Source organism: Ochotona princeps, chromosome 21 (genome assembly GCF_030435755.1).
Source record: "Ochotona princeps isolate mOchPri1 chromosome 21, mOchPri1.hap1, whole genome shotgun sequence".
In the NCBI taxonomy this organism is placed as follows: Eukaryota; Metazoa; Chordata; class Mammalia; order Lagomorpha; family Ochotonidae; genus Ochotona; species Ochotona princeps.
In genome coordinates, this window is record NC_080852.1 from 19,437,070 (window position 1) to 19,509,158 (window position 72,089).

General features: G+C 38.4%; 1 protein-coding gene across 1 annotated transcript; it reads right to left on the reverse strand.

Annotated features, from left to right (window-relative positions):
- Window positions 1–23,838: 23,838 nt before the first annotated feature.
- Window positions 23,839–36,949, reverse strand: LOC101527958 (large ribosomal subunit protein eL30-like). The gene is given in 2 exon segments (XM_012925859.2): window positions 23,839–24,242; window positions 36,788–36,949. Coding segments are annotated over 2 exon segments (516 nt in total). The 3' UTR covers window positions 23,839–23,888.
- Between the last annotated feature and the right edge of the window lie 35,140 nt (window positions 36,950–72,089).

A 72,089-nucleotide genomic window follows, 5' to 3' on the forward strand; every position in this document is an offset into this window, starting at 1 on the left:
TGCCCCTGTCATCAACATTGGAGACCCAAATGATGCTTAATTTAAAAAAGAAATTCACTAACCACCTCAGGTCACCACAGTATGAGCCACATGATGCATAGCAAGGGTTGTGGATTTTTTTTCTGGCTTCAGAGAACCCCTTTTCACTATGACACGTGAACATGAAAGCAGATCAACGAGAATCATGACACACACTTCCTCTCTGCCATGAGGCCTCAAAGACATGGACCAAGATGCTGTCTCTCTTCTTTTCCACCTGCTTGGCTTATCCATCTCCTTCTGACTGATGTTACCTTTGCGTTTCTTCATGAGGTCAATGACTCAGAGACATTACGCTCATGTTGTTCTCCTCTGAGTTTTGCATATCTTTGCTCAGTTCCATAACTCTCACTGGGAAGATAAAAGAAGTTTCAGGAGATGGAGATGGAAAGATGTGATGAAATCAGACCTCAGGAAAGGAGCTGGCACTTAAACAGAGGGTGGCTAATCAGAAAACCATGGTATCATAGTGACTGTACCAACTTTTCTGATCCTCCTGGTCACCTATCTGATTTTCCATATAGAAGATAATGCCCAAGACCCAGGCTGAGTTGAGAGGAAAAGTGTTTCTCCAGCACTTGGAGTCCTTCTAAATTCAAGCACCATTTTCTGAGCCATGAGCCTGAGTGTGTGTTCGAGGGTCATTCACTCTGCATGACAGTGAGAACAGCTCTGCAGGTAAAGATGAATGAGTGTATATATACACCTGAAAGTGGGAATAACAATGCAAATGGAAAACTCCTCTTGTTATCTATTTAACCTTCAGCCTCCCCCTCTTCAATCTACTAGCAAAAACCTGCAAATACTCCCTTTCTCTGTGCTGGTATGAGCAAACATTTTTGGGAAAGGGATAGAAATATGTACTGTAGGATTTGTGAATCCTGTAGTCTCTGCCTTAACATAACAACGTGTTCATCTGTAACATTTGCTTTAAGATGTGAATTTGTTCCAGTATGATTATTTTATTAGGGAACAACATGTGCATAACACACATTTCATATTTGCTTAAGTGCAGCTTCCTCTGTGAGAAATATTTGATAAAGACAGAAAGCTGCACCCAGCTGAAACAAGATGTTCCAGTGATGTTTATCACACACACACACACACACACACACACACACTCCTCTAACATTTACTAGCCACCTTGCAGTATGAGCCACATCATGCACATCAAGGGCTATGGATTTTTTTCTGACTTCAGATAACCCGTTCCACCAGTTCATCATATCTCACAAGCTCAACCCTTCTCACACTCACTTTCACGTACAAATCCAAGGTCCTGTTCAAAGTAAACTGCCATATTTATTGTAGAACTTGTGCTTCTTAGCTGTATAACATACACAAAACTGCACTGTCATCTTCCAGTGGTTGTTTACAATCTGTGTTCCCTCCATATCCATTTGGAATACAAGCCAGTGCTCCCATCCCTCAAGCAGAGCTCAAGTCATCCTTGACATGGTTTCCAGTTCTACAGCCACTCCTTATGGGTCCTTATGGGTCTTTCCAGACATGTGCTTTATACAATAGATCCTTAGTAGCTCCCTCCCTATGGAACAGCTATGTGCCCCTTACTTGGCATGCCAACCCATGCATGAACCCTGCATATGTGTCACATGACCCATCACAGTCACCACAGGAACTCTTGGAACCAGTGTCTGATTATTTAAACTTCCCAATTATAGCTCCCTTCTGTAAAGGTAGTTGGCTAATACCCTAGATAGCACCCCTCAAAAAAAAAGCATTGGCTATAGATTTCTCTCTCTTAATTCAAAGAACTCTGTCTGACCTTCAAGTGCAATGTGTATTCCTAAGGACCTGCAATTTATTAAGCCCTAATAACTACATGGGTAACTCCATCTTAAAGATTCTAAATTAAAACACATTTTTATCAGCTTCTCATTTGTTTTCATTTATGTCTCCCTGACAGCGTGGGAGCCTGAGCATTTTTTTCATATGTCTGTTAGCCATTTGAATCTGTTCTTTTGAAAAATGTCTACCCTTTTCCTTTGCCCATTTCTTCAGTTGTTTGTTTAGCTGTCACTGGGTTTCTGAAGCTCTTTGTAAATCCTGGATATTAGTCCCCTATCATTTGTGCAGTGTGCAAAAATGTTCTCTCATTCTGTTGGTTGCTGCTTTGCTTTGCTGATCATTTTCTTTGCTGTACTGAAGCTTTTTAGTTTTATGTAATCCCATTTGTTTATTTTGGCTTTGACTGCCTGTGCTTTTGGTGACTTTTCTAAAAAGTCTTTCCCAGTTCATATATCTTGGAACATGCTTCCTATGTTTTCCTCCAATAGTTTGGTGATTTCTGATAGATTCATTGATCCATTTAGAGCTGATTTTGAATGAGGTGACGGGGCGGAGTGGTGTGTGTCTTGCTTCTTTCCTCTGCAGGCTGCTATCCAATCATCCCAACAGCATTTTTTTAAAAGACCAAGATTTTCCTCTGGGTTATTTTCAGTTTTCTTGTCAAAGATTAGTTGGCTGTATATGTTTGGGCTCCTTTTGGTGCTTCTCTTCTGTTCCACTGTTCTTGTCTCTTTCTGTATCAGTACCAGACTGAACACTTAAGGTTTGGAATTGTCATTCCTCCAGTTTGACTTTTATTCTACAGGATAGCTTTGGCTATTCATGGTCTCTTGTGTTTCCAGATGAACTTCTGTATAACTTTTTCTATCTGTGAGAACAATGTTGTTGGGATTTTGATTGGGATCACATTGAATCTGTACATTACTTTCAGTAATATGGACATTTTGATGATGTTGATCCTGCCAATCCAGGAACATGGTAGATTTCTCCATCTTTTAATGTCTTCTATTTATTTTTTTAATGTTTTGTAATTTTCATCATAGAGGTCTTTCACATACTTGGTTAGGTTAATTTCAAAGTATTTGAGACTCCTCTCTGTTACGTAGTCTCTTCAAAATACCAAATTTCTCAGCCATGGAGTATATGCTAGTGTCATTGATTTATGTTCATTAATTTTGTATCCTGCTCTGCTGCCAAATTCCCTTATAAGTTCCAATAATCTCTTGATTGAATCTTTTGGTTCCCCTATGTAGAAAATCATGTCATTTGCCAATAGGAATATTTTAATTTCTCAGTTAAAATTCAAATTCCTTTCATATCTTTTTCTTGACTAATAGCTCTAGCAATGACTTCCAGTACTATATTGAATAGTGTGGTGAAAGTGGACATCCTTGTCTAGTTCCAGTGGAAATGTTTCCAGTCTTTTTCCATTTAGTGTGATGCTGGCATTGGGTTTTTCGTGTATTACTTTGATTATGTTATAGAATGGTATTCTTTAAAAAAAAAAAACAAATCTTCCTCCATTTCCTGAGTGATAAAATTTCTCAGTCAATAAATAAATGCTCTATGTCACACAGGTAGTGTGTCGTGTCGGAAACACCACAGGTTCCAGGGGAGAGACCCTATAACCCTGCCCACGAGAAAACTCCTGTTAACTCCCTCTTCTTTCTCTGCACAGCACCTGCCTTATAACACCGACTTAACATAACACAAGTCTGTTCAACAACAGAATAGCTTCCCATTTTTTCTAAAAATATATTGAAGATATTACAGTGGCCTGTGCAAGGAAGCCTTAAAAATACAATAGATGAGGGTTATGTTACCTAGGAGAAATGGGTTTTTAAAAGAACCAGTAATGTTTAGAAAGCTTAAGGAGTTCCTTGGTTCATACTCAAAAGTGTGTTTTGTTTTCTTTGTTTTTTGAGGGAACATATTGGTTTTCATGCGGCCATAAGAAGTTCCTCTACTTTGCATTTTCTGCTTATAGGATGAGAAATAGGATCTACTATTGTGGGATATCACGTTAAACTGTTGTTTGAGCTCCCAGCATCCCATAAAGATGCTAGTTCAAGTCCTGATTACTTCCACTTCTAATCCAACTCACTGTTAATGTGCCACCTGAAACAGTGGAAGATGAGCAAAGCACCTGGGCACCTGACACCAATGAAGGACACCAGGATGGAATGCCAAGCAGCTGATATTGGCATGGCCCTGCCCTGCCTAGCCAATGCAGCCATTTGGGGAGTAAACTAGCAGATGGGAGATTCTCTTTTCTCTCTCTCTCTCTCTCTCTCTCTCTCTCCCCTTCTCCATACATACATGTATATATCCCACTCCTTGTGTAACTCTGCCTTTTAAATTTAAAAAAGTCTTTTCTAAAAGAATGATAAAGAGTTTCAGTTCCACTTGATTTGTTCAAACTTGATCTGGCTAAAAAGCACTGATTTGGCCCTTTCTCTATTTACGTAAGAAATATAAGCAACTGAACACATCTCATCTGAACTGACAATATCACCATCTGGAGTCTGAAAATGTGAGTTAAAGGAGTCTCTGGGAAAAAAAAAATACAGAACATACAGAACCCACCTGGCCTCATTATTGCCAAGGAGCCTTGCTCAAAGGTTCATGATCCAGCCAAATCCCAAAGGTCTGAGATGTCAGGGAGGTGGTCCGTGGCATTTCCTTGTAGACTTCCGAAACCAGACCTGGCTCTTAGCAGCACATGTCGCCAGTGGCCCCAAGGAAAAAAAAGGTGCTGTGCTCCCTGGTATGCCTTGCCCTGGCTGGATGCCTGGAGTTCAATGTGTATACAACTCATTTTGTGAAACAGATGGAAACTGAGATAGAGAAAATAAATCATATGGCCCTTCCTCCAGTGACGTCTTTCTACAGGGAGTCTTCCTGTTGCCTCAGTATGGCCTTGCGCCTCCTTGATTAACCACACAGATGTTTTGTTGATATTTGACTCATATGAGAAGTTTCTCATTTAGAGACTCTGGGGTTTCTGGTCATGCAGAGTTCTGACACTTCACATGAGGAATTTTGGTGGACTGATTGTGATGATCACGCTCATTGCACAGCAGCACACATCCAAGTCCACAGCTAAGCGTCCAAATCATCGGCACTCCAGTGCTTCTCATGCTGCACTTTCTCCAATGTCGCATGTGAAAGTTGGAGCTTGTGAAAGAACTCTGCACTTCCAGTGTTCCTTCTACCATTCTCCAAATAGATCCCTGCCCCCACCCCCTCAAAAAAAAAAAAAAAAACAGAAAATATCAAAAATATGCAATGATCTTTGAAATAAGTCATGTAATGGCTGAAATTCTAATATGACCCATCAGGCACTATAAGCCTTGGGGCAATTAACTTCTCTGTCTCCACCCCAAATCTATAATTTCAGATCATGTATAACACCTACCTCATAAAGTATTTATAAGAAAAGCCCTTGGAGCATGACACTGAACGTTTCATTGATGCTTTTGTGTTCATCCTTTTGTGTGAAAGGAATGGATTATTAAATGTCATTTCCATTCCCAAGCACAGGGATTTGAATGTGGCACATCCCCCCAGGGGTTCACCAACTGACAACATGATCTTAGTGTGGTGATGTGAGGAGCACAAAACTCCTAATCTTAGTCTTCTAGCCCCACCCAAAAGATGAGCTAAATAAATTTATTTTCCTTATAAAATACACAGCCTCGTTTATTTTGTTATAATCCTGGAAAATGTATGAACACTTTAGGTGACTGCCTGTATCCTGAATGGTTTCTTGGCAGAACATACAAAGCCAAGCGAGTTGCATTGCTGGACAACCAGAATTGCTCTTATTGGAAAAGCAGAATATCAAATTTCAGAAAACAAAGGAAATGAGATGAACACTGATTGAGCCTTCACACTGTGTCATTTAACATAAATTTTATTCAATCCTCAAGCCAACTGAAGAAGTGATGCTCCAAGAGATTAATTATGTTTTATCTCAGGGTGCCCAGCTTGTGAGTGGCGTGGTGTGACTCCCACCTGGGCTGCAGGATCTGGGTACAAAGACAGAGCTTAGTTTTGCCTGGCTGCCTCCTTCCTCCTCAAAGCCAATTATCTAAAATGTAGGCAGCCACACAAAACTCAGGGCATATCCATAGACACAAACAACACAGGACCAGAATTCTGAGAAGTTCCTCCCAAGGCAGCAGAAATAGGCATAATAAATGAAGCAGTGGGACTAGTTTAAAAAAAATACACAGAGAACAAATCCCACCCTACACAAAGAGGCAGGCTTAATGTCCAAAGAAGCCATCTTGTGATTCAACAATGCTGAGGCACACAACAGACAATTCCATCATGTTCCAGAAATCAGAGCATGAAAAGTAGTTCAACAGTCACAGCTTTGGAAGCACCCAACATCATTTGAAATCAGAGAACAGAGAAAAATCAAGTCTTTATACTTCAAAATTTGAAGAGTGGACAATCATTGGCTGGTGTCAATTCCTCTGGTGAGCTGCTCCCCACCACCATCAGAAAAAAAAAAAAAAAGCTTTCACCTTGATTACCATTCTTTGGCATGATTACAAAGAAAGATGTCAAAATAAGATCATTATAAGGTAATCTATTGAGCACTGATGACTATTAAAGGATTCCTTGGCTAGTCCATAGTGGACAAATTCCTTCTCTAAGCTTTCTGTGTGATATCTAGAATTTTCTAATTTAAATGTCTTTGTAGTAATCTGGAGATTCCTAATATTTTTTTCTAAAGATATGAAAAGGTAGCAAAATAGATATTATTTCCACCTATGTTTTGAGTTCAACTGCTGTTTCTGATGATTGTTTCATCTCAGTCTGAGACAGCAGTAGAGAGCTGCCCAGCTGTTTATTATGATCATATGATTTTAAAAAAATTATTCCTGATCCTGCTACCGACCCAATGATCTTCAATCTCTACAAGAAATGAGCCTAGGAATCTGTTTTTTGAAAAGCTCTCTAGATGATTCTAATATTCAGGAGGGGGAAGAACACAGGATGGTGCCAAGCACCCAGGCTCTAGGCTCTATCATAAACACCGAGATCAGTGGCTAACATTTGAAATCTGGCTTCATCACCAACCAACTGCTTGAACATCAAGGTTTTCTAAGAGGTCATTTCATCTTCAATGAAATAAGGATACTTAGGCTGTGAGGGTCAAAGGACAGAGTTCATAGTAGATTTTTATAAGCTACAGATGCTAAAACAGGAGGCATTATCATCATGCCTAGACATACATATTACTGAATGGAATATGTTTTACAGATGAATAAAAACTATCATTCCTAGGAGACTCCACAACAGCTTTTATTTCTTTAAGATTTTTATTTTACTCTGAGACTTTGAGCAAGGCCATCATAGGCTAGCTAACTTGAATGAGTAAACAAAAATAATTGAGATTTCCTTAGACTGTAGTAAGCAAATTTAAAAATGTATTTTTCTGGATGGAAGAAAAGATATCCTTTGAAGCTGAAAAATGTGTAGTTGATCTTCAAGTTCATGGCACTACAAAGCCTATCCTTCTACAGAGAAAAGCATAGGCCTTCAGAACATAGTTGCGAGTCTAGGTGACAGTAGCTGAGGTATACCATATTTACTGTACCAAGAAGTAAATATGCATATTTATTGCCGAGCAGCAGTTATTGACCACTGGATAGCAGGTAAAGCAGACGCCTTATCTAAATTACCTATGATCAATTGATTTAAAAGCTGATGAAGATTAAGTCACAGGCAGAGCCTGTGAAAAATTTGGCAAGAAAATAAGCTATACTCCTGAAGGATCAAAACCTCCTAACTGAAAAAAAAAAACACAGATAGATTTAGGCCATGACGTATGTCCCATTAGGGAGAAGTATTGAAACACAATATTCAAGAAAACTGGACATGATTTGAACAAAGGGGAAAAAAACAGGATTGCTGCTTCTTTGTAACTCAAGCATTACTATGTAGAATGCAGACAGTAACAACCAACATTTGGGTGGGTCAGTAATGTTTCTCAGTGAAGAAGTTGGAACCCAGAGACAAATCCAAAAAGTGGTAAACACCAGTGGCAGAAATCCCAGCTTGCCAGCAAGCTCTCTCTGGCTACAGAAGACAAAGCATGTGCAAAAAGGATATGCGTTCAAGATGTGCGGTTTATAAAATGAAGTAAGTGAATCTACATGACTCTCTAAGATAGGAGAAACAGTGATGAAATCATTATGAAAAACATTTTTAAGCAAGTTGCTTTATAAGATACCATTTCATAAAAAATGAATTATATACATAATCTGAAGAATACTGAGGCTATCTGGTATTTAATCACAGTTACGAATATTTATTCCCTCCACAGATCTAGATATTGGGGAACAACAGAAAAAAATAAGTTCCCTGGGCCTGGCGTGATGTCTCAGTGACTAAATTCTCACCCTGCAAGCACCGCGATCCACTATGGGAGCCCTGTTGCTCCACTTCCCATCCAGTTCCCTGTTTGCGGCCTATACCCACATGGAAGACCTAGAGGGGACCCTTGGCTCCTGGCTTTGGATTTGCTCAGCTCCAGCCATTGCGGCTACAAACCAACAGATGAAAGATCTTTCTCTCTGTATTTCTTTCTCTCTCAAAAAACTGATTTCCAATAAAAATAAATAAATCTTTTTTTAAAGTTTCCTACTTCATGGAACTAAAATTGAAGTGAGCACCTTTAGCAAATAAAACAGCATGGAAAGATGAGGTATTTCAGTAGAGTGATACATGCTATGGACAACAATAGAGGATGGCAGGGCAGTAGCAGCTGTGAGGGCAAAACAGTCTCTCTATGGAAAGAGGGCATCACTGTTGACAAAGCTTTGGGAAGTCAGGCGATGAGCCACAACGATGATGAGGGAAGGTGAGCCTTGCAGGAAGAACAGTAAATGGCAATGACTCTGATGGGCAGCAGAGTACTTGGTTCATTTAAGAGATAAGAAAGATTCTAGAATGCAGTGAACAAGAAATGTCAGATGAGGTCCAAGCAAGGCACCAAGTTGCCAAAGTCAGCCAGCCCATAGAAGTCATCCTACAATCACACAGAATTTTCCTGGAGTTGGGTAGGCAGCCACTAAATGGACATTGAGACCTCATCTAATTCAAGGTTAAAAGTCACTCTGGCTGTTGTATTAGGAATGTGCTGGAATAGAATGAGGACTTATCTTAGTCTTTTTGGGCCACCATATCACAATGTCACAGAGTGGTGGCTTGTATATAACAGAATTCCATTTCCTACAGTCAAGGTGCCAGCATGCTGAGTGTCTCTGGTGAAGGTCTACTTCCTGGTGGCTGGTGTCAAGATCAAGGTGCCAGCATGCTGAGTGTCTCTGGTGAAGGTCTACTTCCTGGTGGCTGGTGTCTTTTCACAATAACCCCATAGGGAGAGATGGGAGGAATCTCTCCTGGATTTCATCCATGAAAAACCAATAACATGCATGGGTCTCCATCCTCCTGGTCTAATCACTTCCAGGGGTCCTACCTCCTAAAGTCATCACCTTGGTGTATGGATTTCAACAGATGCATGGAAGGGACACAAACATTCAGACTGCAGTGGAGGTGAAAGCAGCTTTGTGCTTAGGGGTTTGCCATGATAATTTCCATCATCACACCTTGGACCAGGGGCATAGTGGCACAGGCTGACAAACGTCAGATTTTCAGTGTACACTGAGTGTGAAGCAGATGTGATTTGCTGAAGGATAAGGAGAGGGAAGTAGGGGGGTCAGGGGGTGACTCTGAGGTTTAGGGTACCTCAGGCTGCTCATGAAGTGAGCGAGAACACTGTGAATTGGTTACGGGATGTTGGGACTCAGGGTCAAAGAGAACAACCCTAATAGAGAGGACTGAAAGGAGGATGGAAGGGATGAAAGGACCATAAGCATAATCAATTCATCCAAGGACATGTGCGTTGGGCAGGGGTGGGGAGTAAGGAATAGGGTGGCACAAAGTATGGCAAGCAGCGAGTCATGTCAATAAACATGTCAGACTAATTCTTAGCTGGCAGGAGTTGAGTAAAAAGACTCTCTTCCCTCATCTCCTGCATTCCTGCTCCCAAATGTAATGGAAATGCTAAATCCTGAATAGTTTGACTTCCTGATTTAAGAAAATAATTTTGAAATGTTAAAAAAAACTACATCAAAGCAAAAACCACAAAACGGAAGAAGTAGCAGAAAGAATGATTGCCCTTATATACATTACATTAATGTCTATCATTAATGTCTATATTTCTGGAAATGAAAAACACATATGCAGAAATCCTTTCTATGCCTACATATGTAAATGTAAAAAAGAATTAAAAGATTCATATCAAATCCACAATTGTGACTACTTTTGGGTGACAGGAAGAAGGTAACAGGCCATAGCATGAAGAAATGTTTTATTTGTATTTCTTGGTGCTGTTCAAAACGCAAAGACTTGGAGAAAATAAGAAAAAGATATATAAAAAGAATCAGCTCTGATATTTCGTTTTGGGGTATAGCAGGTGAAGCTGCTGCCTTCGATGTCATCATTACGTTTGGGTGCTCTTCCGTGTTCCAGCCACTCTACCTTCAATCCAAATTCCTGCTAATGGCACTGGAAAAGCATCAGAAGATGACCCAAATGCCTGGTTCTTTTGGTTGCAATTCTGTCACAATGATCAGGATAACAACTTTGAAAAGGTTGGTTTTTTTCTATGTTCCCTTAGGAGAACTACAGCCATCTGAATTACTCATAAAGGATTTCTGGTGCACCTCACAAAGATCATAAGTTAAAACCTGTGTCTTACATAACCAACCTCAAAGAACAGTCACAGTGAAAAATATTCCTTTTACTGCCTATCATTTCCACCAGTAAAGTTACAGTTAAAGCAAAGTGTCTCAAATGAAACATGCATAAAAAAGTTATCACTGGCTTTTGAATTTGAAAATAATCTTTTTTTATTTTGAAAAAAAAGTGTTTACCAATAACTTAGTTGACCATTTTCAGGCCAAGAGCCAGTATGTACATTCCAAGCCAGGGTTAGTGCTAAGATGAACTAGTAATGGTTTCATTGACTTGGACAAATGAGAAAAAAAAATGTAAGTAAAAGCAGCACACAGACAAGATCAGTAAAACTGAATTGTGTTGAAGCATCCTATAGGGATGAGGGTTTCACTACATCTTAAAAGGAAAAAGAACGAAGGATCTAGACATCATACAGCAGGCAGTGCAGTTCATAAGATAATGAGCCCAACAGTCAGAAGCACTCTGAAGTTAGCAACATTTTCATTTCTAATAAAGCTACATCTTCTATCAAATTAATGGCCTTAATTTGAATTTTATTCACTTTATGACATGCCTGTATTTAGTTTGTAAATTTGTTTTAATTTTAACATTGTATGAGAGCTATAAACATGTGTTTATAGCTTAACATTTATATTTATGTGTGAAGCGATTTAATACGCATAAGTCAACATGGGGAGGAGTCTATAAAACTTTATTCCTTTAAAAGGGGATTATCTATTATTCAGGTTTCAGAAACACAAAGTTAAGAAATATTTATCCTCAATACTACCTGCAACTGGCTGAATAATGATTCTACATGCCTAGCCTAGCCGAATCCTGAAATGGTGGCCACGTTACCTTCTGTAAGCAAGAGCGTCTGGCAAGTATGATTAAGTTATGAATCAGGTGATAAAGATATGATCCCAGCACTATGTTTGCTTTGTCCCCCAAAGGCAGTATGGTTCCCAAGTTGGTAATAATGGGAGGAGGCATGGACCTTGAAGGAGGGGAGGTCTAATAGGAGGACCTTGAGTCAGTGGAGGTTCTACCTTTGGAAGGCAATGCTGATCTCTGGGAGCAAGCGGGAACAAAAGTCTGCTCTCCAACTATTTCCCGCTTTCTGTCTGGCAGTATGATTTCATGCTGCCCACACACTTCCCTCCTGCATTCCTCAGTGATGTTAGCAACCAAAAGGACCATCTCCAGAACTGAGAGTGCAGACACCAAGTCCTTGAGCCTCCAACACTGTGAACAAAGGAAACGTCTTTTCCAAGTAGCCTATGTGAGGTGTTACAGTAATGAAAAGCTAATAAGCCTGGGTTTTCCCTCACTGAGGTTCTCCTAAACAGGAGAAATGAAATCATTGAGAGTAACAGGAGATGTGAAGACCAAAACAAGGATGAGGCCCTGAGCCAAAGACTGCAGACTGCCTCTAGAAGCTATAAAGCACTTCCATTTTGCTACTGAAGAAGCAGGAAAAGAGAATACACCAGAAGAGCATTGCATAACTCAAGCAAAATCCAAACAAGATGTCCCAGTAACTGACAGGGAAGACAGCAGCGCCACAAAGAAGGCTTCTTAAGGATAAGCTAAGCAGTGTCTAAGGGAAGAGGTGTACACGGCTGATCCTGGTTCCTGAAACCCCAGACTGCTGTCATTCACCCTGTTCCTGAGGCCTTCTTTACATCACCTACCAAGGCAGGGGGATCTGATTGTCCTCAGTTATGAACCCTCTGGTTCCTGCAGGTGGCAGCTCTTCCTCAGCAGGCAGTCAGATCAGCTGCATACAGTACCACAGCTCAATGTGCAAGTACAGTATTACTATGGATTTGAATGTAGAGTGGATGACATCCATGTTGTCACTCAGGACTTTTGTCACTGCACCTAACCATGATAGCTGAGCAAAAAAAAAATCCATGATAGGACTCTGAAGGAGCATTGTATTCGTGCTTTCATGTAGCAAAGCATAATCGATTACCTCAAAAATTAAGCACTCTAATTCTGTTCGAGAGCTTTGCTCAGCATACATCAGGAGCCAATTTTAAGTGATGAAAACTCTAGTGAGACTGCAATATCCTGTTACAACATAGATTATTTAGAATACAAATGCTACCTAGGCAACCCAAACATATTTTTTAATGCCTTAAATTCTTCCAATTCTCCAACAAGTGTTTAAAGTGGTGATAATTATTTCATCATTTTTTTGTTTCAAAAAAATTTGCCTTAAGTTTCAGCTACTTCAGATTCTATGAAAAATTTAAATTCAGCAAAAATTAAGGGTTATATCATAATATCTAAGAAAAAAAGAACATTTAGTAAAGATTATTTTTTTCCTAGGAGTACTGGCATTCATTTGAATGGTAATTACAAAATATGCCTCTTTAAGGAAATAAATCTGGTCTCAATAAACCACTGAATATTTGACTAGGAAAGGATCTAGAATTATTCTTTAATTGTTCAATTGTATGTCAATCTCTTCCACAATAATCTGAACTGGTGATTATCCAGCCTCCTATGGACACCTTCCTAGAAATGGAATTCACTCTCACCTTATGGGTCCATTTTCATTCAGCCTAAGAAACATTGCATTTCTACACACAAATGTTAACTCACGTCCTTCTTGTTCAAGTCAGATCTTCCCAGTATTCTCTCTTTGGAATTTTATACATATGATTTGATTTTTTTAATTTATTTTTATTATCAAGTCAGATATACAGAGAGGAGGAGAGACAGAGAGGAAGATCTTCAGTCAGATGATTCACTGCCCAAGTAACCACAACGGTCGGTGCTGTGCCGATACGAAGCCAAGAACCAGGAACCTTTTGCGGGTCTCCCACGCGGGTGCAGTGTCCCAAAGCTTTGGGACGAACTCGACTGCTTTCCCAGGCCACAAGCAGGGAGCTGGATGGGAAGCGGAGCTGCCAGGATTGGAACCAGTGCCCATATGGGATCCCGGGGCGTTCAAGGCGAGGACTTTAGCTGCTAGACCACGCTGCCGGGCCCCATGTGGTTTGATTTTAAACTTCCTCACCTTTCTTGTCTCTATTCTGGATCTACTGCCAACTGTTACTGCCTTTCCTGACAACGAAGATTCACCATTCTACCTTGTATTGCAAATACATTGTTTGAACATCAATAATTCTATAAAAATAGAATACAAATACATTCACTAGATATCTTCTCTAAACTATACTTGCCATTGAAAATGGATTGTCCTCCAATAAGCAGAACATTCAATTTTTCCTCTGCTGTTCTTCTGTCAAGAATCCAAACTGTCTTTTCAAAGTCAAAATACAACACGTTTCCTAAGAATTTCCTCCAGGAATACAAAAATAAGTATCCAACACGCACTGCTTGTTCAATGTTAAGAACGGAAAAACAATGTAAAAGTCTCTTGACTTGATGAAATTCAAGAACTTTCCTGTTTGATAAAAAAAGAATTTAAAGTAGACTCATGCTTGTGACCAAAGCCCAGAAAAGATCAGATCAATGCTTTCTCATTTTGATACAAAGTTCAAAATGTACTAGCAAAATATTTGCCATTGTAGGTTTCAGAATTATATTTCTTTAACATGAGGCTCCTTCCTAAGGCTCCTGGAAAAGTACAATTAAAAGTTTTCATGTAAAAACTTTTGGACTGAAGGCATAGTTTCATTTTGTTTTGTTCTGTTTTTTCAGAGTAAGCATTTTTCATGACTTATTTTTAATGTTCTTCATACTCATGTCCTTAGGACTTAGAAGAGGAAATGCTCAATTTTGAAAGCTGAATGGCAGAGGAGAGAGAAAAAGGAACTCACACTATTAAGAGCCAGTGGGTGAGCTGCAGCCCCAGTGGAGACTGGCACACCTTGTGGAAACTGCCATGGCATTGGTTCAACAGGGGCTCCTGAGTGAGCAGCAGCTGCTGCTGCAACATGACAGAGTTGTAACAAAACAAATGACATTTACCCTCTCTTAGAAGCTGTGTGTTTTGTTCCCACGCCTTCTTATTTAGGTTTTCTTTGCTGGGTCATCAACAAGGACTGATTAAAAAACTCACAGAGATTTCAATTACTGTTAATGCTGCCTGAGTGTTTTCACTGTCGCAGTCTAAGGCTTCAACTTCTTAATAAGTTTCCCATAATTATTACAAGGTTTTGGTCTAATTCCAGCTGAGGATTTAATGGGACCCATTCTGACAAGATGTAGGATACTGCTTCAATAGATGCTCATTTGGAAACAGGCCACTTGCAATTTCAAGTGTGCAGAGCTGTGCAAGATTAAAAGTACAGGCAGTATAATTTCTACCTTGTGTCCCAGGCTCTTTGGATTTGTAGCTCATCTAGGCTGTCCATCTGGGGAGCAAACAGCATGTACTCCTTGATGAGAAACTCTGGCCAACCGACCAGCTGTGAAAAAAATAGATTACTCTTGTCATTTTTTTCTCCCAGGTAATTTGCTGGGAGTAAAAATATAATTTCTTAGAAGGTGTGCATTTGAAAGCAAACCCTAGGGATGTTTCTGATTTATATTTAAAACTTCACTACCCTTTATTTGTTAAATCTAATTTTTCAACAGTACTCTGGCTGTGATAATATTGCCTCATACACAGGAAACAAAAAGGTTGAGCTCTGGTATTTGTACACTGAGCAAGCACGGGAAGGGAGTAGGGAAGTGGCTGGTAGAGAAAGAACTCAGGAAAAGGACTTAGCTGGCAGATTGAGCCCAGCACAAAGAAATGCACTCTTGCTTTCCCTACAGGTAAAAGAGATATTATGATGGGATTAAGTGTTGGGAAAATACATCTTCATATAGCCCCCAGGAAGATAAAATGGTAAATGTATCCTTTTAAGCCTTTGACGTACTGCTTCATCCTTGTGAGATTTCAGAAGGTCATGCTAGATAAACAATCAGAGTAATTCTAGATGGGTTGCACTGAAGAGCTCAGAGAAGGATTGTTACAAAAAGCCTGAAATGTGGTATAATGTGTAACTTCTGCAGGTGTAATCTGCTCGCCATGCTCTGCGTTTCCAGCAAACCAAGGGGAATGGAAGCAATGTGCCAAGTAAAATTAAGCTGCTCAGTCTGTACCCAGTGGAGAGTTAATGATATCATTTGAAATTAAAGAATCTGCAATAATACTTCTGCACAGTGAGTTACAAAATATTTAGACATCAGTGAGTGCTACACAGTAGTTTTCTGTCTGGAATTTAAGTGTTATAGTTTTGTGCCTCACCCTGTTCCATAAAATGCTTACTGAAATTAAAAAAGCATAACTCCCAACACACAAGTAAGTTAGCACTTTTTAAAATGGCTGTATTATTACATATAAATTCATTCTTTTAAATATTGGGCATAGTTGACTTTACCACTCACTTTCAGAATTTCTTTTATCAACAAAGCTTACATTTAATTTTAATTCATCAACCTTTTGAAGTAGCTTTATACATTAGTGAGCATAAGTAAATGTACATATTTAAGTACATAGATACATGTTAAGTATAGAAACACAAAAACTAATTTGTATAAAGAATACACAAGTATTCCTATAATTCAACAAAGAGATTATTCTTAAAACTCAGTAAAAGAAAGCCAAACAAAGCAACAGGAATAATAGTCAAAGATCTGAACAACATATCCTTGAAGTATATATTAATAAACGCATCAGGAAGTATCACAAGTTATTAGAGCAACTCAAATGAAATAATGAGCTGCTAGAATGACTAAAATTGAAAGTATGACTTTAGCCAGTGTTGATAAGAATATGGAGTGATTTTCTGGTCTGATCATAAAATGACTCAATAGATTTGGAAATAATTTGGTATTGTCTTCTAGGCAAAATTCCCTTACTCTGTGATCCAGCCATTCTGCTCTAAAGTATTTATTTTAGGAAAGTGAAAATAATGCCCACACAGAATTTTTATCAGTGTTCACAAATGCTTTATTTATAATAAGCAAAAACTGGCAACACCCCAACGTAAATGACCAGTTATGTTAAAGTATATTCATACAATAGAATATTATTCCACTAAAAAAGATGAACTAACTAATCATAAACACAAAATGGCTGAATCTCAATAACATTACGCTGAGCAAAACAAGCCAGACTCTAAAGCATGATTTTATTTACAAGAAAGTCTACAAAAGACAAATCTAATCATAATCATCCCTGGAACCAGGGATGGGGACTAATTATTAATCAAGAAAAAGGACAAAGACAATTTCTGGGTAACTATCTTCATAATATTGGTAGTAACATAAATAACGCTGGTGTTAGAAATCAGCAGGACCCAAATCATGGCATGTGAGTAAACGCCTCAACCAACATGATCAGATAAATTTGTTAGAAACCACTGACAACTTGCCAATTAACTTAGAATAAAGTTTTTTTAAATGATGTCATTGGTCATCTTTTACCATTTCCTCCATCAACACTACCACAATGTCTTCTTAATAATAATTCCTTCCACCTAGAAACGAATCTCAGAATCCATTTGCCTTATGTCTTTCTCAAGTACCACTTTTTTATGTTATCCACTCTCTACTGAAAATTGAAAATCCTGCTTCAATCTGCTTTGTGCTGCCATAACAAAATACCATGAGTTGAATAATCTACAAAGAAGTAAAACTTGGGGTTGGTGTGGTGACACAGCAAGCTAAGCTTCCACTTGCAGCACCAGCATCCCAAATGGGAGGCCTTTTGTATTCTGGTTTCTCCACTTCTGATACAACTCCCTGCTTGTGGCCTGGGAAAGCAGCAGAAGATGGCCAAAGTCCTTGGGGCCATGCACCCAAGTAGGAGACCTGGAAGAAGCTTCTGGCTCTTGACTTTGGATTGACTCAACTGTGGCCACTGCAACCATTTATGGAATGAACCAGAAAGGCTTTCTCTCTGTAAGCCTGCCTTTCAAATAAAAATAAATATTTTTTAAAAAGAAGTAAAAATTTTTCCTCATAGATTTGGAAGCTATGTTCAGTCTAATATTCAGATACTGGCATTATAATGAGGGCATTCGCACTCTATCATAACATGGCAGAGAGGTACAGAGAGGACAAGAGAGAAACAAAGGCTTATCTCATTACACAACAACCACCCAGATATACACAGCTTGATCCCTTCTATTCAAGTCAAATTTCCAACACAGGAACTTTGAGGAAACTTTCAAAACACAGTCCCTCCGTATCATGGTCCATAATCTTATTCTGGTTTCTTTTTCTGAATAATCTGTATCAACTTCTAATATACTCTATGTTTTATTTAATTACCATATTTAGTATCTTTATCCCCTAACTACATATAAATGTCACTAGTTTGGAATTTAATATTTTGTTCACTGCTGAATGTCTACTGACACACAAGAGACACATAATGTATTTCTTTGAAGAAGAAAAAAATAAATGTATGAAAGAAATCTAATCAACAATATAGTAATAGAACACTTAGGAGAGGACTGTGATGCTATCTGAAAAAAAAAAGAAACATTGTCATTTTAGGATAGAAACAAAAATCCAACTACATTCATCAAAATAAAATAAAGCAATTGCAGTGGAAACTGGCTTTAGAGTAGACAAATGCAAAAAAGCAAAACAAGTAGAGTTAACATTAATAAGGAGACTAACTTGTTTACAGATTATATAATGTAATTATCAAAAGTGCAATTTATGAAGAGGCTGTAAGTTTTAAACCTACAATCATCAAAAGACAGAGCACTTAAAATATAAAGAGACTGTTACATATGAAGCAGAGCTTAATATTCAAGAATAAGAGTGGAAAATGTTTTAGGATTAAACAGGCATAGCAGACATAAAATAAGTTTGGATACATGGAATTGAATGAAACAATCAATAAACCTGATTATATATATTCCTCAAAGAAACACTGTAATTCCACTAAAATGTAAACCGCAGAGAGCAAGGGACCTCTCTCTGCTATTCACAGAGGTATTATCAGCATGCACAAAAGAGCACAGACTTGAGCTCAATAAATGTTTTTAGAGTAAATACTGAGTTTGATTTTTTTAAATCTTAAAAAATGTTTTCAGCAGAAGTTATATAAGCCACCCTCTCCAATCAACACTCAATAATACTGAAAATAATTATAAGGGATAAACTAAACCAGCATCCATTACTTAGAAATTTTTATAAAGTATGTAACTATATGTAAACTTTGGGACAAAGAAGAAATCAAAAGTGACTAAAAAAAAAATCTCTAGGGGCAAATGTGTGGCACACCAGGTAAGTTGCTGAAAGAGGCCCTCATTCCCTATTTCAGGGCCTGACTGAAGTCCCGGGTCTTACACTACAGATGAAGACCACTGCTAAGGTGCACTTGTGAGGGCGGCAGATCATGATTGAGTACTTGGGTCTCTGCTACCCACTTGGAAGACCCAGCTTGAGTTCTAGGTTCTTGGCTTAAACCTCGTCCACCTCACTATGGTTATTTAGGGAACAAATCAGTGGATGGAAGATCTTGCTCCATCTGTCACTCACACTCTCAGCCTCTGATCTAGAATGAAATGACAAGTAGACTTCAAAATTCAATGGACATAGCAAAAATTATACATATAGCATTAAATGCTTTCCTTTGAAGCTATAAAAGTATGCTATAGCAAAATATAAATGATCAAAACTAACCAAAGATGAAATAGGAGCTTTACATTACTGTCAGAGAAAACACATTTATAATTTAAAGTATATTGAAAACAGTTTTGAAAACTGCAATGGTTCATTGGATAACCTTAGCTAGATTTTGAAGTTTGTTTCAATATAATAGAAGCAATTAAAATTCATAATTTAAAAGAACATTTTCCTCAATTCAACTTTAAATGTAATTAAAACATGATTATAAATCAAAAAATAATGGAGAACTGTGGACCAACATGATCTATGAGTCAGGATTGAAAAATTTCAATAATATATTAATCATTGAATTCAGTAATTAAACACTGATGATACCATTTGATCAGCTAAGGTGTTGATCAATGCCAAACTAACATGAAAATTCTATAGTCTATAACTCATTATTTCATAAATTAAAGACAAAAAACCACTCACATGATCATAGCAAGATTTACTGAGAGGGCAGCTGATTAAATGGAACAGCCATTACTGACATAAAAACTAAATAGAAATAGAGATGATAACTTAAATATTCTAAGGATTATTTATCAATGAGGAAATCTATTATCCAAAAATGTAACGCACAGGGCCTGCTCTGTGGTACAGAAAGCTGACTAGGGCTTAACACTCATCAGGATTATAGATTCAGCTATCACACAAACATTCCATGCACCTGTTCTATGTACTGGTATACAAACATGTACCAGAGATTTTATTTTAGTTCAGCTAGGACAGAATGGATGGATGATACAAACGGAACTGGCTATCCATCTGAAACAAGATAGGTTGACCTTGCTAGTATAACTTAAGATAAACACAAAAGCATAAAAATAAAATACAATATATCTTGGAGAAAACCTACACAACCTAGAATTTGTGGATGACTGATGTATTAAAGAAAGAAACCAAGAGAAACATATCAGAAAAAATAAACCAAGACTATGCACAACTGGTTAAAAGTTTTTGTATGAAAAAATAACATACCCATAAACAAGGTCAACAAATAAAACATAAAGTTGAAAATATTTTTCCCTGAAATCAAACCAGGGAGAAAGGATAGTCTCTTTAATAACTGAGTCTGGGAAACTTGGATATATGCCTGCAGAAGTAAGAAACTAGACTTTTATCTTTCACCTAATACAAAAATCAACTCCAAGTATATCAAGGATCTGAACATTCAACTTGACACCACCAAAGCATTAGAGGAAAACATAGAGAGCATGTTGTGAGACACAGGCGTAGGCAAAGACTTCTTAGAGAAGACCCCATAAACACAGGCAATTAAAGCAAAAATAAACTACAGAGCTACTGTACTGAGAAGAAAACATCCAATAAAGTAGAGATAACCAAAAGAATGAGAGGAAATATTCGCAAATCACACAACAGAGAGCGGACTAGCATCCAAGATTTACAAGGAACTCCAGAAAGTTAACAATAGCAAAACAAGCAATCCAGCTAGGACATGGACAAAGAATATGAACAAATATTTTTCAAATGATAAAATTCCAAGGGTTAATAGACACATGAAAATAATATTTAGGTTCTCTTGCATTTGGGGAAATGTAAATAAAAATCATAATGAGATTCCACTGAACTCTGGTGAAAAGGGTCTACATACAGAAATACACAAACATTTCAGGAAAAGGGAACCCTAATCCAGTGCTGGTGGCAAAGCAAACTAGTACAAGCACTGTGGAAGTCACTATGGAGACTCCTCAGACAAATGAAGACAGATCAGTCATACGACCCAGACTTCCCACTCCTGGGAATAAATTCAAAGGAAATGAAAGCTGCATACAAGAGAGGAACCTGCAACCAGATGTTTATAGCAGCACAATTCACAATAGCTAAGACATGAAAACAACCCAGATGTCCATGAACAGGTATAGGGATAAAGAAAATACGATAGATTTACTCCATGGAATATTACTCAGCCATAAAAAATGAGATCTTATCATTTGCAACAAAGTGGACCCAGCTGGAAATAATTTTGCTTAGTTAAATGAGCCTGTCCAAACGAAAATAATAAAAACATCATATGTTCTCTCTGATATACTCAGCTAATATACAGAATACACACACAGTTATAAATTTCACTAGGGAGATTAGCATACTAAGAAATAACATGTTTATATAGCAAGAATCTTTACTCCCAAATAGTAGAACTCCCATTATTATTTTTAATTATGCTTTTACATTATTATCTTATTTTCTTTCCTTTACTACATTTCTTATGTCATGATACATTTGTATACCAGCAAGTTAAGCCTGAAACAGTGGAATGAATGACTATGCCATTGTAATAGTTTGGAGACAAGCTATTAATAAGAGTGGGATAGAGGGTGGGAGGATGGGCAGAGGGCAGGCAAGGGATGATCCTATGCATGTAAATCGGTTATCAAGGGGGAAAAGTAACTATATTTTTAAAAATCAAAGAAAAATATATTTGCAACAGAAATGACAAATGAAGAGTGAGGGATTAATATCTGTAAGACAGGCCCTGCTTCCCATCCAGCTTCCTAGTGATGTGTACCTTGGGAAGCAACAGATGAGGCTGGAGTCCCTGTTTTCCCACCATCCACATCGGAGACTTGGAATGTGTTCCTGGCTCCTAACTCTGGCTGTTACAGGCATTTAGAAAGCAAAACCAGTAAGTGAGAAAGTCCCATCACTGTCTCTACTTGTATGTCTTTGCCTTTCATATTACATAAAAAATGTTAAGTAACAAGAACATAAATATCCCAAAAGAAAAGTGGCAAAAAGGCGATAAAAGGCAATTCATAAGCAGTAAATCAAATCGCTACAAAAACCTTTAAAAAATAATGCTGAGCTTCATTAAAAGGCAAAACACAATGATCAGTGAAGCATTTTCTACTTCTTAGAAAACAAGAATTAAATAATGACATCCACTGCTTGGGGCTATGGGAGAAGATGAATATACTTCTATACTGATGTTGAAAACATAAACTGATATAAATAACCTATCAACCCTTACTGAAACTATAAAACCCACACCCTTTGTCTTATCAATCTCATATCACAGAATCTCGCCTAATAAATACATTTATTATATACAATATCCCATTTATAATGATTTTTATAATAGTACTATTTGAGATAGCAAAATACTAGAAAGTAAGTAGTGCCCTTTCAATTACATTGACTGTGCTCAAGCCACAGTAAGGATTGCTATGCCTATATGAAAAAGAATGAATTAAGGTTAGCCAACAGACTTGATGTCCATGCGTACTGTCAAACGAATCTTTAATAGCTAGAGTATGCTTTTGTTATAAACAATGACCTAGGTAACATGTTGCTACATGATGAGTTTAGTTGAATCGTTAAGAACACAAGAGGGCTGAATCACATATACAATTCTCAAATGTTTTGTGCCAAAATAAATGTATCCTATCTTCCACAAATGTAAAGCATCTCCATACACTAGCACATGACCTTACATGTATGTGTGTATGTGTAGTTACGTGTATGTGCATCTGTGTGCTGTGTATGTCTACATGATAGTGAAAGAGGGAACGTGAGAAAAAATAATTCACACGTTTCCAGTGAAAAAAAAATTTTAAAGATTTATTTATTTTTATTACAAAGTCAGATATACAGAGAGGAGAGACAGAGAGGAAGATCTTCCGTCCGATGATTCACTCCCCAAGGGAGCGCGATGGCCAGTGCTGTGCTGATCCGAAGCCAGGAACCAGGAACCCCTTCCGGGTCTCCCACACAGGTGCAGGGTCCCAAAGCTTTGGGCCGTCCTGGACTGCTTTCCCAGGCCACAAGCAGGGAGCTGGATGGGAAGTGGAGCTGCCGGGATTAGAACCGGCACCCATATGGGATCCTGGGGTGTTCAAGGTGAGGACTTTAGCTGCTAGGCCACACCACCAGGTCCTGAAAAAATATTTTAACTCTTAAAATTATTTACTTCTTTTCTGTCAAATGAGTTTCTCAATGTGTTCAGAGTATGAACACAGATACAAAATCCTTACAGTTGTTCAGAAGCTTCCATTCACTCTTGAATCTTTTATTTAAAGATTTATTTATTTTTTTAATTGGAAAGGCAGATATACAGAGAGAAGGAGAAACAGAAAGATCTTCCATCCCCTGGTTCACTTGCTCCCCAAGTGGCCACAACAGCCAGTGCTGAACCAATTCAAGCCAGCAGCCAGGAGCTTCTTCCAGGTCTCCCACGTGGGTGCAGGGACCCAGGCTTTGGGCCATCCTCTACTGCTTTCCCAGACCACAAGCAGGAAGCTGGATTGGAAGCGGAGCAGCTGGGACATAAACTGGTGTTCACATGAGATCCCACCGCATGTAAGTCAAGGATTCAGCCTCTATCTATGCCTTCGTGCCCCAACCCCTCCCCCTCTTTTTTTTTTTTTTTAATATTTACTTTCTTTTATTTGAAAGCCAGAGTTACAGAGAGAGGAGGAAAGACAGAGATATCTTCCATCTGCTGATTCACTTCTAAATAATCACAGCACGCAGAGCTGGGTTGGTCCAAAGCCAGAACACAATACAGGACATGACGCATGGCTACTCTTTTCTGAGTTCTTACAGCTTGTCATGTACTGTGCATGATATTTTCCATTTTGCTTTGCTTTGTTTTCATTTATTTATTCATTTTTTAACACAAGCTCTGGCAGGTTTTATTAAAGGAAAAATTTCAGGATTTACTTTTCACCAGTCTGTTCTAGAATGCTTCTAATAATATCAGAGTCACCAGGATCAATGATAGAAAGCATGCATGCTCTGTAGTACTTTCCACACACTGTGCCCAATTCTATATTATTACTGTAGTGATGGACACCAGTTTGGGCCAACGTGGCGTAACACTCTATTTCAGATTTCCTCAAGGCCGGGCAGTTGTTGGCGAGGATGACCAGCTTCACCTAGCCCTGTCAGATCATCTTCAGGGACTGCTTGCAGCCCAGCACGTATCTTCTGCTCTTCATCACCAGCTGGAGCCGCGAGTTGATGGACTCTAGCGACTTTTTTTGTCTTCTTGGTGGCCACCAACTTCCTGCCTAAGGTGAGGGACGGACCTCCAACCTAGTGCGCCGGTCAAGATGGCGGGGAGGATGTTTTAATTCATTTTATTTTACTTGAAAGGCAGAGTCACAGAAAGAAATAGAGACAGAGAGCGAGAACATTCATCCATCGGTTCACTTCACAACAGCCAAAGCTGAGCGTATCTGAAGCCAAAAGCCAGCAAGAAGCCTCCTCCGGGTCTCCCAAATGGAAGCAGGAGCCCAAGGCCTTCAACCATCCTCTGCTGTTTTCCCAGGCCATTATCAGGGAGCTTGATTGAAAGTGGAGCAGCTGGGACTCGAACCTAATCCGCACATGGGATGCCAGCACCAAAGACAGAGCATTCGCCTAATGTGCCACCATGTTGTCCTCATTTTCCTCTCCGTCTTATAAGGACATTTGCAATTGAATTAAGGAATCATCCGGAGAATTTGGGGAAAATGCTCCACTTCAGGATCTCTAATTTAATCACAAAGATCTTATCAACAATCATGGTAGCTTTATCCCTCGGGTGTGACCCTACAATACACACAGCAGTAGAGTAAGTTGGTAAATCTTCATGGAGATTGTTGTGTTAAAATGTGTAAACTTTAAAATATCTGTGTCTGTCATGAAGCAGTATTATTATTAGGACTTTGTTCTGGTGAAATACTTCATTCAATTAATACATAAGGTATGTGAGCATAGGTGTCATGTAAGAGTTATCTACAATAATGAAAAACTTAAAAACAGCCTATATAACAATGAGACATTGTTCTCATTCTTCGATACATGCATTATATACATATGCTTATATATATACTCACATATACAGTAAAATTTTATAAATGTTTAAATAAGACAACAAAACTCTATGAACAAAATGGAAAATAATAGTGTGGAATGTATTTCTAGAAATGGAGAAACTTACAACATTATAACTAAAGAAAATTAAGTTACTAAACAGTGTGGGGTCCCGTAGGATTTTTTTATTACATTTCTATGTATTAGTAAGTTTTCAGGCTTTGTTATGTATGTCTTTTTGGGTACACATATATATATTTTAAAGTACAGAAAGTAACAAACATCTATACACAAAAATATCAATAGCGATCACCTTAAATTGATTGGATTAGGTTATTTTATTAAAGTGAACATGTATTCCAAAAATCATTCTTGTAAAATAAAGAAAGCAAAGTCTGTTTCTGGGAACAATGTTCTAAGAACTGAATGAGAACTGAATATCATTCCTCTTGAAGGAACAAATCAATGAAAATATTGCCAACCTGAAGACAATGGATAATAAATGACAATGATGGAATCTGGGGGCAATATGTCCTTAGAGGAAAGGAGCTGGATAAAGTAACATCTCCTTTGCTTAAACTTTAGCCGGATGTGGAACATTCAAGGTAGAAGGATGCAACTGGAAAAACTTCAGTGTCTCTGACTTGAACAATCAGAAAGCTAAGCTACAGAAACTATAATGATAAAAGGGAGCAGTGGAATTAGGAGGGAAAAGAGCCAGATAAAGGTTCTGTTAGGAGCTTGGCTGTGTGGCCTAGTGGATAAGGTCCTCGCCTTGATCCCATATGGCTGCTGGTTCTAATCCCGGCAGCTCCACTTCCTCTCTATCTCTCCTCCTCTTGGTATATCTGACTTTGTAATAAAAGTAAAACAAATCTTTAAAAAAACAAACAAAAAAAAAGGTTCTGTTACTCCACATTTTTAACTGGGTCTTTGAATAACTCATGTGTACAACAGGCTCAAAGCAGCTCAGCTAATGACAGAAATGTCCCAAAGATCATGACTTAAAGTTCAAGTCTAGCTATCATAACTGTCTGCTACAGCAGAAGATATAAAACTCATCTGAGTAAAATAACAGAAAGAACAATCTATCACTTAATGTTCATCATGTCTGGGGATACAATTCAAAATTATCCAGCACATGAAGAACCAATACAAAACAAACTTACATTCAAGAAAATCCACCAAATCTCTCCTCAAGATGAACCAGATTTCTTAACTAGCATAGAGGTATTTTTGAAGGCCTGGCACAGTAACCTAGCAGCTAAGGGTCTTGTCTTGAATGCACCAGGATCCCATTTGGGCACCAGTTCTAATCCCAGCAGCTATGCTTTCCATCCAGCTCCCTGCTTGTGGCCTGGAAAAGCAGTCAAGGATGTCCCAAAGCTTTTGGATCCTGCACCCACGTGGGAGACCCGGAAGAGCTCTTGGCTCCTGGGTTCGGATTGGCGCAGCTCCAGTCATTGTGGCTGCTTGAGGAGTGAATCAACAGATGAAAGATCTTTCTCTGTCTCTCCTCCTCTTATTATATCTGCCTTTCCAGTAAAAATAAGTCTTTTAAAAGAAAAAAAATTTTTGAAATGGCTATTAACAAACAATCTAGATACCATAAAAAAGGTACAAAAGTAAGAAAAAGACAAGAAACCCCAACAGAGATTGAAAACATTATGAAACCAAGTAAAAATTTGAGGCTGAACATGCAGGATTTCATTAGTCTTCAGTTAACTTAATCAATGGAGTGAAAGAGACAAGATAAATGTAAACGCAGACTGAAATTGTCCAATGTCAAGAACAGCGAGGAAGAAAAAACTTAAAATGAATAAAATCTTAAGACCTATAGATTAAACAAAATAAAACATTAAAATATTCAAACACATAATGGTTTGCCATTTCTCAATTACTATGGTGACACATAAAATATGCCACATGACTATCCAACAGAATGAGAAGGAGGTCCATTCTAAAGATCACTGTTATTAAGCTATGGAAAGCTCAAGTTCAATGCCTCTCTTAGCAGCGGCAGAAAAGACACATTACACACAGGACCAATGATGAGATCTCATCAGAAGCTACACAGATCAGAAAAAAAACTGAAAAACTAACTCTGAAGTGACACAAAAGAAAAAGAATCATACCAGAATCATATTCAGGAAAAATTTTTAATGTGGGTATAATTCATATTTCCTTATGATTTTTTTAAAATTTTAAACGTATCAGTTACACTGTCACTTCTGTTGTTTCTGATTTTACTTATTTGAGTCCTCTTTCTCTACTTTATGAAGTTTAGCTAAGGGCTTATCAGTTTTGGTTATCATTGCAAAACAAACTCTTGATTGCATTTTTTTTTTTTTTTTTTTTTTGGCTATTGAGTGTTCTGAACTTCTTAATTTCATTCCCCTTGGTTTTACTCTTTTTTTTGTTTTTCTCATTTCCTTCCTTTTGCTGATTGGAGATTATTAGTCTGTTTCTCTTTTTGCAGTGCCTTCAGATGTAGTTAGGTTGAGATCTTTCTTCCCTTATAATGATGGTATTTTTCTCTGTAAACAGAGTGTAAATACTGTTTTGGCTGCATCCCAAAGCCCAAATACCTGTGGTATGTTTATTCTCCTTTGCATGTGCTCAAGATATTTTCTTATTTCCACTTCTCCTAATGCTTGCTAAAGAGTATGTTTCAAAAGTTGTTTAATTTCTCCACATTTTTAAATTTTCTATTTTTCTTTCCTATTATTGATTTCTAGTTTCATTTTATTGTACTAGGAACAAATACATGCCAATAAATTGGATTGCATATAACAAGCAAACTGATTCCTAGAAACTTACCATTTATAAAGATTGAATCATAAAGGAATATAAAGCTTCAACAGGCTAGTAACAGGTAAGCAAATTAAATCACTAATGAAAATCTTCTGAGGAAAGAAATTTCCAGGACAATATGGCTAATTAATTAAACATTTTAAGAAGCATTAATACCAGTCTTCCTTTATCCTAAAAATTGAAGAGAGGGCACTTCCAACTCATTTGTTGAGAAGATTATTATCCTGCTATAAAACCAAAGACAACACAGGACTAAAGCAAGACAATATCCCCCATGAATAATAACAAAACAAGAATTCTCAACCAAATGTAAGTAAAATGAGCTTATCAGCACATTGAAAGGATCATTCACTATGACCAAGTAGGATTTACCTCTGAATGGAAGAATAAATATGTAAATCAACTGATGTGACTGTGATATATCAAATTCAAGGACAAAAATCACAGAATCGTCTCAGCAGATACTTTGAAAGCATGACAAAAAAAATTAAATACCCTTTTAGGATACAAATTGAAAATTACTAAATATGAAAGGAACTGACCTCAGCATGATCTAGGCCATACATGAAAAGATCATAACTATCACAATATTAAGTAGGAAAAAAAACCTTGCAAACCCTTCCTAAATGATCAGATGCAACACATGAGTGCCCATTCTGCACTTTAACAATGAACTGGAATTGGGCATAACATTTGCAAATTTTGTGTATATGTGTATATATATATATATACACACACACACACAAAATTACACACATATATGTATGTTTACATAATAATGTACAAATATATGTCAAGAGGTTAACATTCAAAATATATAAGCAACTCCCACAATTGAATAGCAAAAATCATATAACCTGATCTGTAATGAGGAAAATATTTAGATACTTCCAAGGAAGGCACACAAATGAGCCAACAGGTATATGGAAAAAAATTATCAACATTACCAATCATGAAGGAAATAAAAATCAAAACTAAAATGTGATATCACCTCACATTAGCTGGGATTTGTATTCGCAAAAACAAAACCAAAAAAAGTTGTTGAGGATGTGGGACCCTTCTATGAATTAAAAACAGAGCTATCCTGTGATCCAGCAATCTGACTTTTAGATAAATACTTAAAAGAACTGGAATGCAGTTCTTTCAAGATTCTCAGCACTGCAGTGTTCATTGTAGCATTTCCACTACTTTAGAAGTTCAGAAAAAAATCTTGAGACTGAAGGAGAAAGAAATCATACCAGAAGAAAACAGTCCAGTAAAAGCTCAAAAAACATCAGAAGTGCTAACTCTCTACACATATGCAGGAAAATAATTTTCGTTTTTTTCTCCCTTTTTAATAAATCATACATACAGTGGCTTATAGTAATAACTGTAACATTGGTTCATGGAGTTTATCATATATGTAAATGTAATTCATTTAGAAAAAGGCTTAAAAATATAAAAAGGCACAGGAATATGGGCAAAAGTTATTGTTCTGGGGTAGAGGCCCACATTCTACATCAAGGCACCACAGTTAATGCCCAGCTCCTACTCTTGTCTCCAGCTTCCTGCTAATTCAGACCTTGGGAGACAATAGCGTGCTTGGGTTCCTACCAGCTATGTAGGAAGCCTGGGCTAAATTCCTGGCTCCTGGCTTCAGCCCCACAGCCAAAGCAGACATCTGCGGCATGAACAGCAGATCTGAGTTGCAAAATTTCTATATTTTACATGAAGTGGCATGATGTTAACTCTAGGTGAACTGTAAATGTCTTATATATTTTTAGTATAATTCCCCAAACACCCACTTAAATAATACTGCAGAAATATAATTAACAAGTCAATAATACAATTAAAATGGAATAGAAGTATACAAAATATTCAAATAACTTTCTAAAGCATCAGAAAGAGGAGTAACAGTAACAGCAATAGAAAAAGACAAGTTGAAGACAAATAATAAAATAGTAGATGAAATCTCTGTTATTACACAAGGTATAGTCAATTAAATATTCCAGTGTAAAGGGAACAAGAGTATCAGAATTTTGTTAAAAGATCCAATTGTACATTAGACACGTGTTAAATATAAAGAGGCAGGCATTTGGTTTAGTGGAAAGGATACTTCCCATCTAGTATATCGGCATTCCATATCAAAGTGCCAGGATTCAAGTCCTGGCTCTGTTCCCATTCCAGCTTCCTGTTAATATGCATCTCTGGAGGTGGCAGGTGGCAGCTTATGTGCCTGGGTAGAGACCTACACCGAAATCCTGGCTCCTGCGTTCAGTCCAGCCCATTTCTGACTGTTACGCACATGGAAATGAAACAGTGGATGTAAAAGTTTCTCCTCTCTCTTCCTTTATGTCTTTCAAAGAAATAAAACAAAAAATTAACTTTAGACCATTATGTTTACTGAAATAAGTCAGATGCAAAAAGGCAAATACCATGGATTTTCTCTGATTTGTGGCAACTAATACAGATTCCCCCCCCAAAAAAAAAACCTGAATGTGTAAAATTGAAATTGACTGACATCCTATAATTTGATTATCATTCACAGCCCCTTGTCTGTTTCCTACAGAATAGTAATCCTTCTACTCTTTATTTATTAACCATAATAGTTGAGTATCAAGCCTGTGATTATAAAATGAAAGTATTCTATGGCAAAAATTGAAAGAGAAAAAGAAAAGGAAGAAAGGAGGAGGGCAGAAAAGAGAAACATCTTAGAATTCCATCTCTGAAATACATGAAGTCTGTTCTGATTAAGCTAATAATTTTTTTAAAAATATACATATGGGCTAAAAGTTGTTGCTTGGGAAAAATGCACTAATTGGAGAGTAACACAAGAAGACATGAACAGCTAGCTGTTAGATGCCCATCCACAGGAGCCCTGTGCTAGTCACATGAACAGCTAGCTGTTAGATGCCCATCCACGGGAGCCCTGTGCTAGTCACGGTTCTGACGGTATCCTGGCATCAGCAGTTGATGCATGAGGCCAACCAGGATAGCTCTTGCACACAGGCCAACTTGTGCTGTTAGCCTCAAATGCATGTCATCTCAAAACTCCATATGTGGTGCTTCACACTTGAATTCATGCCTCAGATGTGTTTGATATTCAAAAAGCATTTTTGTTATTCTGATAAACTTCTAAATCATTTACATATCTCAAATATCAGTTCAATTCTAAAATATTCAGTAGACACCAACGATGTTCAAGATTTATTGCTACAAAGGAAAAAAACAGGCATCCATAACATTTTTTTAAAAAATATTTTTATTTATTCGAAAGGCAGATAAGGGGGGGTTTGGGGGAGGCAGAGAGAGAGAGAGACAGAGATAGAGAGAGAGAGAGCTATCCATTAGCTTAGTCTCCAAAAGACCACAATGGTTGAGACTGAGCCAGGCCAAAGCCAGGAGACAGCAACTGAATCTGGGTGTCCAATGTGGGTAGCAGGGTCCAAGCACTTGGGCCATCCTCTGCTGCTTTCCCAGACACACATCAACAGAGAACTCAATTGGAAACCAAGTAGTCAGGACTGAATCAGGTACTCAGATACTTAAGTTCCAAGTAGCAGTTTTATACAGTAGCCCCCACAGAACATTTGCAACACAGAAATATGTTATTCCCACACTCACAAGTCTTCTCAGAGCCCTCAGAGGGCCCTTCAATTTAACACAAACTGGAAACGATCTCTCTACAGTAAGTGTGGACCATACCGACTGAAGAGTCCATTCCCCAAGGTTGCCCCCACAAATCGCCACTCCCATGTGATTGGCATCCGGGTTACCCACAACTCTTGTCCAACTTGACTACAAGTTATACATTCTCAAAAGCCTTTCTAAGGTTCCATAATTTCCTAGAGCATCTCACAGAATCCAGGAAAAGGTGACTTTCTATTACTGATTTAGTACAATGGAAATTTTGAAAGATGCAAGAAAGCAACAAGAGCAGACACACAAAGTGAGATCCAGTAGGGTTCCAAGCATGGGAGTTTCAGCCTACATGGAGCTTAAGGTACCACCCTCCTGGCACATGGATCTTTCTTATTCCTCAGTCCAGAAGCACTTCAACCTTCTTGTTCGCCAACTTGTAAGCTTTCCAAACCCCACTATTTTGGTTTTACATGGAAGCTTCATGACAGAGGCACTGGCAACTAAGTCAATCACCAGTTTAAAGGTCCAAACATTCGATCACATGAATGGTTTCCCTGCCAATAAGCTTATATCTTCTAAGAATCCCCTCATGAGCATCAACTCAGCTACGGTTGGAATGGGTTCATTATGCCTAATAAGAGATGATCTCTCACCTATTACTTAGAGATTCCAAGGACTTTAGGAAGTTCTGTGTCAGAAGCTAGGAATGAAGACCACATACATATTTCTTACTGTATCGCAGCATCACCAATGGATAAGCTAGAAAACTAGCTTTCACTGATTTTGTGAAATAGGAAACATACAAAAAAAATGTGCAGCTGTTCATTGCTTACTATCTAGTGAGGATAATGCTTGCTATCTAGTAAGGATAAGTGAAGCTCACGCTGACTGAAAAACTATCGATTACAAAAAGACATCATGGGGTTGGCACAGTGGTTCAACAGGCTAATCCTCCATCTGCAAATGTCGACCTACTATGCAGATGCCAGTTCATGTCCTGGATGCTCCACTTCCCACCAAGCTTATGGCCTGGGAAAGCAGAGGAGGATGGCCCAAAGCCTTAGGACACTGCATCCACATGAGAGATCATGAAGAGTTTCCCAGCTCCAGACTAAAAATTGGTTCAGCTGTGGCCATTGTGCTTATTTGGAAAGTGAACCAAGGGATAGAAGATCTTTATCTTTGACTCTTCTTCATGTTTAGAGGGAAGAAAAACACTTTTTCACCTTACTATAGTCTAGGATCCATGCATTAATAAGGCTTACTGATGCCAGATAGCTGAGATCAAACTACCATCTATCTGGAGGCAACCATCCCAGCCACTGCTTTTTCCTAGCTGAAAAGAAAGCAACATCTTGCCATTGTACTAAAAAAACTAACATATCAGAATCTCAAATACACAAGTACTAAAGAAGTTTGGCTTTGGGCCCAGGGAGGTAGCCTAGTGTCTAAATTCTTACCTTACAAACACTGGACTTCTATATGGGTGCTGGTCCGTGTCCTGGCTGTTCCACTTCATATCCAGCTCCCTTCCCATGGCCTGAGAAAGCAGTAGAGGACAGCCCAAAGACTTGGGAGACTGCATCTACGTGGGAGACCCAGAAGAAGATCCTGGCTCCTGGCTTCAGATTGGCTAAGTTCTGGCTGTTGCAGCCAGTTGGAGTGAACCAGAAAATGGAAGAGCTTTCTCTCTGTCTCTCCTTTTCTCTGTACATCTGCCTTTCCAGTAAAAATAAATCTTTTTTTAAAAGGAAAGAGAAAAAAACTGGGCTTCATCATTCATTAATTAAAATATTTTCACTGGCTTCAAAGGCATTTACAGGATACAGAGGATGTTGGTTGATGGGGTTTAGTCTAAGAACTGGCCGTCCCAAAAAGAGGAAGGGAAAAAGTCGGAGCAAGTGCTGTTGTAGTGAGTTGTCATTACAGAGCTTCAGCTCTTTTGTTGTGGTTCTACAATCCGAAATCGGGAGGGGCTACTATGAAAATGGTAACCTTAAGCACCAAATCAGTATTCACATGTATGCAGCAAATCATCCCTTATAGATCAGACACTGAGAAGTCATGGTTGACATTAGCTGTTCAATTTACGAATACATATGAACATTTACATTTTAAACTTTCCCCCTTAAATGTCAAAATCTGGTATTTATAAACAAGATGGTGTTGGAAATCTTCTCATTAAATGGTGTTGACTTCCAAGGAGTTTTCTCTTTCCTAATTGTAAATGTAACATAGTCTCTTTGTAGATAATTTGAATACCACAGATGTGTCAAAAACCAGAAATCTCCCATAATCCTACAACCTGAGGCAACTTCACTGCGCCTTTTCTTTCAGCCTTATTCTTTGCATTGTAAACACAAGGAAGACTGTGACGAGCCTTCACACATCATTCCTGTCACTATTCAGACTCTTTTCTTTCTACTTAATTATTATAAAGAGGCAAATCCTTCACTTTCAGATATTGTTAAAAATCATGGTAAAGTGTACTTAGAAAATTTTTTCAGATCTCTGAAATGTTAGTATCTGGGAATAAGAAGTAAACTGCCAGTATTCATGATGCCAATACCATACCTGAGAAATCTGATTTCTGCATTTATACAACTATGATGAAAAAAAAGTGTATCTCTAAAGAATCCTTTTAAATGTATGTATATTTTGCTATTTCTTGCATGATGTACCTAGAAAAGTTCATTAGCAATAAGCTCTTAAGAGAAAGTATTTGTTATGCTATTTTAGAAGCTGGTTACAAAGGATCACACACACACATCATATTTAACTACGGGAATCTTGCATCTCAACAGTAACAGTGTGAGAGACCTGACAGCCTAGAAGAGGATGTTATCTTCCTCACTGGAAGCAGAAGGTAATTTATCCTCACCACAATAACCTCAACCCAGGAAATAACCCTGGGGAAGAGCCAGCTAAACCCCAGATGTTGAGAGTGAGAGCATTCCAGAGTTCTGCATCTGGAACCATCTACTGCCAAACCTGTCCAAATGCCTCCCTCGCAGAAGAGCGAATCAGAGAAGGCACCACAGTACGTAGTGTTTCAAAAGATGGGTCACTTTCTCCTCTGTCAACTTTCTGTTGTTTCACTGATACCAAGAAAGCAATGAAGGGAATCTTGGGAGTCAAAAGTTCTTGCTATTCAAATTCAGAAGGAAATACAAATGGCCAGGATATATAAATTAAGTTGGTTGGAAAGCGCATTGTTGTTATTTTGTTTCGCCCATGAAAGCAATAAATAAGATACAACAGTGCACCCTTCTGGCTGAAATATAGAACTAACACTGACAGCAAAGTGCTCACACAAGTCTCCAGTGCAAAAGGGCATTCAACACAGTTCCTCATTTCCTCTTTAGGAAGAATATTAACAATAATTACTTTACCACGGACTTTGTAAAAGTAAAAAATAGAAGAGGCTTTCAAATGCATGCATTTAGTTCCAGTCTGAATGAGTCAAACATGGTGGCAAACAAACAATAACAACAAAAAGAAAGTGCAGAAACTTGTGATTCTGCATTGACCTAATTTTGATATTTAGTGTTCCATTCTCTTGACTTTCTTGGGAGTTTCCTATGGGCATTATCACGTGACACAGTCTCCCTAAATATTGGTTGGATAAATTAAGCAGAGAAAAGTACCAGTTTCTGAAATGGGGCTCTCAGTAAACCCTAAAAATCTATTTTGTCCCCAGGACAGCACCTATAAAACTTCCACAACGCGAAGTTCAGAGTGCTGTGTAATGGAGAAGCAAATATGAGAAAGCCTGGCCCTTTGGGGAAAAAACGTTCCCCCATGTGGTCACTATATACCATATTTTATCAGCAGTGGGATTTGGTCAATATTCACATAGCCGGTTGTCCACCTTTTATCCTTCATGTAAACATCATCAAAAAATACCACCAAAAAACTCTATATTTGATATGATGGAACTAGTCAAGGAAGTTTATAAGCAGCTAACTATGAGAAAGGTTGGCCCCAGCCCTCCTGCCCACTTCCATCTTCAGGTAATGGGGGGTCATGACAGAAACTCACAGAGCATTTCTCAGGAACCAAGGAAACTGACAGGAAGGTCTGGTTTTATTTTTGATGGGTAATTAGCATACTGGTTTCTGAAGAGTAATTAGTCATGCAAAGAGTCCACGGTTTCTCCAAACCCAAATAAAAACGGACAGTACAGTCAGTCATCTTTGTCTTTTGGCCTGCTCATACTAAACGTTGGTATGTTTATATCATGTTATCACATGTTCTTGCCTGGCTCTATAAATGAATGTATCAGAAGACTCAAGAAAACATGATCAATCATCAGACATATTTACAAAACATCACTTGCCACAATAAAACACTATTATATATTTCCAAAAGGGCATCCATCATCATCATCATCTTCCTGTCCTTGACTTCGATGCACCATTCTACATCTTTAAGAGCCACTTTATACCTCACCACAATCTCTTAGAATTCAGGAGGGTCAGAATCAATGTTCCAGTGCATGGGAACTCCTCTGACACTATGCTGAAATTATGCAATATGCTTGAATGAGTGTTTGCCACAAGCTTCACTCCAACATATGACATACCACATGGTCTTCCCCACATGTCAAAGGTACATGTAATATGTCGCAACCTAACAAAACAGCATGACTCAGTGTTAGCAAAAATAAATTTTACACAGCATAATTTGAGGACATTCCTGGAAGGAATATCCTACATACCTCATTCTAGGCATATCCTTTGCAAATCACTTTTTGACTACAAGTTTATTAGATAGCCTAGAGATAAAAATAATCTCAAAGAATTATGACTGATGACTTTCAAAAATAGGTATTAGCCTGAAATCTTTCACAAATCTGATTCAGCTACGGAAATCAATGAAAGAAGGCTTCTAAAACTCTCCTAAAACCTACACCAAAAGGAAACTCCATTTTCTTTCTTCCAGAGACACATTTGGGATTCACTTTTCAGCAATAAATCATCTTGCCTACAAAGATTTCTCCCAGCAAGTTGAATTCAAGCAGGTATCAGACACTGTAATGCTAGCATTAAAATGTTATCACAGTACAATGGTAGGAAGCAAAGTTCAGCTGACAAAAGATCCAGCCTTGATAGGGGTATCAGCAGGATGTCATCAGCGAAGAGGAAGAACAGAGACTTTCCGAAGAAATGAAAGCCCTGGCTTGCTGGCTCATGGGGCAGGAGAACAAACACTCCTCAAACTGAAAAATGTAGCTAAAGAGAGAGACCAAGGGTTAATGTTTACTGAAATAGACATAAAACTGAGAACCTGGAGAGCAAAGAAGGTTGTGAGGGCAGATAACTTGCATCCTCAAATCTTGAGGACACAGGCTGTGAACACACTCCATGCCTATCACAGAAACACCTGGAACCAAGGGTAATAAACCTGAAATGGCATCCACGGCAAGGAAATCTGAAACGACATCAAGGATCTGCAGGTCAACCCTGCGGGGGTAGAACACCATGATCGTGAATACACAGGGTCGGGGTGTGGCATGGCCAGGGACAGAGAGGGCGATTTCGCTGGAGAAACCCATTCCCTGCAAGCATTTTGTGAAATGAATAGAAAGGCAGGTGATACAATAAGCTTGGGCTTTTAAGACAGCTATAATAGACTCAAAAGGCTTTTAATTAATAAGAGCAATTAAGACTTAATAATAGCTTTTAAGAGTCTGTAAGAATGTTACGTGATAGGTTAGTGGTGAGGCACACGAACACAGAAATGATGGCAGAGTCTTTGGCAAGATGATACGGATGTCAGGGCTCGGCAGCGTGGCCTAGTGGCTAAGGTCCTCGCCTTGATCCCATATGGCCGCTGGTTCTAATCCCGGCAGCTCCACTTCCTCTCTATCTCTCCTCCTCTCAGTATATCTAACTTTGTAATAAAAATAAAATAAATCTTTAAAAAAAAAAAAGATGATACTGATGTCAGTCCGTAAACCTACTCTGTACGTCAGTACTGTCACTAGCTTGCAGGAATAAAATACTGACTGCATCTAGCACTCTGAGAAGTGAGAGTTATAAAGTGTTCTAAGTTTTACAAAAGTCAGAAGAAGCAGAAATTAACTCCATTCTATAGATAAGAAAACTCAAGCTCAGATAAAGCTAAATACCTTGCAACAGCTAGGAAATCAGTAAGAACCCTAAGCACATGATCTTCTCACTCTATCACATTTGCCAGGGCTCTGCAGGATAAGATGCAGCATTTGTAACAAGCAGGCAACCAATACAAATAGCCTATGGTAAACAACGAGCAAAGTGCAGCACAGATGACATGTGTGAACATGAGGGAATAATAACTGTGTCTTCGGATGCCAGCCTGGAGCTGCCAAAGATAAGGATCAAACAGGTCCAGAGTCACCAAGGAGCACGCTAAGCACAGGGAAGGGCAGTCAGGAACCAGCTGTGCCCAGGCAGGAGAGGGGCCTGACCAGACACTGCACGGAGGGGCTTGGAGTGGCTCAGGCAGCTCACACAGAGCCCAGCCCAGCAGGAGAGCTGAGGGTGGCAGCCATGGGAAGTGGGGGCACTCACGTTTTCTAAGCACATGCATGAATTCCTTACTGCTCTGCTGCAGGCTTCACCTTGTGCTATGTCTGTTTCTACACATGCTGTGCGAAAGGAGCACAAACATTGTGCATTGAAACAACATGTGTGCTGTCTTACAGTTCTGCAGCCCAGCTGCAAACCTTGCTGGACGGAAATCCAGATGTCAGCTATCTCCCTTCCTGGTGATTTCCAGGAAGGCCTCCTCTCCCTGCTTTTTCCAGCTTGCACATGCTACTCACATACCTTGTCTCCTGGCCCCCCCTCCTTTGTCTTCAGGAATGGTAACACAGTTTCTCCCTTGGAGGACTCTCCTTTTTTGTCTATAACCACATTTCCTGAGACTGCTGGTGTAAAATCTCTCTGTTTTGAAGAATTCCTACCTGGTTAATGCAGGTTAGTGGCTCCTGTGAACCTAGTATCTTTAATATTTATCAGAACTGGGGCAGCTGATTGCATTTAAAGCAGTATATTCACAGGTTCCTGTGACAAGGACACAGATATTTGGGCAGCTTATAACAAATTTTTTTCAGCCACATTCCTGAATATTATCTGCCACTCATAAAGGAGAATACTTTCAAAAACTCATGGAAAGAGGAATTAAAAAATAAATTTATGGGGACGGGGTCCTGGTACAGTGCATTAAGCCGGTACCTAGAGTGCCAACATCCCATATGCCCCATATAGGTACAGGTTTAAATCCCAGCTACTCCACATTTGATCCAGCTTCTAACTAACATGCACCCATGTGCATGCCTGGAAGAAGTTCCTAGTTTCTGACTTTAACCTGGACCAGCCCTGGCCACTGCAACCATTTGTGAAGTGAACCAAAGAAGATCTCTCTGATTTTCTCTCTCTCTCTCTCTCATTGCGTGTGTGTGTGTGTGTGTGTGTGCGCGCGAGAGAGAGAGAGAGAGAGACATATCCGTCCACCTCTCTGGGTAACTCTACCTTTCAAAGAAATAATATATATATATACACATACATATTAGTTTTAGGGCAAATAAAATTTTAGTTTTGGGCAAAGAATTTTTGAGTACTCAAAAAGTTTAAGGAAGAGATTACTAGCAAAACTATATGTAAATTTCAAAGGTTTTTACACGACAATGGAATTTTGTTTTGTATAAATCCATGTTCTTTTTTTGTTTTTTGTTTTTTTTTTTTTGCTTTAGATTTATTTTATTTTTTATTGCCAAGTCAGATATACAGAGACAAGGAGAGACAGAGAGGAAGATCTTCCGTCCGAGGATTCACTCCCCAAGTGATTGCAACAGATGGAGCTGCACCAATCCGAAGCCAGGAACCTGGACTTTCATTCGGGTCTCCCATGCGGGTTCAGGGTCCCAAGGCTTTGGGCTGAACTCAACTGCTTTCCCAGGCCACAAGCAGGGAGCTGGATGGGAAGTGGAGCTGCCAGGATTAGAACCGGCGCCCATATGGGATCCCAGTGCGTTCAAGGCGAGGACTTTAGCCACTAGGCCACCACGCCGGGCCCCTAGGTCCATGTTCTTTTGTATCAGATAGTTCTTACAGATTTAGATTTTCTTTCTTTGAAAGGCAGAGTGACAGAAAGACAGCGAGGGAGGATGGGAGGTAGTGGAGGAGAGAGAAAGAGATAGAGATCTACCACTTGCTGGTTCACTTCCCGAATAGTGACAACAACCACGACTGCTCAAGGCTGAAATCTACTGGTTTCCCATTCACTGAAGACCAAGCCACACAGCTCGGCATCCTGGTCAGGTGACTGAGAACGCTCATCCACCACCACTGCCATGCCCACACACAGAATACAACCAGCATGTAAAACACACGCCTGTGTAGGGTGGGGCAAGGCTGGGCACTGGTTCGATGTTCAGTTCAGTGGGACAGGACACCACATGACAGCTTCTGACCCCATCACGGGAAACAATGATTTGAGAAATGCCAGGACATCCCATGAACTCCTATTACCTTGTTTATTAAAATGGGAGTCATGGTGGTCGCTGCTTCACCGGATTTTTCAGGATTCATGAAATAAATGCAAATACACAGCAAGATTTTGTGACAAAGTAGGCACTTCGTAAATGTTAGTTCTCTTTCCTGTTACAAGAACTAATAAAGTGACATGAGCCACATAGGCGGAATGCAAAAAATGTGTTTTTGCTTCTGTTTGGAATATGTAACAATGTTTTTACAGAAACAGTATGGAAAATGTCATTTGCATTGAATATTTAATTTAAAAATTACCATCTAGAAAAACAGGGAAGTGATGAGTACGAAACAAATGCACCTGCAAATGTATGTGCACAATGTGTGTATTGTCACCACTAAAAATCAAGTATTGATAATAATAACCAATGAGGATTAGAAAATTCATGAATTTTTCAGTTACTCCTTCAGTCAAAAATACTTCAATAAGGCCATATATAGTTGCTAACATTCAAAGATCCCACCTTGCCTTTCAGGTACTTGCATTTTAAAGGAGGCAGAGACTGACATTAAATAATAAAAACAGTCAACTATTTTTCTCTGAACTACTTTTCCTATGCGGCTTTAATAAACACAGCCTATATGCAGTTCTAAAGTATATGGAGACTTCCTAAGTGTTTTCTTCATACCGATGCAGAAAGAAACTTTAGGGTATAGCAAGATAAAACCCATAAATAAGATTAAAAATCAATTGCAAACAAGAAAACATGTGGAAAAGGGAAACAAACTACTTATTTTAAGGCTCCAACATCATTCTCTCTAATAACAGTTAAGAGATATTCACATGCATAACAATATAAAACAAAATAAAGAGAATGAGATAAAACAAAGATTAAAAAACATGTGTGATAGGAGACAAAAAAAATTGAATGAGAATAATGTGAGAGAAGGAGGAGATGGAGGAAGGAAAGCTAAATAAAAAGTGAGGAAACAAAGTAAATCCTGACAACCTTTTTTTATGTGATGAAAATCTGGTTTCTAGCACTTTCGAGGAGCAAAAAAGAAAAAACAATTCTTATGATTGATGGAACGACACTGGGCAGCGGGCTGGCAGGTACAGCACACTGGATTGTGGGAGGAAGCACCGACTGGAGGTCCTTGGTGTGACGCCAACTGCGGAGTCTCCAACTGTGGCCAGTTTCAAGCTACCAGTGTAACTTCTTCGTACTTGGCACAGGGAGAATGTGCCTCTGCCCATGTTGCATAATGTATAATGACAATAAATACCCTGAGAGTATAGCTGGAGTCAAATGCAGAGGTAATTAGGAAATTGATGAGTTTGAAGTATTTATTTCCTTTATTTTCCGTATATTTAACAGATTAATATGTTTAATGATAACTATTAATGTGTTTAATGATAACTTTGGGTAATTTAATTGTTCATAATAGCTATGTTCAGCAAGCAGCTTGCATGCCATTGCACATTCCCTGCACTACACAGTAAATTTCACATGGCTGTTCATACAATATTCTACAATAGAGGCTTATGGTCCAATGCCAGAGAGCCGGCGAGAGCACTTAGAGAAAAGACTGAAACAATGAAGTAATTCAGAAAAGGACCCCTTCTTGGCTACCCCAGGAAGAAGAGTGAAATCTCCTATCCACAGATTTGTAATACTGTGGTCTTCAACACACTGGATGGCTGCTGGTGAGCAGCAAAGAAACGGGTGAAGGCGTGACCAACTTCTGCTCCTGGTATCTCAAACCTGTGGGCAGCCTCGGCCATACCAGGGTGCTGACTGTGAATTATTTCTTCTGATCATACCTAAGAATCAAGACAGGAAACTATTGATCCTGATGAATTATCAGAACATCAATGGGCAGTCATCAATGTGAGGATGGTTGAATAGCCAAGTTTGGAAGAAGAGGATGAACAGGAATCTGAGACCAGGTCCTCCGCCAAGAGCCTAGTGGATAAGCATTCTAGTCAACTGGACACAAGGGGTTTGAGTTGACTTCTTCTCATGAAGGTCAAGGAACCTTTCAGAACACTTAGCTAACAATATGACCGCTTCACCTGTGCCAGAGCCAGCTGAGCTATAGTGTATCTCATCATAGTAGGCCAGTTGTGGACATGAACTAGAGCTTAAAGTGCCTGTCTCAAATAAAACATTAAAATGTTCAAATGAATCATACCTTTGAAGAAAACAGTCTCAGCATAATTTAATTCTGCCACCACAGTTTCATTGATTTTATATGTCCCTTGCTTTTAAAAGACATTCAAAACAGTTAACCCTAGTGGATTTTGACATGGCTGTCCCTTAGGGTGCTATCAACTTTAATTAGATTCTAGAAATGAAATAACAATATCTTTTCAATGGGAAGACATTTTGAGAATGTAAAAGCCTAAATCAGAGGCAACTGCAAAAACATTCAAAGCTCAATTTATGAAACAAACAAACAAAAAAGAAAATTAGAATGTAATGTACATATCCAGAATCCTTCCTGACTTCCTAAATGCATACGCTGCAGGGAACTTTCAAAAGGTAGGTTCCTTTTGCGCTGTTGAAATGACCAATTCACAAAAGCTCCCTGTCTGTGATCCTATCTGTGTCATGGATTCAGACTGACTGCTATCAGCAAAGCTTATCCCTCGCACATGTATGCTGTGCAATCAGAGGGAAATGGCTTGATTTTATTCTGTGTGATTTTCACATCCCTTCCTGCTCAAAATATCAGTCAGGACCATTAAAAGGATCAGACACATGTATCCCAGCCCCAAAAGGGTTTCCTGTACACTCTCGCCCCCTGTGAGTCTGTTTGTTGTGGAGCAGCAGTGAGAAGGACCTCTCGCCTTTCCTTAGTGTCCCTGTCTGCCAGGTATATTCATGGGTATCATTTGCTTCTCTCTTCGCCACATCGTGCCCTCAGTCTCATCATTATTAAATGAGGATACTGCGACTCAGAGACCAATTCACTCCAGGTCACACAGCTGATCAGCAACAGTGCCTAGAATATTAAGCCTTGTCAATGCGACCTCAAGCAACCCAAGTGGTTCTTCTATGTCGTTTAAGTTCAAGTACATTTTCTGTCTCCTACGAACACTGGGATTTGAGCAAGTTGATGAATATTTTGAAATACAGTTTTCTGTCTCAAAATTAAGAGGGTAAAATATCTTCCCTCGGAGGACTGCCTTGAAGATTTAAATAGAGTGATGCACATAAAAACCTTCACACCGGGCCTCACTGACCAAACTCCTGGTCAGTGCATTCATGTGCATTCTCAGACATGTTCACGTCCAAACAAAACCGAACACATTTCTCAGCACAAACAGGATTTAAATATGTATAAATGGAAAAGAATGCTGCTTCTGAAGCAAAACGTGTGACATCAGAAGAACAGACTGTTGCTGATATTATCGTAGTATTTCTACTGTGTATGTTAGGTAAAAAGCACTAGTTCTTTGTTAGTGGTCAAGCAACTCAGATTTTAATCTTAGCTCTCTGATTCTAACTGGCAATTGAACAAACAAAATCTCTATATACTTCCATTTTCTTTGCTGTCCAAGATAGATAAAAGTATGAAATAATTCCAGAAATTAAAACTAAGATTCTCTTTTTTAAAGATTTATTTTTTTATTGAAAAGCCAGATATACAGAGAGGAGGAGAGACAGAGACAAAGATCTTCCGTCCACTGATTTATTCTCCAAGTAGCCGCAACAGCCAGAGCTGCACCAATCCAAAGCCAGGAGCCCGGCGCCTCCTCCAGATCTCCCATGCAGGTACAGGGTCCCAAGGCTTTGGGCCATCCTTGACTGCTTTCCCAGGCCACAAGCAGAAAGCTGGATGGGAAGCAGGGCTGCCAGGACTAGAACTGGCACTATATGGGATCCCTGGTGCATGTAAAATGAGGACTTTAGCCACTAGGCTATCATGCCAGGCCCCCAAAACTGAGATTCTTATACTACAGATTTTAATGGCCCTGACTTTTCCTTCCCCCTCAAAAAGCAGGCAAGTTTATTTGTAATAAACTTCCCTGCCAGAAATCACCAAAAAGACTAGAAAATTTAAAATAAAATAAACAGACACCTACTTGAAGGCATCAGAGAGTGACCTGGATAGTCAAGACATTAAGGGCCAAGGTCTTGGAGAGAAGAGAGAATCCCAGAGACACAAAATGACATCAGATACCACTTAGTGGATTCGCCGGGGAACAGCTGAGAGCTGAGAAAAGCTTAGCAGAATGTCCTGTGTACAAGACTGTGGGTTTGGACAGAGGTTGTTCAGCCTCCTCATAAGGCACAGAAGGAGGATCTGGAAAAAAGGGCACAGAGGCAACCTAGGAGGAGGGGCTCAAGGCACCCACCCTTGGCTTTGTACTCTACTCAGCCCGTGGATGAGCTACTGTAACCGCATGTGATCTGCCCGTTAGATATAGATGCACATATGTGAGGACTTCAAAATTTTGCCATCAAAATAAACCTATCTCTTAATTCTAATTTCATGAACTATTTGAAATATCTCTGTATAACTGTTGCTTTTTTATTCCTGTTATTAATAAGCTTTCATCTTAATACCATTCTCCAGGAGGTCTGTGACTTTTTCTTCTAGGAGCTTTTAAGGTTTGTCCTTGCCATTGACTTTCAGCAGTTTGACCATGAGGTGCCCAGATTCCTTGTCATATTCTCTCCTTTTCTGTCTTTCTGTCCTTTCATTTTCTTCTGATTTATTATCCAGGCCACAGATTTATCTTTTTGTTTCCCCAGGTTTATTTTACTTCTTAACTTATTCATTGAGTTCTTCATTTATTTTATTGAAGTTCTCTAGTATGACAATTTCACTTGCTTTTCTCTTCATGGCATGTAAACTTTTGCTGAAATTTCACGATTTGTCATTTACTATCTTAAATAGGAGAAGTCTTCAAAAATTTCATGGAAATATGAACTATGAAAAAACTTTGTATGAATTACAAATTATTTGAACCAAAACAGACATCATTTCATCCTATTTTTCTACCAACTTTTGGACTACTCTCCTATCATCAAAGCACCAGAGGGGAAAAAAATAGGTTTTTGTTTCTTCAGTATCAACCAGGGTATACCTCAAAAATGAAACCAAAGAAAGGTGAAATTAGCACACAAAGAAACAGAACTCATCAGCAGCAGATTGGTTCTCAGGGTATTCTGTAGGAGGAAAATGATCACCTTTGGTTGCAAGAAATAAGCAGCAAAAGAAAACATTATTATTACCGGGTAAATCTAAATGGATAGTGTCTTAGAAAAGCAGCAATAAAAATACCTGTAGGGCCTAAAATACCGCTAAAATTAAGTGTATTATCAACAATTAAGTATATTCATAGTGATATAGCTTAATTATACCTAATATATGCTACAGCATTTAAACGGAGTTCTTTTAAGGTTACTGTATTGTTCAGGAGGTGGTAAATATAGTAAATCATATTATTGAATATAAGATGTTAGGGATGTGTGTTGTAATTTTAAGGGTAACTGTCATAAGAATTATAAAAGAATGTATAATAAAGAGCGAAAGTAAAGGGGAAAATAAAGTAGAAATAAAGTAGAACGATCATTCAAGGGGCTGACTGTGGCCTACCGGTTAAAATCAATATTATAGTGCCTGCTTTCAAGTCCTTGTTCTGTTTCCAATTCGTCCTGCCTGCTAATGCACACCTGGGAAGCAACAGGTCAACAGATCAACAGATCAAGCCATGGGTCCCCAGCACCCATGTAGGTTACAGGAGACCCAGATGACATGTGTGGCTCTTAGCTGTGGCCTTGTCCAATCTAGCCTTTCCAAACTGATGTCCATGTTGTGATCTATTCTAATGCAGCAGGAATGTTAACAGCATCTAGAATGCTGGATAGTTTTCAGAAAGTTTTTAGTTCATTTTTCCTAGATCTTTCAGAATAATCATTCTCTCTGACAGTTACAGACTTTGAAAAAAATGTATTTTTAAAATAAGATGGAAATCAAAATCACTCCTTTGTTAGCAGATTATACAATATATATTGCTTTAGTAGCTAAGAAAATAACATTAATCACACTACGCATCTGTAAAATAGATCTTAAGCGAGCAGGATTTTTTTTTCTTTCTGTACAATAGGTCTTAACCATGGAGTTACATATCTTACAATGTTCTGCCATCTAGTATGTCCTGCTCCCCTTAAATACCAGCAGCAGAAGATATGTCATGTAACTCTGAAGAGCCCTAGGAATTTCACAATGGCTTCAACTTAAGCCTCAGCTGTGTTAGCCCCTTACAAGGACTCAACATGTCAAAGTTTGGAAGCAAGACACTGACTTGTCTTCTCCAGCTATGAGACTATTAAACGGCATCTTCTTCCAACAGAGGGTTATTTCATCTACACTGAAAATGTGTTTTTTAATTATCTTAGCTAGAAGAAATTGCCAAAGCATCTACATTCGCACTTGCTCTTGTTGCGTGGCTTTTTATATTAAACAGATAGCTTCTTGCCTTAAGGCTCTCAAATCAGCCTCCAGCTTCAAACCTATATTCAGCAGCTGCCTCCCACCTCTAAGGCACCACAGAATTTAAGACTGCTAGAGTTTTGCTCTGAATTAGGCATTGGCTTAAGGGGATGTTTTGACTGCTTGACCCACTGTATAGAACATCAATATTTTCTCCATATCAACAAGAAGGCCATTTACTTTTCTCATCATTTGCTTTTAATGTGTTTCTATAACTTTTCTATTCACTGTTTAAGTAATTTTATTTTATGTTTTCAAGATTTATTTATATTGGTGCCCAGCACGGTAGCCTAGTGGCTAAAGTCCTCACCTTGCACGTGCCAGATCCTATAGGGGTGCTGGTTCTAATCCCAGTTGCTAGGCTTCAAGGAATCCAGCTCCTTGATTGTGGCCTAGAAAAGCAGTTGAGGATGACCCAAAGCCCAGTGACCCTGCACCCGCATGGGAGACCCAGAAGAAGCTCCTAGTCCCTGGCTTTGGGTCAGCTCAGCTCCGGCTATTGCATCCACTTGGGGACGGGAATCAGCGGATGGAATATCTCCCTCTCTGTCTCTTCTCCACTCTGTATATCTGAATTTCCAATATAGATAAATAAATCTTTTAAAAATATATTTTATTAAAAATTTATTTATATTTATTGGAAAGAAAGAAGAAATTCAAAGAGAGAAGGATCAACAGAGAAAAATATCTTCCATCTATTGTTTCACTCCCATATGGCCACAATGGCCAGAACTGAGCCAGGAGCTTCTTCTAGATCTTACACATGGGTACAGGGTCCCAAGGCTTCAGACCATTTTGTACTGCTTTCCCAGGCCATAAACAGGGAGGTGAATATGAAGCTGAGCACCTGGGACAAGAACTGGTGCCTATATGGGATCCCAGCGCTTGCAAGGTAAAGATTTATCCATGGAGCCACCGCACTGGGTCCTGTTTAAGTGATTTTTATGAGAGCAAGAATTTCATAATCCAAATTATATTTCCTTGCTCAGCTATCACCAGTGTAAGATGCCTAGCATTCAACTTATTTCATGTTTTGATAAACCATAATCATAATTAATCTTAACCTTTTCTAGCTTTTGGCTTGAAGTGATAGACAGGTAACTCTTACTTTCACTTGAATGTTTAGAAGTCACTATTAAGCTGTAAGTTGAATTTATTCCAATACAGTTGTTTCTAAGGGAATAGGAAGGCCCTAGGAAAGGCAGGGGCATTGGGAAATGGCCAGCTGGCAGAATATTCAGACATGTGTATGTATGCAACCAGTCCACTGTCTTGTGTGGTTGCAGTTCATGGCACTCCAAAACAACAATAATAGTGCCATCAAAGATTACACAGCACAGAGTCCCATAACAGATATAACAATAAAAACTGAAAAACTGTGACCATTGCCAAAACGTGACACAGACAGGAAGTGAGCACATGCTTTTAGATAACTGGCATCAACAGAGCTGACAAATGCCATCACAAACCTTTGGTTAGTAAAACCTCGGTATCTTAAGTGAAGCACAAGAAGTGAAGGATAGTAAAAGAAGGTGTACCGCTCCAAATTCTTAGACATGGCTTGGAAGCATTTCATGTATATTAAAAATTATATATATAGCATTTGCAATGTCTTCTAAAGCAAAACTGCTGGATTTTATCTCTTAGAATGCTTTAATTATAATGACAGATGGGAATTTATAAATTAATACAATAAAAGTGACATTGACAGTGAATGTTTATAGTGTGACATTAACATTTTTAAGTGATGAAAGTCTTGTGTGTATCCAACTATATTAAATATTAACACTTAAATATTTCAATGTATTTGTAATCAAACAAATATTTGATGAACCAGATATTTTCCCTCACGTTGAATAAGTTATCCTCACATTTATTCTTTCCTATGAAATACAAAGTTATAACATAAAAACTTAGAAAGAAAATAAATCAGTAAAAAGACAAATTGGGGCCCAGCACAATTACCTAGTGGCTAGGATCCTCTCCTTGTATGCACCGGGATCACATGTGGATGCCGGTTCTAATCCCAGCAGCCCTGCTTCCCATCCAGCTCCCTGCTGGTGGCCTGGGAAAGCAATTGAGGACAGCCCAAAGCCTTGGGACCCTGCACCCATGTGGGAAACTCGGAGGAGGCTCCTGGCTCCTGGCTTCGAATGGTGCAGCTCTACCCATTGAGGCAGTGTGAAGAGTGAATCAGTGGACAGAAGATATTTCTCTTTTTATTTCCTCCTCTCTGTATGTCTGGCTTTCCAATAAAAATAAAACAAACCTTAAAAAAAAAAGACAAACTTGACCCAATGAAAGTAAAGATAATTGTTAATAGAAAAAGTAGCAGTTGATTTATGGAAGAGGGTCCAATATGGCTACATGCAGTTTCTCTGGGCTCACTTCTGGCTCAGAAAATAATCAGGTCAACAACAACAAAAGGATTGCATTCTAAGGCATACTGGGGGAAGAATCCTGAAAACCAGTTAGAAAGTTAACAGAAATACTAAGTAGCATAGATACATGGAAAGGTAACACAGAAGGAAGACCCAAACCCACAGTACCCGTGACCCTGGCTTTCAAACCAGAAGGCGATCCATGTTACCTAGCAAAGCTAATTGGGAAAGCTAATTGACCACCAGCATCACTGCAGACTGGCAGCCTTGACTACAGGAGAAATCTATAATCTTACTGGGCTTTATATTTAGTTTGCAGATATTCCTGGCACCTATCCAGTCACTTTGTTCCAAGGAAGGAATCCACCTACCCACCAGCGCGGCCAGTTGGGGAGCGAGCCAGCGGACAGAAGATCTTTCTATTTTTCTCTATAAATCTGCCTTTCCATAGAAACAAATAAATCTTTTTAAAAAGAATAACCAAATAGCAAATGCATCATTAAAATTTGTTAAACAGCATTAATTATCAAGAAAAAATAAATGAAATTAAAACACAATGATATATCACCCCAAACCAACTGCAATAGCTAAAACACAAGACAAAAAACACAGTTGAGGTTTTGGGACTAGAGCTCTCACACACTATAGTAGGTATATTCAACAAAATAGCAATTCCCTTTCTTAGAACACATGATTTATACATACTATACACATACATATACACTCACATGGGTTCTTCAAAAGGTTCATGGAAAATTTAAAAATAAGTTTGTTTTAGTGTAAACTGTTTTCAAATCCATGCAATTTTTTTTCAAAATACGCACTTCTATGAATTTGCTGAAGTCCTTTCATACTGCACCATAAGAAACAGGATTAAGTATCACCAACATCAAGACATGTACAGAAACATTGATAGCAGTCTTGTTGAGAATGGCAATATAAAATAGCTAAGTAGAATCAGTCTTATCAATGAGAGGATAGGGCTTATCAGTATTAACAAATACTATAAATTATTAAAATACACAAGCTACCACATACAACATTGGTGAATTGTACAAAGAATAATGTTAAAGAAGCCATAAGGAGATATACTATGTAATTTAATTTACCTAAAGTACAGCAACATTAAAGACTAAAGAAAATTTTACAAAGAAAACCATCACCTTTCTTGTGGTATTATACAGAAAATCATACCATTTTAACCATTCTTAACCACTACTCTAGTAGCATTAAGTGCTTTTCCATTTATTGTGTGACCATGATTGGTGTCCATCTCAGAACAATTTCTTCATCCCAAACTGAAATTCTGTCCCCAGTCAACCATAAATCCTGGTTTCTCTTCCCTGCCCAGTCTCTGGTAACTGCAATTCTACTTCCTCTGTGTGTGAGTTTGACTCCTTCTGGTACTTCATATAAATATCATACAGTGTTTGTCATGTTCCTTCTAGCTTATATGACATGTTAGAATATCTTGAATGTCCAGCTATGCTGTAGCACATGACAGAATTCCATTCATTTTAAAGGCAGAATACTATTCTATTGCAGAGGAAAGGAAAATTTTCTCTCTCCTGAGATCTTGGGCTTGATGTGAGAATTAAATTGGCACAAGATAGATAAATAGAAAAAGAATACACCAAAGAAAGTATGACTTTGATGGTGAGGAGAGACTAGCAATTAAATAAAGGCTTGAAAAGGACTTCTGAAGGTCGCTTATGTGTTCATAATGTGTGTACTTTCCTGCTGCACACTTTCTGTGCTCAAAAGCATAGAAAACAAGGATGATAAAGGATAGCCAATTTAGTGGGTTTTCTTTCTCTTAATGGTTAATTCTGGCACTGCTGTGTGAAGTTTTCAATGACTTGGCAGAAATTAGTCATTAAATAGGACCAAAAATCAGATAATGTTTAATGAAACTATTTCTAAATGCTTATTTTCAAACTATCAAATGTTAAATGTGCTTTCCATTTACAGCTTTGCTTATAAGCTGTATGTGAGACTATGACTAAATTACAAAAATTGACGTTTCAAAGGTGGTTATATCTAAGTATTCCTAAGTGGTATTCCATTCCATCTAGGTATTCCATTATTGAGGCTTACATTGCAATGAACTATGCGCTGACGTTTCTGAAAGAAAATTGGTAAGATGTATCAAAAATGCAAAATATTTGTTCTAGCTTTAGATATATATACAGAGTAAAAACTAAGTAAAAATAAGCCTAAGGATATTTCCTGAAGCATTGTCTACAATAGTGAGCAATTGAGAACAATCATCCAACAACAGGGAATTAGTTAAGTGAAATATAAGCTGGGGTGAACAGTTGGCACAGTGGTTAAGACACTGCATGTGACACCCACATCCTATATGGGAGTGCCTGGTTACAGTCTCAGATGCCACCTTCCTGCTCATGGGACACCCTGCAAGGCAGCAGGTGACAGATGAAGTCCTGGACCTCTGCCGTCCATGTGGGAGATCCAGATGGAATTCTTCCTACTGGTTCCAGTTTGACTAGTCCCGGGCTATTGTGGGTATTTGGGGAGTGAACCAATAGAGCAAAGATTATTTTTTCCCTATGCTTCCCTTTCCCTCTTTCTTTTAAACAAAATAAAAAATAGTTTTCATTTAAAACTTATCTAAAAGTGCTATTGCAATGTGTAAATCAATTAATTGGATGAAACTATATTAATAGCAAAATACAAATGTAGTAACAGTATAAATGCAGTTTAGAGGATTTAATGGTAAAATGTGATATTCTAGTGTGATGGGGGAGGGTAGCAAAGTCAGAGCCTGGCATCTTAATGGGGTTATCGTCATCTGGTGAAATCACAACTAATTTCCCCCTTAATTCGCCTATTTACAATTCCAACTTGTCTACAGTGAAACGTATTATTTTATACTGAAGACACCTCAAAAATGGTTTTTCCTATGGAAGTGAAAAGTGTTATCTTGGGTCAGATTTACCATAATTTAATAACTGGTTTATATGATGACATTTTTCTAGTTTTAATCAAGTATATATTTTTACACATGCATAAGCACATGCTTGTGTAAATATGAAATTTTCATTGTAAGCCAACACTTTCCAATTTTAAACTAAAATTTCCATGTCGATGCAAATAAATTCTTAACAACAACCAAAAAAAAACCCCTCATTTTCATATGTTGCATGAACACCAAATGAGAAAAGCATATTTCAATAACATATACACATAAATACTCATTTATACTCTGTTTTGATTTGTTGTTAGATGACTGTTCCTTTGATTTTTGGCTACACTGACATGACTTGGAAACAAGATAAAATGACAGTCAATTCACTAGCTTTAATTTGTTTTAATGGCCAACTGACTACAAAAATTCACCATTAATGCCCAACAATCAGATCGACTTGTTGCCACATCCAACTGGGATGAGTGGCTCAGCACCGACAAGAAGAGCTCACTGATTTCAGTCTTTCCACACTCTATTTCTTAGACATTCCCATGTGGTATGCTTTTGGGCACAAAAGACAAAGAAAAAGGAATGAATTATACTTGTTTTGTTTTGTTTTAGTTTCAACTGTAAGTTTCAAGGAAAATTGCCTCCTATAACTCACTAAGCAACCTTCGCTGAGCCAGTAGGATGGACAGTTCCTACTCAAGGTAGTGCCAGGAGCCCTGTTAACTCAAATGTTCATGCAGATTTCATGAAAATATCAACAACTTGGCATCTTTTTCCTGCTGTGAAAAATGTTCAGATGAAGGCCTGAGAACCACTCCCAGTTCCAAGAAGCACAGAGCTATGATTCTGTTGATCCAAAAGTGTAAGATTGATGTCTTCGGAGGGCCGAGTCACACTCTGGAAGGGCTGGGATGACAGACGGCTCATTCAAGGCTGATGACATTGGAGTTTACACCTAGAAATCCCTTGGTTGCCTTTGTAACAAGGACTTCCAAATATAATGCATGGCAACATTTATCACTGAGGTAACTCCCAGCTCAATTGCTTTCTGGAATTTATCACTTCCCAGAATACAGGTCTTTTCAGTGGTGTATCCTTCTGTCAAAACTGTGACTTATCAAGAAATAATTCTGCATCATTCATCACTGAATTTCTTTCTGTATCAGCACACAAATGGACAAGCCCACTTACTACTACAATTGCCAGGACTTCTAAAAAAGTTCACAGAAAATGGAGTTAAAATAATATTTGAATACAAAAAAAACTGAAATTCATGCATGATTTTACACATAATATGTATTTTCCATGAACTTTGTAAAATTTATTTCTGAAGTTCATTTTACTAGAGCAATAGAGAGAAAGGGGGAAAGAGCTTATATCCTCCAGTTCACTTCATTTTTTAGTTATTTTAAAATTTTTTAAAAATAATAATTCATTTCATTTTTGATGATGTTTACATAGTTAAGAGGAATGAATGTCCATGTGGAGCACCGATTAGGATTGGAAGGATCAAGGAATGGGGAAAATGTCTCCAATCTACTTTTTCCTTCCTGTATCTGGGGAAATTGGGGAGAGAAAAAGAGGGGCTCATGCTAGCAGCCCATCTGCATCAGTACCCGGGACATGGAGACAGCCACTGAATGCTATCCCAGGGTCCCTGATGTAGAGCATGTTCTGAGGATACTACTTAAGTGGTTTCAATTGTTCTGAGACACTGTTGATTTCGTTGCTCCAAGGTTGAAGAAATCCTTCCAATCCAGTTCACTTCTAAAATGCTTTCAACAGCCAGGGCTAAGCCATGGCCTGCCTGTGGGATTCCCACAAGCATGGTAAGGGCTCAAGCACTTGAGGCATCACTACCGTCTCCCAAGGTGAGCATTAGCAAGAAGCTGAATCAGAAAAGCAGGTGGAAATGGACTGCAGGCACTCTGTATGGAATGTGTGTATCCCAAGCCCTTCATGACCTTTTTGAAGATCTTTTACATCCAAGAATTTTATCATTTTTGCATAATGGAATCAGTACTGTGATTCAGCAAGTAAGCTGCTTCCTACAAAAATCAGCATTCCATCCCAGAGCACAAGCTGATGCCCAGTTGCTCTGCTTCAGACTCAACTCCCCGCTAATCCACCTGGTAAAGCACTGGGGAAAGGCCCAATTACTTGAGTTCCTGCCCTACAGATGGACAATCTAGTTGGAATTCTAGGCTTGTGTCTTGAGACTCGCCCAGTCCCGGTTATTGCATATGTTTGGAGAACAAACTAGCAGATGAAAGATCTCTTTGTGTTTCACTACATCCCCACTCTGTCTTTTTAATTCCATCTTCTATAAATCTTTTGAAGTATCCATGTATTCTAAAAATAAACCCTTTTGATAAGTCCAGTTCATCTTTATTATAAAAATTAGCCAAACATCAGAATTTGGTGAATTCTACTTAAAGAGGATCATGTCTTAGAGCTATCATCGTTGATTTTTATTTATAAATCTAAATACATTCAGATAAGGAGCTAAACTTTGACCTTGTGAATTAAAGGTTATTTGATTGTCAGTACCTTGGCACTGGGCTCCAAGTGAAGAAGCAAATGCTATCACTTTGATCAGTACCTGGCAAAGGGCATTGCATTCCCATAAAGCTCCCAGTAAAAGGACTTGGCAAATACTATAAACAACTGCCATATCCCCTAGAAATTCATGATTCTAATCAACATATTTTAAAGACTCTGTAAGCCCAGTAGCAAACTGTTAAAACCTCGCTTAGCCAAACGTTGTCAATCCACAAAATAAAAAGTCCATATTTTAGAAACACCAGCTAAACATGAAGGAGGTATGTAGAATACTGTTCAGTAGAAATATAATGTAAGCTAGCTATGAAAATTCAAATGTTTTCTGGTTATATAACTACAACTAGTAAGAAATGAATGAAATTAATTTTGTTAATGTTTCATTTAACTCAATAGCCAAAATATTATTTCCAACATAGAATCAATACGATGTTATTAAAGAGCCATTTCATATTATTTTATCGAAATAAATCTTTAAAATGAGGCATATATTTTACACTTAGGAGATATGTCAATTTAGTTTGACTACATTTCAAGTGCTCAATAGCTATGTGATCAATGGCTACCTAAGGCTATTAAGTGCACATATGTATGATTAATGATATCTAAATATTTAAAATGCCATCAGAAAACTGAGCCCTTGTATTTAATGGCTTTGGTGTGAACTTTAATCATGCCCCTTCCTCCATCTTTAAGCTTACAGTTCTGCCTTCACTGTGGCAATTACAACTCAAACGCCTTACCAAGGAATAACTACTATATTAAGAGAGTAGTTCAGGGATCAAGCCAGCCACATAGAACTCAAGATTATAAGACTCAGATTTGATTATCCCTTCTATGGCTAACATCAAACTGTCAGTCTGTATTTTGAGGTGTTTCATAGGAACTTCACACCTGGGTCAAAAATAATAATAAAAATAAAAATAATAATAATAATAATAACTAATCTGTCCAGAGGTCCCAGATAGGCCAGAGCATTTTCAGCTAACACTAGTCTCTTGACTCTGACCACTCCAAGGCAGGCCACAACCACTGTGGACAACCAGAATCCTGAACACAAGCTGACCATGCATTGCTCAACCTTCACTTTAATCTACAGAATATACTTAGGATGTCTAGAAATTCATGCTATAGCCTCCCAATTAGTTCCTCTGTACATTATATGTAAACTCTTACTTGCTTCTACCACCTCAGCATTGGTAACTGGCTTGCAGCACTGAGAATCAACAAACTCAGTTTTGAAGGTTCTATGGCAATTCCTCCAGCCAGTGTTGAGAGTGTTCTATAACTTGACTATAATATCTGTCCTAAATGAAAAATGATGCATTGGATAATTACATGTTAACAGTGATTTTAACTCCTATTTCAAAATGAAATGAATTGGGTAGAAATATCTGGTGACTATTTTGAAAAAAGTAGAACTGTGGGCCCCCGCACAACAGTAGCTAAACCCTCGCCTTGCATGCACCAGGATAACAAATGAGCATTCAGCTGCTACACTTCCCATCTAGCCCCCTGCTTGTGACCTGGGAAAGCAGTTGAGGACAGCCCAAAGCCTTGGGACCCTGCACCAGCATGGGAGACACAGAAGAATCTCATGGCTTCTGATCGGCTCAGCCCTGGTCATTACGGCCACTTGGGAAGTGTAACAGTGGATGGAAGATCTTTCTATCTCTCCTCTCTGTAAGTCTGACTTTCCAAAGAAAGTAAATAAATAAACCTTTAAAATGGAATTGTTTGTGTGTTTTGCTATTTCCACAATAATCAGAAGTTATAGGCACAGAGTAGTTGTTCAATAAATTCTGGTGACTTGACTACCATGTTAGTTAAGAGAAAGTCATATTTTATATTTAAAGGAGAAATGCTTAAACCTTGCAAGATTCAAATAAGCAGACTATCCCATTAAGAGCAGATAATTTCAAAATGTGTCCTCAAAAAAAAAAAAAAGAGGTTAATGCACGGCTAAGTAATTTTTTTTTTCTATACCAGGTCACATAATAAATATTTTAGATTTTGTAGACGATACATCTCTGTCCCAACTACTGCTCTATGCCACTGAAGGTTAAAAGCAGCCATAAAAAATAAAAAAAAAAAACAAAAAAATAAGCACATCTGAATTCCAATAAAACTTTATTAACAAAAATAAGTGATGTGCCTAAGAGTTGCAGTTTGCCAAACTCTAGTTTAACTCCAGCCTCTGTTTCCTGTCTACCTGATTCTATATATTGTTCCTACTTGGTTGAGAATAAGTGGATCAGAAGCAACGTTCTGTACCTGAACTCTATTGAAATTACTAATTATCAATCAAAGAATCAAGATACATAAAATTTGATTATAGCCCAATTTACATTAATGACATGATTTGGAATAATGACTGAAAAGGAAAAAAAATTCCACAGGGCTAGTGCCACAGAGTAGTGCTGGCGTCCCAAACAGGCACTGGCTTGAGTCCCAGCTGCTCCACTTCTGATCCAACTCACTGCTAATGGGCCGAGGAAGCAGTGCAGGATGACCAAATCATTGGGTATCTACACTCATATTGGAAACCCGAGGGGCAGAAGAAGCTCCTGGCTCCTAACTTTAGATTGATCTAGTTCCAGCCATTGTGACCATTGGGGAGTGAACCAGCAAATGAAAGAGCTCTCTCTATCTCTATAAATCTGCCTTTCAAAAAAAATAAATAAATCTTCTTTTTTTTTTTTTTTTAGAATGAGAAACAGCCTAAAGAACAAGTTTAGAAAAAACGGGCAGAATCTATGCAAATAAATTATAATTATACTACAAATCACCAAATAAAAACTGAAACTAAACTAACCTGAAACTGTGAAAAACTGTGAAGAATGAGTATGATAATACTAGTAATCTGATACAAAGTGGACAAGGTATATAAAAAGACAAATCAAGGAAATACAAATGGCTCCTAAAGATAGACATGATGTTCAAACACACTCAAAATAAAAGAGATATAATTTGAAACTGCATGGTTTCAATTGGCAAAAATGTAGGGAAGCTATGAGAGAATGAATTAATACCACTCCTTTGGGGAAGAAATATCATCTGCCAAAATTACAGGTATATATCCCCTAGACTGAGTGAGTCCAGTGCTAAGCACTTTTTCCCCCTAAATATACACTTTATATCACAAGATTATTCACTATAGAATTACTGTTAGCAGTAAAAGATGAAAAAAAACCTGTCTATCATTAGGGATTATGTTAAAGAAATTGTAACACAGCTAAGGAATAAAATACCAAGCATTCCTAAAAGCAGAATGAGAATGATATTAAAGTACAAGCAAGAAATGTTCTATAAAATATTTGGAGGAAAATCAAAGCATACTTGACCCTCTTTTATCGATGGCCTCAGTATCCATGTATTTAATCAAGTATGGATGGAACACATTTAGAAAAAATAAATGCATCTGTTGTAAACATGTAGAGACTTGTAAAACTATAATTTATCCTGACATAATACAGCATGACAACCACTAACATCACATTTATGGTATATTAAGTATTTTAGGTAATCTAAAGGTTATTTAAAATATTTAGCAAGAGATGCACAGCTTAAATGCAAATATAATAATATTTAATGCAAATGACTGTGGAATCTGCAGATTTTAGTATTAGAGGGGAATCTGGAACCAAGTCTCTGAGTGCATGAGGGACAACTGAATATGTTATAATTCCATTTGTATAAAAGGAAGAAAAGTGATTATAGATAGAAAATCACCACGGATAAGGTAAGTGTGCGTTCTTGTATATACTGAAAATTCTCTAGAAAGAGACAAAGAAAGCAACTTTGATATCTTATGTGCTGCTAATGCTCATAATTGGCGGGCAATGGTAGCAGAAGGGAGACCTCCACTGTGTATTTTACCTTTTGAATTTTGGACATATTAAAAATACATAAATAATGAATCACTGCAGAATAAAGTAAGTACTTAATAAGATTTGCAAATTCATGATACAGAAGCATAAGGAAACCAAGGTCAGTTTGATAGAGAGGCTCCTCCTTCTGCGATCAGCAAACACCCTTTTCCTGTAGGTCGGCTAGATGTCTTCATGTGAACGCAGACTGGATCACACAGAGACATATAAGACATCTAGTCACTGTCCCCGGTCTACCCTACTGTATTCACTGCCCCTACTTGGTTGGAAATAAAGAGAATAAAAAAAAAAAAAACTTGTGTATCTGAACTCTTTTGTAATTACTAATCATCCCAACACCATCTGAAATGACTAATTGGCAGCTATTAAACCATTCAATGATACTGTCTGTCTCACCTTTTATGATACAATAGGCGGCTTTGGTCAAATGTTTTGCTGAAATAATGATCACATCTCACATTTATATTAAAGAAAGTACTTGCACGGAGAGGGGGTGGAACATTCAATCAACATTCATTCATTCAATAGACACTTATCCAGTGCTTGCTGTATAAGAGGGCACTGTTTAAGGTGGCAGGAAAACAGTGAAGGCCAAGACACCTGTCACCCTCACCTCCGTTGAGTTTGCATTCTAGTGAGAAAGAGGCCAGAGTTTAAACAAATGAAGTTGCACAATGCAAGTATAGGTTTTGATAACTGTTGTGTACAAAAACATTAATAGAAACTTCTGTGGTTACTCTCTGGGCAACTGCTTTAGACAGGTGCTTAGGAATTGCCCAACTGAAGAGGTGACAATCTACATGGGGTCCTGTGCTTTATCAGACATTTTAAGCAAAGTAAAGATTATTTAAGGTATAACGGAGAATATACCTAGGTTATCCATATACACTGCCCATGATATCTCCTTAATGCACTGATTTAATGAAAAATCAAGAAGAAAGACAGTGCTTTTGGTCTAGCAGTTAAGACATTGCTTGGGACATCTCTATCTCCTATCAGTGCCTGAGTCCAAGTCCGAGCTCCAATTCCCAATTCCAGCTTCCTGCTAAAGCAGACCAGGGAAGTCAGCAGTAAGAACTCAAATAGCTGGATCCCTGCAATCCAATGGATAGACCTAGATTGAGTTTAGGCTCCAGATTCTGGGAGTCAGTTTGTAATAGATGGGAACGAGTTAAAAATAGTTGGGAGGTCCATCTCTCATCCCTTCTCTGTCTCTTAACATACACATGCTATCTTCTCTCTCTCTCCTTATCCACCCACCTCTCAAATAAATAAATTTTTAAAATTTCAGGGCCCGGCACAATGGTTCAATGGCTAAATCCTCACCTTGCCAGCACTGGGATCCCATATGGTCGCCGGTTCATGTCCCGGCTGCTCTACTTCCCATCCAATTCCCTGCTTGTGGTCTGGGAAAGCAGCAGATGATGGTCCAAAACCTTGGGACCCCACACCCACATGGGGGGACCTAGAAGAAGCTCCTGGCTCCTGATTTCAAATCAGCTCAGCTCCAGCCAGTGTGGCAATTCAGGGAGTGAACCAGCAGATAAAAGTTCTTTCTCTCTTTCTCTTCTTATCTATGTAAATCTGATCTGCCGTTCTAATAAAAATAAATAAATCTTTAAAACTTTTTAATTCTAAAATGGAAATTATGTTAATTTGGCCTGACTTGGAAAATCTGTATTTAAAGAATGAGTCATCACTCAGTTTATTTTTATAGGTTTTCACAAATAGGTATTTTGAGGAACTTCAGATCAAGGTTAAGCTATTAGCCAGCTGTTTCTTTTATCCTTCCTTTTTGCAAATTGAATGCTTATTTCTCCCCAGGGTTCTGGAAACTCTTCTACTCCCCATGATTTCTGAAAGAATACCAACTATAATGGTTTGATCAGAGCCGTGAAATAGGAGCTGCCTATGACTTCAGATCTGCGCATGCTCTTCTCCAAATCTCCCTTGGACTTTAATTCTTTCAGTGGTTTTTAGTTTATCCTACTTACTTGAAAACTATTCAGCTCCCTGGGAAAAAAGTATCAAAGCAATGTCAAAGTTGGGAGGCCCTGCCTTTTCTCACTTATTTGTCAAACATTACATTGTCTGCCCCAAGCAGGTCTAGCCTTCCTTTGTCCTGCAAATGTAGCTTGAAAAGGTTTTTCTCTGGCTGTTCTGAACATAATTCTATGTTCTAAGAATTGATCTCCTAAAAAAATAGGTCCTCATTATTCTTTTCCATGAAGTTTTTTGTTTTCAATATTTTGAGGCAAGTTTGATAATCTCATCAACTCTGATCATTTGCATAAGCAGATCGTTCATTGTCACATCATTGCTAATATGGTTATACACACACCTCACACCAATTTCAAAGAAACAAAATTCATCAAGAGGAGACCAATATACCTGTAGTTTTATTCACTCCAGTGGCCTCTTGTGACTTTTCCCTAATTACAAAAAAATGCCTGGTGGGCACAATATGCCTCCAGGATACTTTTTTTTTTTCTTTTTTGGAGCCAGAATTTTGTAGGTTGAAACAAAGCACTGTGGTCTTTCTGCTTCTCTTCAGAGATTTCTTCCTTCCCAGTTTGAACTTTTTAAGATAAAAGGCGGACAGGTTTTCCTTCATTTCTCCTCCTACAGAAGTTAACAATTCATACCTGAAAGAGAGCGTATGTGACCCTGGGGAGTGGCTAAGCCCCAAGTATTTGCTCCCTCTTTTGCTGGCTTTCACCAAGCCCTTGCAGAGGATCACCTGAACACAGGAAAGGCATAAAGAGAAATTCAGATGACAATAGGTTTTTTTTTTTTTTTTAATCAAGCTTAAATTAACTTAGGGGATCATCTAGGCAGAGTATCCAAAAAAAAAAAAAATAGAGCTGCAATACACAGCTGCATTTCTTCAGGTAGAATTTCAGAAGAAGGAAGGAAGGAAGGAAGGAAGGAAGGAAGGAAGGAAGGAAGGAAGGAAGGAAGGATGAATTAGGTGATCCATTCCTCATCAGTGAGTTTCTCTCCAGGCCTGCTGTGCATGTGTGGACTAAAGACTGACCTCCCCATTCTGCTGGTGCCTACCAGCCACCAGTTCAAGCTCTCTAGTCTCTTCCTTCATCCAAGTGGTTTTCAAGCAGCATTGGCCCCTGGACACGTGGGTCACCATACCTGGACTGACAGGTGATACTGCACAAAATTAACATGAACCAAAATTTAATGCAAATAGAAAGCAAAATAGCTGCAATATCTGTCTATGAACATCTCTTCTCTGGAAAAGTTTCTTACCGAACTGAAATGTTATCTAGTAAAATCTATTAGCGTTTTTAGCTTGACTTCACCAGGAAAATTCTCCTTAAATTTTTCTACCACCAAAATATATTTTTCTTCTTCTTTTTCTCCCTGACTCCTTTCTTTTTTTTCAATTTTCGTTGACCTGATTGTGGACGACCTAACCTTTACCAGTCAGTTAGCACACAACAGCAGAGTAGGGACCCAGTTCACCCAACTTGAAAACCCTATCACTCTTCTTTTGTTCATATGTCACAGTTTTTTCTCCATCCAGTTTGATTCCACTAAAACATCTCTGTGTATTTTGGAGAAGGGAATACAATTGTTAAAGTGTGTGTGTGTGTGTGTGTGTGTGTGTGTGTGTGTGTGTAATTCTGGTGGAAAAAAATAAATGACTCAAATGAGACTGGCTATTTCAAATGATTCTAATTCAGAGAATTCTCTGAATAGCCAAGTCCACCCAAATGTCTTAGGGTAAAATAAAATCCTATACTTCACTAAGAGGCACACAATTCACTTTTAAGTTTTATTACAGTCCATTTAAGCAGTCTTAAAATAATACAACATTGGGCCTGGCGCGGTAGCCTAGAGGCTCAAGTCCTCACTTTGTATGTGCTGGGATCCTACATGGGCAGTCCCACTTCCTATCTAGCTCTATGCCTGTGGCCCGGGAAAGCAGTGGAAGACAGCTCAAAGCCTTGGGACCCTGCACCCATGTGGGAGATCTGGAAGAAGCTTCTGGCTCCTGGCTTCGGATCAGTTCAGCTCCCAGCCATTGTGTCTACTTGGGGAGTGAATCAGCAGACAGCAGATCTTCATCTCTGTCACTCCTCCTTTCTGTGTATCTGACTTTCCAATAAAAATAAATAAATCTTTAAAAAATAAAAGAATACAACATAGACTTTTATTTTGAGTTAAATGAAAAGTTCATTCAGTAATCACAGTTGTAGGGCATTTTAGGATCCGCGCTGGATGTCAGTCTTTCTCACAGCACATCATGTATTTGTAGATTCAGTTGTATTTATTTCTCTTCTTTCCTTAGTACCCCCCCATGGTGATACAGTAGAAAACATGCAAATATTGTGTCAAAATGTGATACTTCTGCTATTGAATATAGAAGTTCTCGCTAAATGTAATCTGTTGTAAGAAACGGATAGCTAGAACCATCCTGAAGAACAGAAAGTTAGCAGGGGGAATCACAGTTCCGGACCTCTGGACATACTATAGGGCAGTGGTTATCAAAACAGCGTGGTACTGGCACAAAGATAGAGAGGAAGATCAATGGAGCAGAATAGAAACACCAGAAGGAAACCCACACAGATACAGCCAAATAATCTTTGACAAAAAGACAAACGACAATCCAGGCAAATGGGAAGGTCTGTTCAATAAATGCTGTTGGGACAACTGGTTGATAGCCTGCAGAAACAAAAAAATAGATCCACATCTCTCACCATACACTAAGATCAGATCTAAATGGATAACAGATCTAAACCTACATCCAGAAACCTTCAAACTTTTGGAAGAAAATGTTGGAAACACACTGGAACACTTAGGGGTAGGCCCTCACTTCCTAAAAAAGACTCCAAATGCAGTAGAAATCAAGACCAAAATAAACAATTGGGACCTCATCAAACTAAGAAGCTTCTGTACAGCTAGAGAAACAATCAACAAAGTAAAAAGGCAACCCACAGAATGGGAGAAGATCTTCGCACACGACATAGGTGATAGAGGGCTGATCTCCAGAATATACAAAGAGCTACAAAACAACCAAAATGTCAAAACAAACAAGCCACTCAAGAAATGGGCACGGGAAATGGGCAAACACTTCACAAAGGAACAAACCCAAATGGCAAATAAACATATGAAAAAATGCTCAAGTTCCCTGGCAATAAGGGAAATCCAAATTAAAACATCAATGAGGTACCACCTAACACCAGTAAGACTGGCTCACATGAATAAAAGCACCAACAACACTTGTTGGCGAGGTTGCGGGGAAAAGGGAACCCTACTCCACTGCTGGTGGGGCTGCAGGCTGGTACAGCCTCTATGGAAATCAGTATGGAGAATATTCAAACAACTCAAATTCAACATACCGTATGATCCAGCAATAGCACTCCTAGGAATATATCCAGAACACTTGTTTTATGAGAAACCAACATGCACTCCTATGCTCATAGCAGCACAATCAGTAATTGCAAAAACATGGAAGCAACCAAAATGCCCATCAACAGAGGATTGGATAAGAAAGCTATGGTTCATCTACTCCATGGAATACTACTCAGCTATTAAAAAAAACAAAATGCAGTTCTTTGTGGCCAAATGGGCCAAACTGGAAACCATAATGCTAAGGGAAATGAGCCAATCCCAAAAGGTTAAATACCACATGTTTGCCTTAATTTAAGATGATATGATGTTATGTATAACATGTTATGTTATGTATGTTATATGTTGTGTATAAACTAAAATTGAAATGTCAATGAGGTGGTCACAGAAGGTGGTTAAGAACTCGCATTTACTTTTACCATATTGGTTACTCATTACTATGTCAATTAATTCCATAATGATGTAAATTTGTGCTGATGATATGTTGGAGCTTTCAATTGACTGGGATGATGCTCTGCTGGCTCTGTCTTCAGACCAGAGAGGGTATACCTAAGAAGCCATTGGACTTGACTGGACAATAAGATGCTGGACTCTATGTTTGGTATACGCTTGCAATGGGGGAATCTCAACTGAACTTGAGCTGTGGTTATGCAACAAGGTGGAGGAATCCACCATGGTGGGAGGGTTTGGGGAGGGGTGGGGAGAACCCAAGTATCTATGTAATTGTGTCACATAATACAATGTAATTACTGAAGTTAAATAATAAATATATATATAAAAAAAAAAAAAAGAAATCTTCAAATCTTCTCATCTGAAGGATATATGGGGGTTGGGGTGTGGAGAGGATTGGTGATAACCTTGTTCTGCAACCTTAAACTCAAGATCCCATTACAAGGCACAGGAAGCCCAGTGCCCATTCCTACCCCGACTAATTTACCAACCCTAGCTCATTTTAGATTGGAGTTGTGCTTCTCGTTGTGCGGTTGCTTTCGGATGCTCTGAATAATCCCACACTGAAACCCTGCCAGGTTTCTCGGAAATAATATGTTAAAGATATTTGCATGTTCATGCTTTTACTTCTGTTTTTAAAAAATGATGGAGGACATCTATGGAGAGTATAAATATTGCAGCACGTCATAGACATACAATTAAAACGCAACCCTAACTATACTCCAACTGTAGACTCGCCAGTGTTCCACTCCCCACAGTTCCAAAGAACTCACCCTTTCCAGAACCCTCAAATGTTCCCCCTTGCTGTGGCCACCACCACCACCTTTCAGGAAACTCCGGAATCTCACGCACTTTCTTATACAGAACAATTCACCTCTACCCTCTTCTGTACCTCTTCTTAGTCTAGACCTGCAATATTCACTACAGTAGCTATTGGCCACACATGGATACTGAGCACTTGAAAAGTGGCTGATTCAAATTGAGATGCACTATAAGTGTAAACACACACATTAAATTTTTAAAAAAAGGGATTTTGTTTTTTAAAAAAAGACTTAGTGACTAATAAAATATCCCATTGATAATTTTCATCTTGATTATATGCTGAACAGATAATATTGAATAAAAATGAGTCCACTGAAAGATAACACAAGAGATTACAAAAGATTTCTGTATGTTGAGTTCAATACAAATTATTATAATTTACCTCATCTATTTCTTATCACCAAATTATATGTGTGCCTCACATCCTATTTCTATCAGATGGTACTGATCTAGACAGACCCTGTGATCTCTTCCACCTATGGAATAGAGGCCAACACTTAGTAAACAAACAAAAAAATGTTTGACTATGAACTACGAGTATGAACTATACAGCCTCAAGGATAGGAGAAAGGCCAGTGCTTGCATTGGCTAGTGATTATGTTTCTCCTATGGGACATTTTAAATATCAATGAAAACCAGCACCTTTCTTTGCTGGCCTGAGGGTAGCCAAGGCACTACTCTGCAAGGGATGTATTTCTCACCAGCTAGAACCTAAGGACTGGCTGTGCCTGACACAGCAATACTCCAGAAACAGAATTGCCTGTGGTTTATTCTTCAGCACAATTAAGTACAATCTTACCCCCCTCCCTGACATCCTGATTTTTCAAACAATGATCCAGTGCATTCTGACTTTAGGGTCTAATTCTCAGTTTCAGAAATTGTGAAAAATACTCCACTCGCTGTGATAAGGAAAATTGCTTCTGTTTGGGCTCACTGTAGTTTCTTTGGCTTAGTCAAGCACTTTGCATTGCAGTAGAAAAGGCCCAGAAGTCAGACTTTATTCTAATCTCAGCAGCCTGAGCAAGGTTGGTTTGTTGAATAGACACAAAAGTTCTGTGCCTAAGGCTCACAAAGATGTTTTCAATTTTTTAATCAGAAGAGAAAATTCAATAATAGTGAAGCTAGCTTGTATTATTTCTGTTTTATACTAATCCATTTGTAAAGCATAATTTTAAATATTTTCGATGTGTATTTATTTTCATTTTATTAGACAAGCAGCTTGACATTTTTTTTTTTCCATTTGCTGGTTCATTTCCGAAATGCCTATAACAGATGCAGCTAGACCAGGCCAAAACTGGGGACTCAGAATTCAATCCAGTTTTCCTATAAAGGGAGTTGGGGTAGGGAGAAGAGATTCAAATAACTGAACCATCACTTCTGCCTCCCATTATGTATATAAACAAGAAGCTGGAATGGGAAATGTTGTTAATCTTTGAACTCAGATATTCAGATATGGGGTACACGCATCCAGTCAGTATCTTAGCTGCTCTGCCCAATGCTCAAACCTAAATGTTGTTGTTATAGAGGAAGAGAGCTCATGAAAACAAAACCCTAAGAACCAAGAAAGGCATGGTGCACTCCTGTAGCAGACTCACCTTGCATGTGTGGCTTTAATCTGAGTGTTCACTTCATCATCATGAAGGAGAAGAATACTTGTATTTACAGCAAGGATGAGGCAAGCATATGTTCTCCGAGACTGAATTCCCCTTCCTCAGAGGCACTTCAGTGGATCACACTATTTTCTTGCAGTTAGCCATGGTCATGTGACTGTTCTGGCCAATGAAAGGTGGACAGCTTTTTCCAGTAACACTTCCAGATATTTAACCGCAGGCAGTTGAGACTCCATCTCTCTTTCCCAGCCCTGGCCATCAGGGTCATATGCACTGCTTTGAACACACAATGCAAGCAAAGCAGGTAAAAATTCTGATTGGCAATAGGCATGCAGCTGCCATACGGAGGTTATCTTGGATCTCCTATAGACTTTATGGAAACAGCAAGTAAGTGTAGGGTATATTAAACATTGGAATTGGGGGGAATATTTATTGCTGTAGCATTATCTAGTTGAATCCAATAAAGACAATGACTATAAGGCTATTGTCATTAGTAAATAAGGTGAGATATATTAAGAATCACTTATATTACTATCACCACCATTATTTCAGGCAATGCCTAATAATATGGTATAAAATAATTATTAAGTAATCTGCATAAGTTCAGTACACAGTTGCTTTGCTTAAGTCTTGCTGCTCCTCCTCGCATGCCATAGGTTGCTCCTGACCTACTTTGATTTTCAATGTTAGGAATTTATTACTAAGGCAAAATGGCCTGATCTTTTAGCGCAGAACATGGGTCAGTTAATGCATGTAAGTCTCTCTTGCAGTGTAGTCTTCCAAATCCTACTAAGAACGATCTCTGCCTGTTTATAAACCAAGATGAGTCCTCCCTTCGTGTGTGTGTCCTGTTGGTGTGTTTTTCCACTGCACTCTTTCTGCCTCTGGGTTTTATGCCTCTTTTCCTTGCCTTGTAATTAGGGGTTGTTTCTTACTGACTTTTAGGAAAACAAAAAAAAAGGAACTGTGAAGTAGAATCCAAACTGAAAAAAGAACTCATCCTCCATTAAACACAATTGCTTGATGTCTTGCAGCATCCCAGAAGTTTTATTTTAACTATTTTATAATCACTGTCATCTAGGCTATGCATGCTTACAATAAACAAGACAAAGGATCATAATGTAAACAAAAGAGGGAAGGGAAAAGTAAGCAATTAAAAGTTGCACAAGAAAATTGCAATTTTGGATTTTACATCTGAGGTTTTCTTGGAAGGTATTATAAACACATGATCTGTTTCGGAAGGCAGAACTTTAAATGAACAATCCGCACAGTCCCTGTGACTACTGGCTGGTCCCAAGTGTTGCAAAATTAAAGCAAAGAAGTGAAAAGGGGTTTTGCTGGTAGTTGTCAACATGCACGAGTGTCACACAAGGTTAAAGAGAAATCGGAACACTTGTGCATTGCTACTGGGAAAAACCACGACAGTTCCTTAAACAATGAAACATGTTACATTATTATGAGCGTCTTCAACACAGTTATGGAACAATTCACAACATGACAAAAACTATGCATGGATTTCAAAATTCTTTTGCACCAAAATAAACATAGTTTTCAATTTCTTTTTTTTCCATGAATCTTTCAAAGTGTCTGCATTATCTCTCAACAACCAATGTTCCTAGAAGCTTTATTCTCAATAGCCAGAAAGTAGGAACAACAATTCATTTACAGTGAACAAACAAAATGTGGCATATATACATACAAGGGCATATCATTCATATTTTAAAAGGGAGCAAATTATAGTAAATGCTACAATAGAAATGTCCCTTGAAGACATTATCCTAGGTATCAAAAGAAGGAGGAAAGAAAGAAAGGATATCACTGAAAGGACAAATATCTTATAGTTCCACCTGTATGAAAGTACCCAGGTGGCCAAAGGCATAAGGATTGAAAACAGCCAGGGTAGGGCAAGAAAAAAAGTAACTACTGTTTAATAGACACAGAGTTTCCATCTTGGAAAATAAGTGAGGTTCTGCATAGGGTTGGGGTGATGGCTGTACAACACCACAGATGTGCCGTATTGATACCATCGTTCCAAGTGGTTAGAATGGTAAATTTTGCTAGGTATGATTTGCCACAATTCTCTTCGAAGTTATATTGGCACGGATACTGCAGACAGAGGTCGACAAGAAGGATCTGCCTCTGGAAATTCAACGTCCTTTCCTCTGATGGAAGGTGACATAGCTGTCACAAGGACAGGAGGAAGCTGTGGATGACCCTGTTGAAAGCAGGGCAGCCAGGCAATGCAGATTGACATTTAATTTACTAGCGGCTTCCCGAGCATTCAATGCTTTCCTCCTTCTGTGAGAACAGCCGATTCTGATGCTTTGACTGCTCTGTCCAGTGAAGCTTGTGAGGGCTTTCCAGCTTCCCTTCAAAAAGAAGAGCCAGATGGTAGCACTTCTTTTTTTCTTCTTTTCAACACCTTGCCAATAAATGCAAGTTTGCTTTCCAGGTGCCCATGTTGCACATACCATGCTTTTTCTGCTCCCCTCTCCTTTTATTAATTTCTCTACTTGAGACATATGGGGAGACATGTGTCGGTGCAGGCACTGTTTCCTGTGCCACTGCCAAAGTTAAGGGCAGCTCTGAAACTTGGGGAATTGATCTTAGACCTGTGAAAGTGATTAACAGGCCAGAAGGAAGTCTGAAAATTCTAAATAAGAACAGGAACAGTATGAGGCCAAATGGTAGCCTGCTAGGACCAGGAAATAGCTCAAATCCTACTGGCAAATATACTATATGTTAGTCTGTGTCATCCAGAATTAAAAATAGCAAAAAGCCCTTCACTCGAGTGTTCATTGTTTTGGGGAGTGAAGGTGGGGCTTGGAAAGACCCAGTAAGCAAAGGAGGACATATCAATAAATTTATGGAAAAATAAACTAAGAAGTTTATTACATTGTAAAATTAATTTAAATCCATGCAGTTATTTTTAGATCTTAAGGATGCACAGATTTAAAAAATTTTTGCACCAAAATAAATTTGCTTTTTAGTTCCATTTTCAGGGAACTTTATGAAGTTTCTTTATATTATGGGTCAACTGAAACGTTAGAAATAGTATGATTTCTGGTGGTGAAGCAATTCCAAAAAGGAAGATTACCACCCCTCTCTTGAGTTCATTTTTGGATAAAGGTGCCCCATCCTCCCTGCTCCCTTAACATCCTGCCAGTGGTGCAGAAGTTGGACTTTAACTCCCACGGCACACCTCCTCAACCGAAACATGGTCCAAATCCATACATGAAATCCATGAAGCCACTAAAGAAGAAAAGATCTTCAGGATACTTTGTTAAATCAAAAGCAAAAGGCACAAAAGAGTTAAGTTGTTTATATGCAAGTATATGCCTGGGATGCTTCTGCAAAAAAATGAGCTGAAGAAAATTGGATGTCTTAAATATGATCAATTGGGGGTTTAGCCTTAACCATGGACTAACAGGTGAATGATCTACAGAAATAAGATGCCAAATGTATTTGCTATGACAGTAGTAGTGAGCATCTTCTTCCATCTCCTTGTTACATTTTCCCCTCCTGCTCTCTTTTACTGCCTTTCTTTTTATCTGTGTGTTTTTTGGTCCCAAGAGCTTACACACATTGAACTGGACTTCACAGGATGTCCATTAAAGTAGCTTCCTCTCATTTGTTGGTTGACCTGGGATGGACTCAGATGAAACAACTTAGATTGTGCTATGTGGTCTTTCATCCTCAGCAATTTAGCCCAAGTTCACCCCCGTGAAAATCACAAGAGTCCAAAAAGGGAGACTGAACAAACATCAGGACTTTTGAAGTGTAGACTTGGAATATTCATAACCTCTTGGCTGAGAGAAGCAGATTATTTCAGATAAGAAGGATAAACAAATATATATTTGTCTTTAGATGGGAGTAACTCTGAAATCAAAGTTCAGGGTGTAGATACAGAAAAGGGTATAGGATCACAGTCATATTTACAACTAACCTACAATAGTAAATAAATAGCAGACATGTCTCTATACTGAGTACTACAAATTACAAATACCACTTCATTTGACCCTCACTACCATTCAAATCACGTAGGCAGAATCCTAATTTTATTATTATTTTTAAAGATGTTATTTATTTTTATTGCAAAGTCAGATATACAGAGAGGAGGAGAGACAGAAAGATTTTTCGTCCAATGGAACGGTCCCAAAGCGGCTGCAACAGCTGGAGCTGCACCAATGCAAAGCCAGAAGCCCGGCACCTTCTCCAGATCTCCCATGCAGGTGCAGGGTCCCAAGGCTTTGGACCATCCTCGACTGCTTTCCCAGGCCATAAGCAGGGAGCTGGATGGGAAGCAGGGCTGCCAGGATTAGAACCTGTGACCATATGAAATCCCAGTGAATGCAAGGCAAGGACTTTAGCCACTACGCTATCGTGCCCGGGCAGAATCCTAATTTTAAAGATAAAGAAATAAGCCTGGAGTAGAAGTGACTAGCTCCAAGCCCAACTGCCAATCAGCTGTAAAGGTGGGATTCAAGTTTCACAGTGCTTAATGGCAAAGTACCGGCTCTAAGGAGCTGTGCTTCATCATCTCCCAAGCAGTGCTAAGTGTTCATTACAGATATCATAACACATGGAAGAATCTAGGCCTCCATCTATTTCAAGATCACATTAGAAAAGATGGAAAAAACAGGATGAGACAGAGACAGAAACTTTCCGTATCCTCAACTTTTATGAATTATGTTTTAGCCAGGCTAGTCTATTTCAGCTCAAGAACAAAATCTATAAAGAAATCTAAATTTCAATCTCAACCAAAAAAAGCATTTTGTAATATAAATATTGCACACTAAACCCTGAGAGTCGGTTTGCCATGCATGAAAAAAGACTGTCCTATTTGTAAAATTCATTAAAAATTATTTGGCCTACGGAAGTTTGATTGTTACCATTACGTATCTCTTTGTAAAGGTAACTTCCAGATTGTTAATGGAATATGTCCCTAAAGTTCATATGTAAGTCACTTACTAAGAAATCAGATTGCATTTTCAAAGAAATGATTAAACAAATTCTTCCGAGATAGGCTATTAAAGTCCATTTAACACATAATGACAGAAATACAGTACAGAGAATGAAAGAGATTTTCCCTGTGGCTTTTAAAAAATAAAATATTTCTGAAAAAAAAATGCCTGAGAAGTTTCAATTCAGAAGTCCTTAAACTGAATTCTTTTCTAACATGCCTTCCTATATATCTTTAGAAATGGCAGAAAGCCATAAAAAGACTGTATTTTCCAAAAGACATGAAATTTTTCATCTGCTGTGGAAAGCAGGATAAGCTAAAGTCACATTTGGGTTAAATAACAATTGTTTACATAAATGAAAGGCAAAATATATTTGGAGTTTCTATGAGAGCTTCAAAAGTTTATGGAAAATGAAATTCAAAGATAATGTGTATTGGGGCTGGTGTTGTGGGATAGCACATAAGACCACTACCTATGGTGCCAGCATCCCACATGGGTACTAGTTGGAACCTAGATAACTCCATTTCCGATCTAACACCCAGAAAACACACCTAGCAAAGCAGCAGTTTGACCCATCTAAGGTTGTTGCAGCCATTTGGGGTGTAAACCAACAGATGGAGGATTGTATCTCATTCCCTTCTCTGTAACTGTGTCTTT